Source organism: Melanostigma gelatinosum (assembly GCF_949748355.1).
Source record: "Melanostigma gelatinosum genome assembly, chromosome: 6".
Taxonomy (NCBI): Eukaryota; Metazoa; Chordata; class Actinopteri; order Perciformes; family Zoarcidae; genus Melanostigma; species Melanostigma gelatinosum.
Window position 1 is genome coordinate 4,067,580 of NC_136639.1, and position 63,529 is coordinate 4,131,108.

At 42.4% G+C, this 63,529-nt stretch overlaps 1 protein-coding gene across 3 annotated transcripts; it reads right to left on the minus strand.

Annotated features, from left to right (window-relative positions):
* Nucleotides 1–20,668: 20,668 nt before the first annotated feature.
* On the minus strand, nt 20,669–51,767 carry smarca2 (SWI/SNF related BAF chromatin remodeling complex subunit ATPase 2). Of its 3 annotated transcripts, none has more exons than XM_079270497.1 (34): nt 51,662–51,767; nt 49,171–49,428; nt 48,287–48,416; nt 47,477–47,836; nt 45,904–46,005; nt 44,052–44,304; nt 43,341–43,467; nt 42,722–42,895; nt 42,399–42,572; nt 41,657–41,830; nt 40,781–40,828; nt 39,718–39,848; nt 38,825–38,885; nt 38,525–38,622; nt 37,722–37,869; nt 34,824–34,987; nt 33,786–33,852; nt 33,571–33,681; nt 32,143–32,385; nt 31,189–31,302; nt 30,173–30,277; nt 29,753–29,839; nt 29,598–29,644; nt 28,731–28,897; nt 28,242–28,405; nt 27,889–28,116; nt 27,446–27,523; nt 27,038–27,256; nt 26,309–26,535; nt 25,218–25,323; nt 24,761–24,862; nt 24,059–24,185; nt 23,724–23,857; nt 20,669–22,391 (listed from the first exon to the last, which is right to left on the minus strand). In XM_079270497.1, the coding sequence occupies exons 2-34, from the start codon at nt 49,396–49,398 to the stop codon at nt 22,362–22,364; spliced, it is 4,728 nt and encodes a 1,575-aa protein (XP_079126623.1). In that variant the 5' UTR covers nt 49,399–49,428; nt 51,662–51,767; the 3' UTR covers nt 20,669–22,361. The 3 variants fall into 3 exon arrangements, with proteins under 3 accessions (XP_079126623.1, XP_079126622.1, XP_079126624.1); XM_079270496.1 differs by having other exon boundaries at nt 40,781–40,831; XM_079270498.1 differs by lacking the exon at nt 45,904–46,005 and having other exon boundaries at nt 40,781–40,831.
* Nucleotides 51,768–63,529: the final 11,762 nt, after the last annotated feature.

Here is a 63,529-nt window from a genome sequence, read left to right on the forward strand (position 1 = left end):
ATCAACATAGTCGATAATAGTAATTTAATAGTTGACAACTAATCGATTTCATCTTTGCAGCTCGATCCAAAACGGTCCAGAAGCACAAAGGCCTCTGCAATGAAAGGACTCGTGAAGAAATATGATAACGTTAAAACAAAGCTCGGATCAATATGGACGTCTATCAACTGAAACGTTTTTAACAGCTTCTGGGCAAGATTGAGACCAGACGTCTTGACAAGTGTTTTATTGACAAGCTCCGGATTCACCGCTTCACTGTGGACAAACCGAAAACAAGAAAAGCCAACAAATTCATCCCCCTCTCCGTGGTTCAGAGAGAGAGAGAGAGAGAGAGAGAGAGAGAGAGAGAGAGAGAGACAGAGAGACAGAGAGAGCGAGAGAGAGAGACAGAGACAGAGAGACAGAGAGAGAGGGAGACAGAGAGAGACAGAGAGACAGAGAGCGAGAGAGAGAGAGAGAGAGAGAGAGACAGAGAGAGAGACAGAGAGAGAGACAGAGAGAGAGAGACAGAGAGAGAGAGAGAGAGAGAGAGAGAGAGACAGAGAGACAGAGAGAGAGACAGAGAGAGAGAGACAGAGAGAGAAACAGAGAGAGAGAGAGAGAGAGACAGAGAGAGAGACAGAGAGAGAGACAGAGAGAGAGACAGAGACAGAGAGACAGAAGCGTCTGAATACTAATACATCAACGCTTCATGCACACACATTCTGAATCATAATGACTGAATTCATAAATATTGATGTCTTCACGTGAACATGTGCTGCAGTGAAACACCTCCAACCTGCAGAAGGTGTGGAGTGATACGGTTTGATATTTCCAGCAGCTGAGAGGAATACTCAGATCCTTCAAAGTAAAAGTACCAATACAGGACTCGTCTCTAACTTTTTAAAAGTGGTTGCAATTTTGATGTGCGAGTCGAACTTTCACTCCCACAGTGACAGAGAGAGAGAGAGAGAGAGAGAGGGAGACAGAGAGAGAGAGAGGGAGACAGACAGAGAGAGAGACAGAGAGAGACAGAGAGAGAGAGAGACAGAGAGACAGAGAGAGAATGGACTGTCAGACTGATGGAGTCCCGAGACGCCCTGTGAGTCTGCAGCATCACATATGGAAGACACATGATCATATATCACTGCTATTATTGGGCACAGCGAAAGGGCTGTTAGAGGGCTGTGTCAAGACATTCTGTTCATTTTCCCCTCTCCCTCCCTCCCTCTCTCTCTCATTCTCTCTCTCTCTCACTCTGCCATGACACGAAGCTGCCTCCTCATTCTGCTGCAGAATTCATTAAATGACCCGATCAGTCAGAGGGGAAGCATAACAAGCCTCGCTGCCGTCGTTGTTATGGTTTGTGATTGAGTCTGACTCGCGGCTCGGCCTGTAGGTGAGATGCCGGCAGATAAGGAAACCTAATTAACGAGCACATCTGCACGCCTCATGGCCCGGGCGCATGGGGAAGAGGAACCAGCAGGGAAAGGTGAGAGAAACTAGGTGATGGGGTGGGGGGTGGGGTGGGGGGGGGTAAACAAGGGTCCAAATGGTGTAGACTGAGTGTACGGTGATGAAGAACAGCGAAGAGAGCAGGGCAGCATGGGAGACGAGCGAGGCCGAGTCGAGCTTTGTTAGTGTGTCAACATCCTGTTCATCCGTGACCCGCCGCAGCGGACCCTCGGACTTCCTTCATCTGGCCTCTCAGAGTCCAACATCTGGTCTTGCTCGCAACCACAGATCCAGACAAATAAGTTGATGTTACAATGGGCAGCGAATCACAAGAGGCTAATTGAAAACAGGCCCGTGCGGCACAATTGGATTTATATGCAGATTGTGTGAAACAGGATTTTCTACAAGGAGGGATTTCTTTTTCATGTCCATTTTTTTGGGAGGGGGGGGGGGGAAAGAAAGTGAAGAGATTGCTGTCATTACATTTTATATGGACTCAAAACAACAGCAGGAGCCCCCCCCCCTACTTCCTGTTGTTCATGCTGTTCCCATAAAAGTCCCTTCCTACTCTCGTGAACTTCTTCTTTCACTTCTATTCCGTGACACAAAGTAAATTAGTACATCTACTCAATGAACTTAAGTACAATTTAAGTCTCTGCTACTCTCAAATACAACATTTATTTGACAGCTTCAGTCAGGAGGTGAGACCACGTCGTACTTTTACTTGTAATGGAGTACAGTGTACTGCTACTTAAAAGTAAAAGGGATCCGAGTACTTTATTCCACCATCGATTTCATCGTTAAATGATGCCACAAAAAGCATCATTAAGACAGGTTGCTGGATTGTATCTACCACATCTTCATCTTCATGTACAATTAGAATGACGTGAAACTGTCCCTCGCAAATATTACGTGTCCTCTTCACTCACGACACTTTCTAATCTGAAAGAAAATGCATCTGGACATCTGAAAATGTCTTCAAAGGCAAAGACTCTTTGTTGGTTTCTTGTGTTTCTCAGCAATGATTCAGCAACACAGAACATTTTTTTGCCAGATATTTACAAGGAGCAGACAAGAAAATCAAAAAAAGTAATCTGCGGCGAGAACCCATTGTTTCCAAAGTCTTTAATTGCAGCCCGTGCGTGCCTCGGGTTTAGGTAACTGGTACTCAGGCAAAGACAATGAATACAGAGCTGTAACTTGTAATTTGTATAATTCTACAGCGTGAGAGCAATGGCCATGAGAGGACAGAGCCGTCGCAGAGTCCAGACAGAGGGGAACGGCTAACCTAATTACAAGACGGAGGTATGTGCTTTGAAAGGTGGTTTCTCTAAAACGACAACTATCGGCGCGTTCGAACAATGCTGACCCCCACTTGCATTATAAAAGGGGGCAAGCTGGGCCATTTCGGAGAGAAGGCATCTGGATTGTTTTCTTTTCTCCCTTTCACGCTTTGTCCCGAGACACAAAAAAAACGCCCCGACACAATGACTCGTGACGTCCGACGGCGAAGTTATGCCGGAGTCACAATGTGCGTCTAGGTGGTGAGCCGAGCAGATGCCCCCACGGGGGTCAGCTCCGGGGGTTGTTTTTGTCCCCCAGTGTCACCGCAACAGAGGGAAGGTAGGGCAATAAAATTCCTGGGCGCTAGGAAGGAGACATTCCAGCTGAGGGAGGGCAGCGCTGGGATCTGACATAATTTATAACATGGTTGTCATATTCTGAAGGTTTGTGGTGCATGCGAGATGATCAAAAGCTCCAGTACGGCAACTCTCAAGGGACCTTGGACGGCAGTGAGACTGTTTTCTCGCTTGCTGTTTCCAAAGTTAAGAATCGAACCTCGACTTTAAAGCCAACGTCGGGTCCTTAAAGTGCTTAAAAAGAAAACTTGAAATTATCACACGCGATCTCATGACAACTCAAACTGCGAAAGAAGATCTTGAGATATAATCGAAAGGTCCGGAACAGCTGCTAAATGGACCCGTTTGTGGTAAGAATGTCAACTTTAACTTTATTGTCCCTAAAAGGGAAACAAACAGATGATATACAACATTTATACATATGCAAACCTACTACATTAGATAACATTATAGCAAACATCCTGAAAAGTGACTTACTGTAAATTCTGGGGTACGTCCAGCACAATCATCATCATCATCGATGCATCATGGGCATTTAGTTGCTCTACTATGAAGGAAGAATCAAAAAGACTCAAATATCATCAAAACAGTAAATGGAAAAAGAATTAAAGAAAAAGATTTGACTGTATGATCGACAGGCGAACTCTGGGAACACATAATGGGACAACTTTAATCTCCATCTCATGTTTTATTAAAATGTTGTTCCATTTCTCTTTTATTGTTTTTTTGGTGAGTAGCACATCTGGGCTTATAGAATGTATCACGTGTTACATCTATAATATTGCACGTTTCATGAACATCAACTTTCATTGGATTTCTGGAAATTTATGAATACAATTTAAATGTAATCATTTCACAGTTTTCTTTTTTAATTGTTCAATTTGTTCCTTTTGCTCTCATAACACCATATACCGGTGGTAGAATATGACGGAGTGCGTTTACTCAAATACTGGTCTGAAGTAACATTTTGAGGTACTTTGAGTGTTTTTCTACTTTATGGTACTTTGAACTGTAATACATTGAGATGGATTAAGTCTAGACCTTTACCAGCATATTAAAGTGATGAGCACATTAACGCATCACTTATTATAATCCAGTGATGTTATAAATATGGTTCTGAAATGGACCGTTCTGCATAATGAGATGGTACTTTCAGTATACTCTATTTTAAAGTAGGATTTTGAGCCCGTGGCTTTCACTTGTTTCACTATTTCTACTTCAGGTCAAGATGCGAGTACTTCTCCCACCACTGCCTCCTCCCGTTAATCGCCTCATTAAACTTGTTAAAAATAAATCTAAAAAATCAACTCAGTAGGTGACGTTTCTCGCCATTAATTAGCAGTTTCTCCCCATTAAACCGAGACATGACTGGATCTCCAAGCACTCGGGAATGCAACCGCTGGTGTCCCGTTGCATTCCTCGATTCCCACCATCCCTCTGCTGTCGCTACGGAAACAGAAGCAGCAGAGCCTCTGACAGCCTGTGAATTTCAACGAGCCTCAGAGGACGTCCGCGGAGGCAGAGGCAGCAGCCCCCACAAAGACCCGCTGACCAGCAACATCCTCCTGTGTGACTGCATTTAGATCAGAATTCAGGAACACCGCTGACACTGTTTCCCGCCCGTCTCCACTACACGGACATGTGCTCGTTGTCGGGGAGGGGATTCCTTTGAGGGCGCTTTTATATTTAGATTCATGGCCGAGTGACGTCAAAGTGCCTCCGACGAGAGACTGTGACTTGGTGTGAGGCCGGACGCTCAGCTACTGTTGCTACGCCTGTCAAGCTTTCCTTAACGTATGCAGTTTACTGTATGACAACCGTGGCAGAATGAACACATGGAAGCACATTTTAGAAACAATGAGTTCAGACAAAAGCAGAGCTTTCGTGTTTAGTCTGCAGCCTGCTGGAATTAAAGCTATTGCTGCATCTAGCTAGCTAATCAACGTTAACTCGGTATTGACCAGAACTGACCGGAATTGACCAGAAGTTTAAGAACTTATTTCAACGAGACATTAAACGTTACGTACTTCAGCTACGAAAACAAACACTCATTTTAAGTCAAACCGTGATCTTTTCCGAAACCTGAGCAGGTAGTTTTGTTGCGTTTCATTTCACAATGACAAGTAGGTGTTTAAAAGTGTGACCGATATCCAGGAGGACATGTGTTACTGCCCTTGAAACGCAATTTAGAACGAGTTGTTGTTTGGGAATGTAATTTTTAAGATTTACGGTTGAAGCCTGATGGTATTTTAAAGATCCGTTTGTCAAAGCTGCTGAATTAATCATAAAATGATGGAGCACAGTTCAGAACAAACGTTTGACACTGATTTCGTGCTTTACCAAATTGTCTTCTGATTACAAATTCATTTTTTGGATGAATTGATTTTATGTTTGATCTAAAAAGGGGTAAAAAAAAATAGTAAGAAATGACACGCAGTGTCTTTAAATTGCTTGTTCTCTGCAGAAAACTGTCAACAGAAATGCATTTGAGATGCTGAAACTTGCTCATTTTCGGTACTGAATGAATCCATCATTTGTATTTGGGTGTTATTTGGGGTGACAATCATATGTATTTGTGCAGCAAACTGAAAGGTTTCATGAATTCCAAACGGTAAGCTATTGGAGCTTAAGTATTACTGGGGTATGGGAAAATGTCACACATACATGTGTATATGACAAGATTTCTAAAACGCTATAATAAAAGAACCCCGTCTCTTCAAGAGAAGATATGGTGACATCGGGATACATACTGGGGGCTACAACTCAAAGACAGGAGAAAAAGAGGGGGGGGGGGGTAATGACATCACAGATATGTTGAAAACATCATGACTCACGGAGGTCAGATCTGCTTCCCAGTGTTTGATGTCTTTGTTCGTCGTCTCTGAGTCTGAATATAGTACGAGAGTGTCTCTGACTCTGGACGTCCTCCTGTGCTCATAACTTTTTTAATATTGGCAATTGTTTTGGGAAGATATGACTGATCGTGCAGAAAACTTTTCTTTTGTTCAGGGCTGGTGTCACATGAAGCCATTTCACATCACTGTGTGTGCAGTCAAAATGACTGAAATCACCTAAAAGACCATGAGCAAAGGTTTTCATGAATGTTTGGCTTGATAATATACACACAAGTTGACACGTGTTTTATGTGTTTTCTCTGATGAATGGTACACAGCTTACAGACTCTGCAGGGGATGTGAACATACAGCTGTGGATCCGTGGTCAGGGACACTTCGCATCCACATAACCTTTGAGAAAAAAACACCTGCAGCAGGACTGCCCACCTTCCAGTCCAAACTGCATATTATGTAGCAAAAGAAAGGAACATTTTTACATATAAGCAGCCCACGGCAGCGTGTTTAGACCAGTGTTTATACGAACATCAATAACGTCCAAAACAAAACTCTGACATTATTCATTCCTCGACTGGGAGACAAGTGCAAATGCAAAACAATGCTCCCGTCATGAAGGCTCAAGATCGAGGAAAGGCCATAAACATACGTAATCACACGCGCGGCAGGAAATGCAGACTACCGGAGTGAGGAAAAGGTTCTCATTGTCGCTCGCATCCCATTTTTAATAATTTAATGTCACATATCTTTCAGTTTCAGGCTGAAGTCAATTGGTTGAATTTATTTCACCTTTGGGTTCAGAAGTGCTTGGTAGAGGTTTATTTATGACTGCAATCGCAACAACAACCCTGCTTTCATGTAAAGTTTCTGCTCTTACGTGGCAGTTTTTGGTATTTTGGAAGTGGGTTGCAGCATGTTGCAGCATTGAAAAGTGACTGAGTGAATATGCTGGGATAGAGCAGTCAACACTGTATGAACTGTGCTTATAGGCTGATGCAGAATACACACGACGGGGCTCAGGGTGACGCGGGCAGCTCGGTCCGGCCTAAAAGCCACTTTAAAATGTATTATATTAACAGTACTACTTGTATGAAAGGGGGTCATCCGTTTGAGTAAAAACACATGTCCTAGACCTGCTCTTAAAATATGTTTTAATTCTTATTATTTTATTTTATTCTGTGTATGTTAATTTATTGACCCTAGGGTCACATTGTGGTTTTTTATGCGTATTGACGTATTGACAGCCAGGCGACTGTGAAACATGTCATTTCATTCTGAATATTCACTTGAAATGAGTTATTTGTTTGCATAAACGTACCGACACAGCGGACCACACTGCCGAACCTGAACTCCTGGAGAAAAATGACATTTTCAATGAAAACTCATGAGAAAACAAGCACACACGTCACACCCTCCAAGGTCTGATACACAATCATAAACAAGCACAAACAACAAAAAAAAGCAGCAAAGCAGATGCCCAGCGGTGTCATACATGAATTCATCCAGTTTCATTAAATCCAGTTACTGGTGTTCAACAGCTTGGACAGTCGGTAATTGGATTTACTTCGAATTCCAGACAAACAGACAGATGGGCGAACAGACTGAGGTTGAGCCACCGTTCCTCCTGATTCCACTGCAGAGGATGAAAGGAAGAACCCAATGCAGCTCCGCTTCATAGAAGTACAACTGTGGTAATAGATGAGTGAATCAATAGGGCACATTCTAACTTCTTCCAGCTTTTTAAATGTGTAGCATTTAGGGGGATCTATTAGCTAGAATATAATATTAATAACTATGTTTTCATTGGTGTATAATCCCCTGAATCTAAGAATTGTTGTGTTTTCGTTAGTTTACAATGAGCCCTTCATGTTGCACCAGCATGTTTCTACAGGAGCCACTACTGGTTTTTAGTACACTATCCTTTCATATTAGATTCAACGTTATAATTAGGCTACAATTATCAGAACAATATAAACATTCAGGCTCCCTCATGTGGTTTAAAAATGTACTGCACATATAAATAAAAGGCTATGGAAGAAATTCTGCACTTTTGTTGGTCGACCCAAATAAAATCTCCTACGACCAACCTGTTGGTCCCAACCCAGCATTTGGGAATGAAAAAAACATAGTTCTAGTATTGCACTATAGAGCTATTATAACATCTACAATACATAAAGTATGATCCGGAAAAAGTTAAAATCTGACAAGGCTTAATCAATGGAAAAAACTACATTTCCCTTGACTCCCTGTTTGGACCGTGACATCGAACACACAGCGGACCTGTTGGGGGCATCGACGAAGACCTTGGAGAAGCTCGTCTATGCAGCCAGACGGCGTTTTGTCAGCAGCAGAGACAAGTAGAGCAAAACCTGACCAAGTAAAAACATACTTGATAATATGAAACACCATATCCAGCAGGGGATACAACTGCAAAAAACAAACCTGTAATGCAAGCGCCGTCAGTGTAAATATCCTCCACAGTAAACACTCCTCTCCCACTTCACTGGAGCTGTGGTTCAAAAACCATCTGCTGTGACGAACATCAACACCTCTGGTGAAGAAGCTGTTCATTGCTGTAAGTGTGTAAATGTAAGCGATTAATGGCAACTGCATCAGCAAGTCTCCGGAGACACATTTTCTCTCAAGCTGTTTTCAGGGGGTTTGTGTTGGCAAGACGACGAGATGCATGCGAGTGAAGAGGATGAGGAAACAAATCCCACGTGGAGCCGTAATCGCGTACGTGGTGCCAAAAGACATCCTCTCGCTGACAATAATGACAGTAACTCCGACAGGGTATTGTGAGTTTGTGAGTTTCTGCCTTGATTGCATAAAGTAGAGCGATGACAGGAAATTGAGGGTGGGAGAGGGTGACATGTACACGTTATATCCATAAAGTGAGTGACTCTTCCACTGTCTGTTGTCCACTGCTGCTTTATACTGTGTGAAAAGCTTCTCCATCACTTCATGAAATCACAGCAGCCGTCTGACACACATGCTGTCAAAGCTGTCCCTTTGCACACGGCATTCCTCCCCGTTTACCTTCATTCAATCAAGAGCCAAACGGCACCAGACTGCTCCAAAACAGCCTCGACACATCGCTGGATGTCGGATTAAAAGGAGCCCATTAATCCCGTGCGTCACAGCTTCCTTCTCCAATTCAGCTGTTGGTGTTTTATTTTGGAAATGCAGGTCGAGGCAAACGCAGCTGTGTCACACATTGGATGTAACCGAACAGAATTATGACAAATAAGAGTTGGATCGGTGCGAAACCGCTGCAAACTATTTTCTATCATTTGCACAATATGACGGCATCATGGTTAGAAAAAGGTCCTTCTTATTTTGAGGACTTGTAGTGCAAACAGGTGCATAATGTTGATTTTTGGGGGAGAAAGTCGATACATGTTTGAGAGTAGAATGTGTCTAAATTCTAGTGCAGCAAGCTGACTTGCTGATTTCTGATTTCAAGATACAGCGTCTAGAAATGGTTGGTTGGTTGCTCTTGAAAATAGGCTGACATGTCTCCCTTTATTTATACTCATTTAAAGAAAATAGGAGATGGTAGAAAACAGTTAAGGTTCGCTGACTGGCCTTTAAAAAGGAATAGTTTGACATTTACATTCTCTGCCAGACCTCAGGCCTTTACAAACCGGGGGACAAATGAACCAGACCAAATTGTGAAATACTCGCCTGCAAAGATCGTATTTCTCAGGCTTTTATTGTGAAAGTTCGGAATCGAAGGAGTGGACCAGGTCTGCGCTGCTTTCATCGAGCTGTCGTGGTTCAGGGCCCCGGAGCCTCAGTGCCGTTTCATAGATGTTGAGCAACTCAAACCGTTGGTCGATGCGTTGATTCATCAATAAGTTGAGTTGCTTTCTCGCTGTATTAGCTTCGCCTTCTGTGTCTGCTCATGAAAACATATATTGACATGCGAATTAACCGCACAAAAGAACACACAACAACCACCTCTGGTGTGTAAAGGCCTTCAGAGGATTAATACCATTCTCAGCTTTAAGTATGGAGCCAGTACCGGGAGGGGAAATCCATCTCTATTGTCTCATCAGTAAATAAGTGTATTTCCCAACATGAATGTTGAACTACTCCTTTGGTTACAGTGGCATATGTCTCTGATGAAGAGCTTATTTGGAGGCATGTCATTGGTGGAGCTGAGGCTCAATCACCGGAGCTTAAGAGCAATTAAGAATCGGTCGAGGAATTGTCCGTGACCAAACAAAACGTCTTTTGATTTGCATGCTTTGATTGCTTCCTAACTTCCAGCTCAAGATCAAGAGGGTTTGTTTTTCTGTTACACAACAGCACATCTTGTCATAGCAGACTAATCCCTGCTCGGGGCTGCTCGCCACCGACAATCCATGTTGATCACGTAATGATCATCAGCGTGCTGAAGGGAGAAGACGCTCTCTGCTGCTGCCATGCTGCGGAGCATTTCATGTGCTTTATGTTTCCTGAGATCTGGGAACAGTACAAAGATTACCTCCTAACCACTTGTCCTCGACCCCTATGCACATCGTCATGGGGTCAAGGAAAGATGTGAAGGAGAGTTCACGAGGACTTAGGAAAAGACAACCGCGGTGTTTGGAGAATCCGACTACACTTTCACTGAGCCACGTGATTATGATGCTACAGCGGACGTCACTGGCATTATCTTCTTTCCTTTGGGAAGGTCCAGTGTGTCCTATGCTAAAGGAAAGGAAGCATTAAAGCATTTTGAGAATTCAAGCAGATCTCATCATGGCGGACGAAGCAAAATGGACTTTTTTGACCGCAGCCCGGCTCGGGTCAGCAGTTAACTCAAGCTACCACTTCTATCTTATCAACCAAATGAATGAAAACCTGAATGTCTCATCACTGTATGTGTGCTTTTATGCGTTTTCCTTTCTTGCAAAAGAGATCTCGATCAGAAAAAGGCCTCCTGGTAAAATATATCTATAAATGGATACACACACACATAATATATTCATATTTATGTGCAGAAAATTTCAGTTCCATCAGAAGCTCTACGCATGGCTGCAATCCGCCAGTAAACAGTAGATGTGAAGCGGAAACCCAAACGTGAATGGCAGCTAGCATTGGCCGTGTTTCATGCAGTCTGCACACCAACACAATATTAATGTTTATCCAGCAAAAACAGCTCATCATGGGAGTTAAATGTCAGATTCAATTTCCCATTCAGGGCGTCGACTCTTTTCCGACAAAGTAAGCAAGCAAGCAGAGCAAGCAGAAAAACTATTCCATCACATAAAGACATGTTCATGGAGCCGCAGTGTGGTTGTAACACGGTTGCCAGTTACACCTTTGCATCAACAAATAACTCATCAGGATGACGTGATTAATTATGTAAAGCATTTCTAGATTGAATATGTGATTTGGTATTTGGTCATTAGGCACTGACCACCGTTCTTTTCATAGTGGACTAGAACTATAGTCCTGTGGTAAAAATGGTAATAAATGGATGAATAAATGACCACCTTCTAAAAAACAACACACACTGTTGTGTTGTGCCCGGTTCAGACCATCAGACCATACCAGGCCCATAATAGCGCGACATGTCTCGCATGCCTCTCGGCCGACTCACGGCAGGAATTCTTGAATCTATATTATAATCTGACACAGTGACCATCACAACAGACAGAAACATGTCGCCTGAACCCGGCATTACCGCCACCTCTACATCGACACCGCACGTAACATAATTACCACATTCTGAGCTTTCCAGACAGCTGACATGAGCAACTACCGATATGCAAAGAGAAGCTGAAAAGCTACAGTATCCACCCTTTTGTTTGCTCCAGATTCCAGCTGCTACAAACATGGTTTTCCTGTCAGCCACAGCTGTGTGCAAAAGCGCTTTGGACATTTAGCTGAATGCATTTATTTATAGCCAGAATGCCTTCCAAAATAAACCCGTGCGATGGTTAGTTTTGCTTTCAGAAAGTCTCCTTTCACAGTGTGATCTCCGTGAAGCTGGTCTTTCTGCAGAGTGCAGACCCCAGAGCATTGCAGGAATGCAGATGGATGGTTTGCGTGCATGCCAGCTGAATATTTGGTGAGGAGGGTCTGTGTGGGACTTCTGTCTCCCACTCAGACGCTTCCAGAAAGTCCATCTAGCAGTTTCTCTGCATCACTGTGATAAAATAAGTGATTGAAATGAATTGGGGTCAAATATAAAGGCAGTTCATCTGGAACAACCCGTCCTTTTGAAGTTCACACATTCAACGTACTTCCATGTTTGAGGGCTCACTGCATATGTAGAGTCGACTTTTACAAAATGACAAATTGTGCCCGCGGCACGCATATTATTACCTCGTTCAGGTTTCACTCACATTTTGAAACGTTGAACTTTTTCGTGACACTTTGCTTTTACAAGAACTCCCTCAGCCTCAGTTTGAAGAGCACAGCATTGCCACTTATCGCCTGCGCGATTAGAATCTAAATTGATTTCGGCAGCTTCTTGATGACAGACGGCCTTTTGTTCAACCTTCCCCTCTAAAAACAGAGCGTACATAGCGAGTAGCATTTAGCTTTCTTCTGTATCCGTCTTGAGGACTGATGTATAAAGTGCATTGCTCTGCTCTGTGGACGGAGATTCTAAGTCTTGGGTGTAAACCTGAAGAATTAAAATCATGTGACTAATTATTTTGAATTTTGACTTTTTGTCATAATTGAAATAGCGCTGGAGTTATAATCATTAACGTGTCATAACAATGGTTCTGTTCCATTGAAGTGTCTCGGTAAGACGTAACAGGGTGACGGTGAGTCAGCGTGCACCACAACAGGACCTCGAAAATGAGGCAGCTAAATGGGATTCTTTTCTACTTTAACATCACAAAACGTCTTGAAAATGTTAATTTTCCTGCATACTTTCACCAAACAGGTCTAATCAACCAACAGGGCCTCTAACAAATCATGTGACAAAAACAACATCTGTTCATAATCTTGTATTCATTTCAAAAGAGAGCGTGGTGCAGGAATGAGTCCTCGATGAGTCAGCATTGTTCAAAGTCGATGTGTTTGTTGAATGTGTTTTTGTTTCAACCGTTTCGTGGTAAACACCAGCTTAAGAGATTCAAACTTTTTGTTCTACAATGTGAATGACGTCGGTTTATACGTCTCTGGTGAATTGGGTTTGATGGGACCCAACACCATTATTCATCCTTTGGTTTGTTTCCGTGTTCTCCACGCAGACAAAATGGGAATTACATCACACAAGAATGTGCATCTCTGAAGAAACCCAAAGCTGAAATAACCTTTTGCATCTCAACCCACGCGGAGAAAGAGTCAACGTTGGCCGATACCAAAACTCCACAGAGTCCGTGAAGCTTTACCGAGTCGAGCTACGCGACTCCCTGAGCTCTGAAGAGTGATGCATGTCCACTACAGGTCCGCCATCTGTTCCAAAACTGTGGATTAACACAACACATTGATGTTTTATTCATATTCTGCCAACTTCCTTTAACTCTAACTTCCTGTTTCAGTGAAATTCTGCTCCGGCAGCCCAGTGTGACGCTAATAAAGACCATTTGTCACGTTGCAGCTTCACTTAAAATGCAAACTTTCTTCTGATGTACTTGTTTGGAACTGCCTCCAATTTTCCTCTTCAAAAAAAAAAAACCCCCACAAAGGATGCACGTATGAATTCTTTAGCAAAGCAGCAAAGTTCCTTTTTGAAAAGTGAGAGCTATATTTATGGAGAATCAATGTGGATTTCAACAGAAACAATATACATCGTGTTTTGTCTTTGGCTTTATGGAACACACCAGGACAAAAGGACCGTGTAACTGTTTCCAGTGCATCGATTCTCTAATTTGTCATCACTCCATCGTTCTTTTTTGCGAATTGTTATTTTCTACTTCTGTCCATTAATGGACAATATGCACTCCTGTCTCCCGTCTCCTCTCCTTGCTGCTGTGCTTCAGGCGTTGCTGATGGAGGTCGATAAAAGTCCAAAACAGAGTGGTGCAGGAATGAGTCCTCAAACCTGGCGACGAGTCAGCATTTTTTTAACCTCCGGTTCCCTCGTCTCAGAGTCAACGGGTTTCTGGTTCAAATAAGCTCGTTTTAAACACAAACCTGAAGCAATTTGACCTCAAGAGGCCTCCTCAGAGACCTCAGACACCTCAGAGACCTCAGACACCTCCTCAGAGACCTCAGAGACCTCCTCAGAGACCTCCTCAGAGACCTCAGACAACTCAGAGACCTCAGAGACCTCAGAGACCTCGGACACCTCGGACACCTCAGAGACCTCAGACACCTCAGACACCTCAGAGACCTCAGAGACCTCAGAGACCTCAGAGACCTCAGAGACCTCAGAGACCTCAGACAACTCAGAGACCTCAGACAACTCAGAGACCTCAGACACCTCAGAGACCTCAGAGACCTCAGACACCTCGGAGACCTCAGAGACCTCAGAGACCTGAAATATGTTGATGAAAGCTGTGAGAGTGAATCCAAAACAGTAAAGTTGTGTTCTGGAAGAGCTGAAAGACACTTCCATCGCTTTGTTGAGCAGAAGAGAGATGCAGACTCGGCTGATAATTCCCTCATCAAATAAAAAAAAGGAATAAAAGCTGCACCAATCAATATTTTCTGTTCTGTTGTAAGGTCTTGTAAAAAGCCTCCAGTGGCTCCAGAGGGTCTGTTAAATTACCTCAAATGACACTTGAGTCGGCGTTAGTTGGTGCTGAAGACTTCAAATTTAAAAAATAAAACTGGGGGTGTGGAGTTGAAAAGAAGGTTACCAGACTTCTGTACCATATTCACTAGCTAGCTATTCACGCTAGCCAGTACTAGCATAACACACCTGGATCTCCAACCGAACTGTTGGCAGGCAGGTTGCATTGTGGGTAATGTAGGCGCCTAAATGCCTAAACCAGTGAGGTACTACTCAGTGCAACAGTGGTAAACAGTAATACTATTCAAAACTATTAGATTAGATTCCATCATAAGTACCACAGAAATAGCATGCAGTCACTTTATCTTAGTCCCTGTGGCGGACGCGTCTCACACTGACATCTAGAACCACAGTTTTGGTGGAGACCAAAATATTGATCTCTCATGATTTAGCCTCAGACTGGCCAACTTCCCTCTCGTTGGTGAATAAAGAAGATCTGCATTCAGTGTTCTACTTGCTGTTGGTGTTTAGTGGCGCCGACTTTTTTATAACCGGCGTGGGTCAAAATGCAGGAAGGACCAACAACAACCTGGAGAGCTTTGTCATATCTTTTGTTGTATCTTTGTCTTGCTTGGTTGGTGGCATTTGGCTTCCCTATAATCTAGCTGCTGTATAATTACCATTCTCTGAACTTTCAGGGGTTTCGTATGCTGCCTCTTGTAGCTAGTCCAGTAAACACTCACAGGGTGCACGTGATGACACACAAAGGCCTGCAGCACAATCTAAAAAGGTGGGTTTTAGTTTCCACAATGTTGATTTTTGCATTATCTGACAGCAGTATATCTTTCCAAAAATATATTTGCAGCCACAAGAAATGGACTGATTTCAGATTAAAATCATTCACACAATCCCCCTCCAGCCAGATGCAGGATGAACCCACACGATCGACCGAGAGGCAAATGACTGAGGCGGAGAAGCATCGCATCGCATCTTTGGTTTTAAAGACAGAATCACACAGCGCTGACAGCTGTACGCCAGCAGTATGCTGCTAATGGCCACTTACGGTGGTAGTTGCAGGCGTAATGATGGCACAAACAAAAACACAGCGTTTTATGGCGTTTTATGGCAGCCACAGTCATAGTCAGTCAATCACGGCGACAATTACTACATCTAGTCTTCAGCCAGGAGAGCGCAGCTCGATTCTCTTTCCTCCAGAGGGAAATATATCCAGAACATTACATGTTGGTTGGGCAGCCCAGAAATCGTTCCACACTCACACACCACAACACAGCCGGTTGCTCCTCGGCCAAATGGCAAACCCTTCAGGAATAATTGTTGGAATGCTTAACAGCATTCCAACAACCGACTTTCTGCTCCATAGAGACCAATGTTAAATTTAGCTTCAAAAACATCTTCCACAGAACACGGTACCCCATTTCTAGATCTTTCCCCCCCCCCCCCCACACACACACCATTCTGATTGTCGTCACATTCGACACCTCAGAGCATTTTCACACCTCGACTCTGAGGCAGTTTTCTGAGGTTTCAGTTCGGAGGATTTCTAGTGTGTGAAAACTAAAGATACAGCGTCTCAAACAACTGAGAAACAAAACAAAAAGTGGATACAGGCCCAAGTGTCACGGTCAAAGTAACCTCACTGGACTCATGGGGGAGACAGTGTTGCCCAAAATCCCCCAAATAAATTCCTGAGAACACACGGCAGCTCCTTCTCGTCCCCGTTTACACGGACCTGCTGCTATTTGCCGTCAGCGGAGGACCGATGGGATTCGTATGAGCGGTGTTCCTGGCTGAACATTTTATGGCTGGGAATGTGCTTAATTTTAAGAAGATTATTTGAGCTGAAAAGAAATCTCTTACCCTCCATTATTACCTTGTACAGTTTTGCCCCCTGGTGTATCGTGAGAAATACCGCTTTACAGAATAGCCAGCGGCTACAGAATATTTGTTTACGCTGGTTTCCCTCGACCTGAGGCGATCTGTAGTGTGTGCCCTACGGACGTTTTGTTGTTGTAGTTTGTTGACTGTACATCGTGCTGTACTCGGTCCTTCCGAACACAACCTGAAGGGAGAGGAGGCGGTAGAAAGAAGGAGGGATGCAAACAGAAATTGATTTCATCGGGGACTCTCCTCGCTGTTGCTCCGCTCGAGGTGACTGGACGCCAGAGTCGAGTGTGTGTGTGGGTGTTAAAGTGTGTGTGTGTGTGTTAAAATGTGTGTGTGTGTGTTAAAGTGTGTGTGTGTGGGTGTTAAAGTGTGTGTGTTAAAGTGTGTGTGTGGGTGTTAAAGTGTGTGTGCGTGTGTGTTAAAGTGTGTGTGTGTGTGTTAAAGTGTGTGTGTTAAAGTGTGTGTGTGGGTGTTAAAGTGTGTGTGTGTGTGTGTGTGTTAAAGTGTGTGTGTGTGTGTGTTAAAGTGTGTGTGTGGGTGTTAAAGTGTGTGTGTGTGTGTTAAAGTGTGGCCAACACTGTTGAGCATGGGGTCAACTTCTCCTCGTCTCGAACACATAATTCTGACGCCAAAAATACATTTAAAAAGTAAAATCCACAAATGTCCCCCGTGATGCACGAGGGTCGAGTGAACGAGTCAACGTGGTCTCGCGGTCGTACGGCGCAGCTGAGACTCTGGAGGACAGAAGACGAGGCCGTCCTACTGTACAGCTGGCCGGACCCTCGCACTCCGCAGCACGTCAAAACAGCTTTGCTTTTTTGTATTCCTGCCATTTTAAACAGAGCTTGACTAAGCCAGTTCCCCCTGAAGAATGACCATACCGCCGCCTCCCTCTCCTTTCATCTGCCCCCTTTGAAGTGCCGAGTTGTTGGGATAGACTTGAGCCCAGGAAGAGAGGGGCAAATTGGATGTTAATCCTTGTCCGAGTGCCAGAGATGTCAGCTGGAAAAAAAAGTCAGGTGCCGGTGCGATTTGTGCTATTCCTCTGGAGCTTTTGTCCTCCGCCATCACATTCTCCAAGCAGCAGATGCAGGTCCCTCCAATCGCAAACCGATTCAGGGAATTTTCCTTCCTAGTGGCTCATGAATGGGGATGTGAAAGGGCCAGGTGATCCCTATTATTTGTGGATCTGGTGTTGTAGCACGTCCACATTCAAGGCGGGAAACGGGTCCGATCGACGCTAACTCTTGCACAACTTAAAAGGAAGAGCGGGAAAAGGCTTTGTCTGCCTTCGGATTCCGGGGTTCACTATCAGTTTAACGCATGATCGAGGAAAAGCTCATCTTTCTTTGCTGTGCCGAGTCCGTTTAAGCTGAGAGCATGTGGTGGAATGCAATTAAGTAAATGTACTCAAGTACTGTATTTAAGTACACATTTGAGTATTTACTTTTCATGCTAAGTTATACTTCTACTCCCGTCTAATCCCCGAGCAGCCTTGAAAACAGAGATAAGTGGACTATTTTGGTTCTGCCCGACTGGTCTGGCTTACAACGGCACTGACTCACATTCTCATTGTGCCAACAGCAGATAAGCTGCTCGCTGCAGAGCTGAGTTAGTTCCCTATTATCACTAATTATTGTTAATGCAGTGATCTGCCATGTTGTCTGAAGTTGTGGACTTCAGTTGTTTCGTAATTAAACCAGCCAGTCAACCAGGCAGAGTGTATTTATATTGGACTTTTAGTTGATTAGTTTAATGATACCGAAGGACGTCCCATAAAGTCTCAGCTGGAGGTCATTCTGCACACAAACACATCTGGAGCAGCAGATGTGCTAAAGTGCCAAACTATCCATCCAGTCAAAAGTGCAGAAATACCCCAGTGGGCCTGGATTGATTGAGTTTTTAAGTGGTTTTCCCTCAATGTTATCTGTACTCATACAATAAGTAATTAAGTGCGTCTCCATCCAACAGTTTTTATGTGCAATATCAATTTTTAATCATGCTGTGTCAACGCACCCTTTTTTCTTTTGCAATGGCTCAATGCCTCTCAACATCTCTTCACCTGATGCAACACAGAAGTGGAAAGAAACTTGTCTTACGAACCGAACAATACGTTTGAATAACACTCGTGCATTTGGAAAATGCAGAAGCTTAAATTGTGGGAAATGTGTTTTCGGTGGACTGCGCTCACGTAACAGACAACGGGATGTGTGACCTTTTGAACCCGGAACAATAACAAAAAACAGCTGAGGCCCCGCGTGTGTTCAGGGAGGCTAAGCTAACTAGCTTAGCGGGGCTACAACAGCAGTTAGCTGTTCCCTACTGATTCAAACAGAGAAGCAAATGTATGAAATAAACCCGTGATGATGGGATGATTCGTCATTAACGCACAAGTCAGAATCAATGTAATTAACACAACGACAAGAACCAGTCACATAAAATGTCAAGCATGACAAATCAATCCAGCAACACTGCAGCGCGAGACATTCATATTATTCATAAAAACGAAACGATAGACAAATGAACAGTTACTGCAGATGTAAAAAAAACAAACGCAGTTTGTCACTTACCGAATGCTGTTCGCTTAAAGAGTTAGAGTTTAATCCCAGTACATCGTTTCCGTTCCAGTAAGAAGTCCTTTTACTGGCTGGCTAGTTAGCTAGCTAGCTTATAATTCAGGTTGGTTGCAGGAAATGAGCCGCACAAAGTTGTCACTCATCTGGCGATAGCGATGTGCTTTCCTACGCCGTGATGAGTGTGTGAATGAAACATTAAGTTGTTTTATTTTACTCATTTAGCGGCTGGTTAGTTAGCTAGATAGCTTGCTAGTTCCACTTTCATGCTACACTGGTAACAGAAGTTAACTCAAGCGCACATGGGAGAAGTTTGCCTCTGCCAGAACTCTTCTTAGATAAAGATCATGTTTTTGTTAAAATAACAAACACTTTGTGGCAGAAAGCCCTGAACGCAAACTTAACCAGAGAGCAAAATGCCAAACCTACTTAGATTTAAGACTTTTAAAGACACGTGTGATGCCCATTATCTGGGACAATAGCAAAAGGTTCATTGTATTTGTAGAATCCGTCAGGACATTCAGATATGTTTCAGTATTTGCAGACATCTTGTTTCTAAACTTCATTAAAAGGCAGCGGGAGTCTCACTGTTTTGTAACCAGCAAACCAGTCTTGTAACAAAATAATAAAATAAAATTTTATTTTATTTTACCTTTTATTTTAAAAGGTTTTGAGTGCTTTGCTGATAAGGTGATGTTTACAGTATATTCCATGTGCATTGCAAAAAACTGCTACACAATCACTGTGGATGGTAGAAAAGAAACGCTGAAACCTTTGTTTTGTGTGGAAAATCGGTGAGATTTTATTTGCCCTGGGCTATGAGATACAACCACAAAGACACTGTGCAAAGAAAGCAAAGATTAAGTCACACTTACGGAGAGTCGGCAAGCACATGTTACACCAACAAACTAAAAAGAAGATATATATCTGCATGTGCACAGTATATTGCCAAAAGAGTTCATGCTACAAATGAGATACAAACCAATAAAGTGAGGGCTCAAACTAAAACAGGAACACAAACACCTCAATCCAAATAAATCATAAATCAATACATTGTTTGAAATAAACCGGTGTACTCGAAATTTTTGAAATCCCACAACACTTTTCTTTGTAATATTTTCTGTTGTTGACCGTCTTTAACAGTCTGTAAAAAGACTTGTTCCTTTACAATCGGTTTGTTTCCGGACGCTTTAAACAGCTACGATAGATGTTGGTTTTATTCAACAACACAAGATGTTTCCCCAGTGACCAGTTTCTCATTTTAAAAAAACCCAAAGTATCGTTTCTGAGGGAGAAAATGATAACAACAAAGTCCAAAGCATCGGCTCTGATACACGACAACTTGAACACATTAGAGGAACGGATACATGAAACACATGGAGTCGGAGCTAAATGATGTGCCGCCTACATGAAGCAAGGTTACATTTCTCTTAATAAAAGCGGAATTTAAAAAAACAAAGCATCCAGCATTTATGGTCACCTCAAAGAATCATGTCATCGAGCAACAACTGTCATTTTGTTGTGCTGGCTGTAACATATATATAGTATATATATATATATATATATATATATATATATATATATATATATATATATATATATATATATATATATATATATATATATATATAGAGAGAGAGAGAGAGAGAGAGAGAGAGAGAGAGAGAGAGAGAGAGACTTAAGAAAACATTTACGCTCTAAAAGATCTCAGAATTTAATGTTCGCTAAGCCCCGCCCCTCGTAGTTACTTTTGCTACGCCTGTCAAGCTTCCTATTCTGGTAGTTTTTAATGAAAATGGTGGCAGGTTACTGTCCAAATTACATCATGGGTATTTTGTATGTCAGACTAAAGCAGGCTTCTCATCTCTAGCTTGCAAGCGTCAATTTAGCTGAAATCACTCCTGAAGCTGTAGCTGCAGCAGCTAGCTAATTGAGCTAACGTTAGCTTCATGAGGCGGCGGAAACATCCGTTTCCAGCCGACTCATTTTAAATCGAGAGCTTTAATGTTGACGTCGTCACCAGTGATGACGATCCATTTAGAAAACATGGAAATAATAGATTAATGACAGATATATGATGTTTAAATTACAATGAAAACGATTGAAACAGTTTATTCTGTTCTAATCTAACCCTGTTTGGCTGCTCAGTTTACAGACTAAACGATAAGTTTTCACATTCAACGTAACAAGAGAAAAGGTGTTGAGAATGAGGACCAATCAATGAGTTTGACAAATAACACAATATTCAGTATCTTGAGTTTGGCTGTTAGTCCCTTCTCTAAACCCAATAGAGCCGCTAACGTTGACCTGAACTCTGATATCATCAGAGCAGCTTCCACTGACTGGAGGGAACGTTTCAGTCCTGAACTGAGCTTTTTATTTATGTGTCCGATAATCCCCCCAAAAAATGATGTGACCCAGTGAGTTCAAGATGTGGTTTGGGGGTCAGGATTTACAGCAGTAAACTTGTCAGCCGGACGTGCTAATGACTGCAGCTTTAGCTTGATTACAGTAAGTAAGTGAAGCTCTTCTTGGCCTTGAAAGTAACTTTGATAAACTTCAGTATGTGTTGTTATTGATAACAATAATACAGTGTATTTGTGTGGGACTGTTTAAGCTGGACAAACAAACATTTGCTGTTAACATTAGAGCAGATAAACACGCTGTTCGCTTAATGTTTGCTCTTTTATTTTTGGTTTTGTAAAGACACCAAACTCTAGGCTACGATTGGACAATCGCTGGTTGGGGGGCGGGGTTTAGCAAACGATCAATTTCTCTAACATTTGGCACTGCAACAAAGTGAAACGGTGAATCCAAACATTTTAAACTTTATTGATTGCTTTTTATTCTTTTTGAGCACCAGTGGTTCTCCAAATTGTAGATATCAGTTTGTTTTTATTACACTTTTTTTCTTTAATTTTGATATTAATATTTCATGTTCTAAAAGTGCAAGCAAGTACAAATCAAGCAAAAGCGCGGATAACATGACCAAATAGTGATAACATGACCAAATAGTGATAACATGACCAAATCTTTTTTGCCTTCCATTACTTTTTTCATACACAATTTAAATCAGCTTTTAAAGCACAGAGTTAAAAAATATACTAAAAAAATTGTCTTAAAAACAGGAATATAAGCAGATTGGTATTGCTGTAGCTTACCGATTATTAGTAATACATTTCTAACCTGGGAGGAGATGGTGCGACAAAACACACTACAGATAAACGAAGAGGACAAATGAACAAAAATACGGAATATGGACCTGAACAAACGGTGATGGAAGATACTGTCCTTTCTGTTTATAAGTGCGATAAACGATGCCCTCTCGTCCTCAGTCATCGTCGCTCTTGTCAGACTGATCCTGCGGAAAGACAGAGATGAAAGGCATTAAGAGGTTCAACGGCCGACAAAGAGGAGACAGGAGGAAGCCGTGTGATTTAAGGTGTATTATCTGTCGAGAGGCGGCAGAATATCAAAATGTGTTTATCATGTTCTGTAACTGGAGTTATACTTCTGTGTGAGCGAGGATTCAGACTGAAAACAGCCCTGCATTAATCTGTCACCCGTCTACCACCGCATCATATTATATCCTACATTTTACAGCTTTTCTACTAATGTTTCTTAATGCAACACGTGGTAAGATAATTGTATCATAATGAGGACTACCGTAAGTGGTGGTAGCCATGGCTTCAATCATTACCGGTTTCATTGTGCTGGCAGCAAATTAGACGGATGTCGGTCGGTTTGAAGAGCAGAGTAATCACAAAGGAAGGTGCGTAGTACAGTTAAATAGAGTTATGACTGAGAGACGTCGTCACTGTAGAATATTTAATCACGTAGGACACAAAAGCTCTGTTCATTTCACTACATTGTAGATTCCCTGGATGGATTTTATTTCGTTCTGTGTTGCATGTCGTGCGTTCTTTTCCAATTCATGAAAAGGTGTTTTTGTAAAGATAAATGAATAGTGGGCAGAGGGGCCGAGAGACGAAACTACGCTCATCTGGTGCGATTATTATTATTATTCAATGACGTACATTCGTCCGAAAAACACGAAACTCTATCAAATGAAAAGAAGATTAGGACTATGATATAAAACAGCAGATGGAGCCGTTTTCCACCACGAAATACAGATTTATTTATAAATATGGTAAGAAATGTCAACATTAACATTATTGATGTGTTTAAAAAATGAGATGTGGACTGAAAGGAAGAAACATACGTGGATCTCAACTCGCATGCTTCAAACCTAAACTTCATCACTCACTGCTGTGGAACTGATGTTTGTTTCTCTCCACGAACTACCTGAATGATCAACATCTGCTCTTGTAAAGAGCGTCTTTGGTAGAAAGCCCAACTCCTGTGTTTCACAGCAGCTGTGTTTCTTTAAATTACTTTAACGTCAGATTTTTCTTCTGCAGCTCCCGGCGTCCCCGGTGTGAGACAGCAGCTGATTCGACAGCTTGAAGGAAATCAGCATGCTTTGGATGAAACATTGTTCAGCAGCCCTCAGCGTGCTGTTTCTATTCCTCATGTTTCTCAATCAGGGATTTCACAGCTGCGGTGGCCAAAATCATCAAACTTACTTGATGCTTGTAATCTTATTTGAATGTTTTTCTCTCATTTGCACATTCACAACGCTGCTGAGTAAAAGTTCCCCGAGGTGGTTGTTTGCTGTACTAAGACGACCTACGTTGTCGTCCAGGTCTTCGTCGCTGTCGTCGTCGCTGACCACCGGCTTGGCCTTCCCTCGGCTTTGCCTCTTCTTGCCTTTGTCGTGGCTGCGCGCCTCCTTACTCAGCTTGATCTTCACCCGCACGGCCTTGGCTGAATGAATGGAGCAGAAGAAGAAGAAGAAGGCAGCATTTAAAGTCTATATAAAGTGTATTTATATAGAACGGCGATATATATACGAAGGACATACGCACATACAGACAGACAAACAAAGACTCCGGGTTCATGGTGTTGAATTTAAATGAGTGCATGCGTGTGTATTCATATTCACTTCCTGGAAGCGGTGTGTCCTACCCTCAGCCTCCGATTCATCCTCGTCGTCCTCGTCCTCGTCGCTGTCGTCTTCGCTCTCTTCATCCTTGGCAATCTTCTGCCTGGCACTTTTGAACACGGACTGAAGGACGATGGAGTCCTCGTATATCTGTGGGGGAGAAAAAGAGAAAGAAATCAGAGACGGGAAAACAGAATCAGCTCCTCGAAACAGCGTGAACGATATGTTTTACTGGGAATATGGACAAAGACGGACGTGGACTGGTTTAATAAAAGAGACGAGATTACACATTAATGGATGTAGTCAACAACTGACGGTCAAAGGAAATAAAGAAAGTTCAACTGGATCTCAACAATATTTATTGTCAGATTTCAAATTGAACTGGATGAATTATAAATAATCGAATCTAATAAAGACACGGTTTTCTCTTGATTCAACTAAAGTGAGGCATGGATTTAAGAAGACATTACACGACTGAAAGACGGACAGCAGCCGACGGCCATCCGGGACTCATTGAACCGCAGCGCCACTTGAAAACCAGTCGGCTTCTGGTTCTCCGTTACACAGACACGCGGTGTAGCACGCGGTGTAGCAGGCGGCGTAGCAGGCGGCGTAGCAGGCGGCGTAGCAGGCGGCGTAGCACGCGGCGTAGCAGGCGGCGTAGCACGCGGCACAAAGAGAAAAATCAATCGGAGAAACTCCCATTCCAGCCGGGGGAAGCTGACCTGTGACCCCTCCAGGTTGAAGGTCTGAGCGTTGTGACAGAGCAGCATCACGTCCCTCTCCAGGTCTCCGACTCCTCTGTACTTATGGTTCCTCACGCGATCCTGATGACAAGAAGAAGAGGAAACACTCCGGCTTGATTCAAACTCGTCTCTCTCGGCTCTGTGAGCTCTCAACTGTTGTGACATTCTTACATTTAAAAGACTGTTCTGTATTTATGATGTGAATTGTCATGAAGTTAATTTGGGATGCAAATACTCACTATTACTTATCGGTTATTCATTTAAAATGTATATTTCTCAAAGTTGACATGAATATTTCTTGTTTGGTTACTAGTTCAAAAATAAAAAACGTTTGTCTCAGTTTCACGGAAAACAAAGAAGAGCAGCAGCGATGTTCAGCTGCTGCTCTTTGCCTCCACTGCTCATCGTATTAACAGCTGGGTGAAGGTGAACACACCTTGATCTTCTTGAAGTCCACAGGTTTTCTGATCAGCTCGTAATATTCTGGGAGCTCCTTCCTGGACGGCAACTGGACGAAGACCTCGCTTAGTTGTCTTGCTGACCTGAGAACACAAAAAATCATTTCACATCATTAATGAACCTCGTTCACAAGCAGATCTCGACCCAAGAAGTTTCCCTTTAACCCTCCAGAGAATTCTGTGTCCAGTTTACGTGAATATTAACAATTTACATATTCACATTGAAGGCTTATACACCGTCTCCTGCTGTCTGGACAGTCGACAGTCGCCCACTCGGGCAGATGAAGGTAGTCTGGAAATGTTGGAAGTTATTCTAGAAAAACACGTTTCTGGGATTGATCATAACTTTGTGAAGGAGTAACGTCGCACTGTGACGCGGTGCAGTCGACATGAAAGTGCTGCGCGGGTTAGCTGATGAAATCCAGCAGAAATGACTTGTTAGATTGTGATTTAAATTATGAAACTCGATTTGTTGCAACGTTATCTGAGGAAATCCATCATTTAATGGAGATTCATGGAAGTGTTTCAAAGGCTTTTGGCTTTTACTTTCATGTTTTTATTCCAAGTGTCTGACAACAGCACAACAAAGAGCCGTCTGTTAAAACTACACTTGAATTTTATAGTTTATTTTCTTTTTTTAACATTTACGGAATTTTACAGGTTGTCCTCATCAGATTTCTCAGCAAAAGTGCTTTAAAAAAAAGTATATTTCAGTGCTGTATGCAGGATTACGTGTGAGGTGCAACTAGGCTTCGTCTCCAAACACCTTCCTCCGGCCTGCAGCGGTTGTGCCTCCTCATCTTCACTGGCCATGTTAAAGCACAGCAGCACTATTTTCAGTCCTCCATCAGTGTCTACACAGGATGCGTGTTGAGCCACAGTACTGCGGCGCTCTCGCACACGCGTCGGACACCGTCGCAGCCTGATGCACAGTCAGCGTAATTAGTCAGCGAGGACGTCGATCTGACACCTAACAGGACGTGGAGGGTGCAGATATTTGTCTCAAGCATCAGATGTTTCCGCCGCTGGTTTAGACGGCCGGACTGATTGAGATATCGTAAGTGCCTACCCGTCTCTGTAGTTGATGACTGTATCGATGATGCTGTTCATTTGCTTGGTGAGTTTGGAGGGGTTGGGCGAGTGTTTCTCAGCCGGTGGACGGCCACGTTTCTTCTTGGCCTTGGAGGAGCTTCCGTCCTCTCTGCTGGAAGAGTCCTTGTCCTGGCGTCTCTTGCGTTTGCGCTTTTTCAGCCGGATCTCCTCCTCCATCTCTTCCAGGTTTCCATCCTCAACGGCCTGGAGACGACAAAGAGCGAAGACAGAGTTAATGCTGAGTCACTTCAAGCTTTTGTAGATGTGCTTCATAGCATTTTATTCATGCTCTTCTTTTAAAATAGAGCCTCTCTGAACTACAGCGAAAGCGTCTCAAAGTTGTTTGTTCTGAGCCACAGTCAATTAAATGGATCTGCCTGAGAAGTGTCTGTGGGGGAGAGCGTCACTGTGTATTTGGTGTGAGTGACTGTGAGCCGTTAGCTTCAGGCTAAACTCAACCTTTGCATTCAATCCAGTTACGGTTGAGGAAACGTCCCATTGTTAAAAACGACAGTGGTCAGCGGTTCACCGATTTATTGAACCTCTTAAAAGAAATGTAAAACTATGTATTTGTGACTTCTTTTTGTAAACATTCACCTCTTCTGTAGGAACAAATGGGATTCAGGCTGAGAGTCACAGACACGGTCGGTTGGATAAAAACATTAAATGTCACAGATCGAGATGACATAAGACGCTCAGTCTTTACCCGCAGCCACTGTTTTTCAGTCAGCGCGTCACTGTAGTCGACGTCTCGGCGACAGCGCGATCCTCGGCCGAACATCTTCTCCGACTCCTCTTCGTACGTGAGCCGCTCGATCTCGGCTTCGTCTCTGATGATCCAAGAAGGCAACTCGTCGTCCTCCATGAGACGAGGCTTACGCTTTGGGTTCCTGGCTTCCTCGCGGCGGCGGTCCATGTCCATGCGCTGCAGAAGAGGAAAGGACACATTCGGTCAAAACAGCAGATGGTGACACGAGTCATTTAAACTGACTAATGGTCTCGACGTGACTTATTTTGGGGGGGGTAGACGGAGGAGAACAAGCTTCTGCTCTGAATTACAAAGTTTCACTCTGCAATTTAAAATGTGGATGAGAAAAATATGTGCTTTTCTTACCATGAAGAGCTCAAATTCATCTTCATTGCGGGCTATCATCTGGTTGAGGGTTTCGTCGTCGGGTATCTCGTCTTCTTCCTGGAGTAACATTCGGAAAAACATCAAACAGCAGAGTTTTTAACAGTTTCAGCAAAACAGTTCAAAAGTAATGGCTCACGAACGGCTTACAGATTTCATCAAATACGAATTAAAAAGCTGAGATTGCATTACAAAAACATGCAATATTAAAAGTGAAGGTTGGCTGATCATATCTAAAGAGCTGTCTCTGCAATAACTCAATCAAAAGCTGCATGCATAATTTAACTCCAGGGAGAAAAATCCATTCAGGGCTTCATACATTTTTTATATGAACATATCTGATCAAGCACAAACAGCTCGTCTTCCTCCTAAAATTAACAATAGATCTTAATAAACTGAACACAAGCGACGGACTCGCACCGCACCTCATTCTGCTCCTCAGTCTCCAGAATGGCCTGCAGGAAGGCGTGGCGCTCGTGGCCCGAGGACTTCTGGTCGAACATGCCCGCCTGGATGACCTTCTGATCCACGTTGAGTTTGTATTTGGCGGCTGCCAAGATCTTCTCCTCCACGCTGTTGACGGTGCAGAGACGGAGCACACGCACCTCGTTCTGCTGACCGATGCGGTGAGCCCGGTCCTGAGCCTGCAGGTCCTGGAGTCAGCAAAAAGGAAACGAGAGAGATCATTTCAGTTGCCTTAAAGTAAAAGAGGAAACACAAAACAACAAGACTGACACACTTTGCAGGTTCTAATAATAAAATCTAGTGGTGGACGTACCTGGTGGGGGTTCCAGTCACTGTCAAAGATGACGACCGTGTCTGCAGCCTGCAGGTTGAGGCCGAGGCCGCCGGCTCTGGTGCTGAGCAGGAAGATGAAGTACTGCGATCCCTCCTCATTAAACTTCTTCAGCAGCATTGCTCGGTCGTCAGCCTTGGTGGATCCTGAAACACCAAAGTCACTTAAAACAGATTTTCTAAATGTTTCCTCGCCCGAATGTTATTGTTCACGTTGTTTTTCGGCCATTTTACATTTACTAATTTACTACTAGTAGGAGAAAAAAACTCTTAAACTAACGTTGGAGACAGGTGTGTCATTTGAATTGTGTGTTTCATACAAATAACCACGACAGATGACGACAACATTGAGAGTCGACACCGACTTCAGAGCGGCTGAAATGATTATTGTTTTCCCGCTTTATTAAGCTGTAACCACCTGTAGGTTTGATGAGGATAGAATTCTTCAACACAACAAGAGGTGCGAGCTTACCGTCGAGACGTAGGTATTGAAAGTTGCGGTAGCCGAAGTAGTCCTCCATGATTGTCATGAGAGTGGTCATCTGGCAGAACAGCAGGACTCTGTGGTTGGTGGCCTGCAGCTTCGGCAGGATGCGATCCAGGAGCTCAAACTTCCCCGAGGCTCGATACAGGTCCAGTCTGGGTGGAGGTAATGCAGCAAAAGATGTGACGTAGATCACCATTACCTCTATATTCATTATTAAACTCTGTGAGGCTTCACTGTGGCTCAGCATGCTAGCGAGTACTTTAAGTATATTTTGATGTTTGAGTAATACTTGAATGCGGGGCTTTTACTTGTAACAGAGTACTTCTACACCGTGGTATTTCTTCTTCTATTGAAGTAAAAGATGTGAGTAACTCCTCTGTGTGCTGCTGCCTGTAATTAAATCAAATAGTGATCCATATCTTACACTGCACTTTAGTGTTACTCCGGTCTTATCCTGTTTCAGGTTGTTCTCATTTGCTATTTGAACGTCAGCATATTTGAACGTCAGCAGATATTTATGTTGATTAATGCATTTATCCGCAACGAGATCCTGTGGGCACCTGTCAGTAAAGGCTGGTTACAAACACATTACATGCTAAAACATTGTAATCATATGAAATATTTCTTCATAAGGGAAGTAATTGTTGAAAATGACTGCACAATAATAAACACTTACAAATGTACTTTGCCAGTGTTTTATAAACAAATTCGTAGACGTGATACTAAATAGTATATATACACATAACAGTGCATAATACGTCTTCAAAGGCAGGATTCTGTCACCTCCAACGGGTGATAGAAACACACTAAAATGAGGTGTGTGATGGGGCTGTTTATCGTTGTCAGACTTACCCACTGATGACGCCGTTTGGAAAGCCCAAGTGCTCAGCAAAAGACTCCTACGACAGAAAACATTCACTGGTTCAACACAGACATGCACAAGAGGAGAGCAGCGGCATATTTTCCCGTGTTCAGTCTCCAGAAGCTTTTCATCAGCCGGCACTCACCTCAATGTGCTGGAACATGTACGGATGGTTGCAGATCTTCTTCAGCTGCATGATGGTGTTCATCAGGGTCTTTGATCCTCCTTTGCCCTGCAGACGTTGAATGGCAGATGAAAACAACGATACTTGTCTTTATGTGACACAAACGCCTCTTAAAAATGTTGGAAACATCACACACAGGTTATTGTGTTGTGTTACCGGGCGGTATTTCTTGGCCAGATTACAGCGAATGTGCGTCGGCACGTTGCGTTCACATAAAACGGTGGTTGTGTCGATATTTATTGAGCGTTAAAAACACAACTGAGGAAACTGTACATATCAGTTCTCTGTTATCTCTACAGCTCGGTGAGTCACATCACGCCACTCACTGATCACACAAAGCAGAGACGTACAGTGAAGCCACGAGGGTCTCGTTGCGTTTACCTTCTTGTCTTTCTCCGAGCCGTCGGTGAGGAGGATGCCTCTCTGCATGTGGCGGTACAAAACCTTCTGTATGGCAGACATGTCGCACTTTACCACATACTCCACCTGTGGGAACGACGACAAAGAAGACGCGTAAGTGAGAGAGCCTCTCCAGGGGCGAGCTGAAAACAGGCTGTGTGCATTTCTACACAAATTGAGGGTTTTGAGACTTTCACAGTATTTAAATTGCACCCAGACTCGCTTTACAATGAAAACAAGACGTGTACATCTCAATTTCCACAATGTGGGACCTATAAAACATGTCGTCTTTAGTTCCCGGAGCTTCTCAAGATGCTCTCAGCCTCCTACGAGAGGATGGGAGTCTCTCATTAATCTATCATCCTCTTCTGTTTACATGCTTTCGGGACACTCGATCATCTTATCCTTAAGATGCTTCTGGGAATCAGCGACGGCCACATTGTTCTCATCCACTCAGTTCAGATGATGATCGTCTCTGCATCACTGTGATGGGACGACCCACTTACCATAAATGCTTTTATTGCAGTTAATTCGCTGCTTCGTTAAATAAATGCACACCAGGGCCACAGAGAATATTGGATCCTTAAGAGGAAAGATGCACATTAGTTGTCAGGCTTCAAGTTGCTCGCTCCAGCAGTTACGAGGCTGCGGCCTCTAATAACTGATGGAAGTAGTAAATTACGGATCATTTCAAGGGTGTCTGTGCAACCAAGGTTTCATTTAAAAGTGTGAACAACCTCTAAATAAGAATGAAAAAGGTTGTACGTGACCATGAGATAAGAGCCCTGTTTCTATAAAAAACACACACTCTGCAGAAGTTATTAACTCCACCACAGGAATTATTTTTAACTTAAAGAAACGTGCTCTGTTTTAATAATATTTGCCAATATTTACTTGGAATATACTAATGTAATGAAAACAGACGAGTCAGACGCTGTAGTGTAGTGAGACGCAGAAAATATAACCGCGCGACATCAAAATCAAGGCAGACGTCTCACCTTCTCTGGCAGCTGAGACTCCACCTCCTTCTTCAGTCTGCGCAGCAGGAAGGGGCGGAGCACCTTATGCAAACGCCGGATAATCAGGATGGTCTCCTCCTCATTTAGGTCGACCTAAACAAGCCAGAGAGCATGTGTGAGACAACGCGTCGCTAAGTGTTGCGCTATGCATGCTGGTCAGCAGGATGAAGCACCGCAGCAGCTCACTCTGACCGGATGATGCGTCCTTAAAACTGCAGTGCAAGCTGATACAACAACACAGAGGGAATGTTTTTTCCCTGTATTTGCATTCAAGACTGCTGCACTAGTAACCATCCACTTCTACCAAAAAGTAGCCGACAAGTTGATTGATTGCAGGAGACATATCCTATTTTTTTCACCCAATAAAAATTATGAATTCTCGTCACAAAAGTCTCCCATCTCGGCTCTGCAGAAACTTTTATAACTTTAATAAAACCACGATTAGTCCACGACGCTGCCCAGTATCGGTGGTTTTACGAGTCATTTTTTAAAACTCACGCTCGCGTAAAACACGGACGGATCTGAGGTAAGCTTTTATCAGTTTTCATAAGATATACACGATAGTTTTAGTTTTAGTTTAGCATCTCAAAAACATTCACAAAGTTATATGTGGACTTTATGCTCTCTCTCTGGGAGGTTCTTGGGGGTCAGAAGACATTTTTTAACAACTGCAGGTTTCTTATGGGGTGAAAAATGTCGATTCTTTTTTTGATTTTCAACTGAGACACACACAACAGATTTGGTCTCCTCTGCTAATAAATCAAATTAAACAACCGTAGGAGATAAAGTCATTGGTTAAAGCCTCGGATGCTGTGATTCTGCTCCTGAAGGTAAACGGCACACATACAGAATAGAATGAAGAGCATTTGATCTCCTGTGTGTGTGTGTTTCAGCAAACTTAAAGGCAGACTTGAGAATCCTCCTGCTACGTACCCTCTCTCCCGTCATGGCGAACGGGGCGTTGAACCACTGCTCGAAGGTGTTGCAGCTCTTGAAGATGGTGGGCAGCAGGAAGTTGAGCAGCGCCCACAGCTCGGGCAGCTTGTTCTGCAGCGGCGTGCCGGTGAGGAGGAGGCGGCGCGGAGCCACGTAGTGGGTGTTCAACACCTGGGTCAGCTTACAGTGGTGGTTCTTCATGCGGTGGCCCTCGTCCACGATCATGTACTTCCAACGGATCTGTATGTGGAGGGAGACTTATTGGACCCGCCGCTTCCACACGAGCAACAACACGAACATGCCTTAATTTGCATTCAGAATATTTATGATCGCAAAGGAGCTGAAGAGCGACTGCAGAGAAGAAAAGTTTGACTTCCTACTCTGACTCCCACTCAGGGCAAACAACACTGCTGCATACAGATTCCCTCTCTCATTTCATACGCTCATACACGTAAACCTTCTTCTTAATTAATATCTTAATAAAAGAAAAAGCATTCTGCTCACTCAGAGACGTACTGTCGTGAAATCTGACACAAAACACTAGAGACCATCTAGCGATGGGATCACATCAACCGCGATGCCAAATCTTAAGGCACAAAAGGGGCTTAAAGTGTCGGTGGCGATGCTATTGTGGAGACAAAATCTGTCCATACAGACAGACAGAAATATAACATATAACGCCTCTGTGGTAGCTCCCGCTGCAGTAGGTGTCTCCAGGGCCACATTTAACAAGGTGCCATGTCTGGGAGAAGAAATATAGTTGTGTATAGGGCTACAAAACAAGTGCTGAAATGAAGGAATGAAAAGCTCCCACCGGTGGAGAGTCTGACAAACTGCTAAATGTCTAAGTGTGAGATGAAGCCAGCTCCTTGAAGTGTTTCCCATCTGAAGCAAAAATATATTTGAGTGATCTCTTTTCATGACACTTTCCAGCCAGCATCAGAATGAGTGTGCGTGTACCGGCACACAAACACACACTACACCGAGACCAAGATAAATGATTTCCCCGATCTGGTGCGGATGTTAAAAGTAGTCCGACTGTGTGTGTACAAATACACACTTTGTGCAGTCAGTAATAAAGCTTACATCCTTGAAACTATGACATATACACTGTTAATAAGTTCAATGTCTGTATTAGACATTAAACTGATAGTTGCATTGTAAGAGAGCACAGCAAACAGCAGACTTCTTTCTATTCTGAAAGATGCTCTGAAGCTGGTTGAGTTCCTTTATTACGAGCAGGATCGACTGCAGCGCACCGGGCTCAGGTCTCCTCCAAACGTCGATAAATCAAAGCAGAAATATATGGGACACTGTGTATATATGTGTGTGTGTGTGTGTGTATATGAAGTGTACAAAACGGCAGTTGAGTGCATGCCCGAGGAGTGGATTCTGCAAAGACGACAAAGCTTTGATCTCCCTCACCTTGGCCAGGATGTGCTTGTCCTTGATGATGTACTCGTAGGTGGTCAGCAAGACGTTGAACTTCCCGCTGCGGAGTTGAGGCACGAGCCCACGGCGCAGCACGGGGGTGCCCTTCCATCGGGGAGACACGAAGAAAAGAAGAAAACTTTCTGTCGTAAGTCGGTCAAAAGCAAACAGGGGAGTGACAGAAAAGATACATAAAACAAGATTCTTACTTTGTAAGAAATTTTGACCACAGAGGGCGACCACTTGTCAAGTTCATAGACCCAGTTAGACAAAGTCCTGGAAGAAAAAACACACATGTAAGAAAGCGGTCTCAATTTAGAACAATTCTAGACCAACTCCTCGCTTCTGAAAGACGTTGTATAAAGCCAGAAGTTGAACCTGAACCCCGCTTTGCTGTATTCTGCTGCATTTTACCGTCAATCTCGCTCTGGAGCTCAACAGACTCTGCCTCTCTGTGACTCATTAGCTTAAATTTCCCACAGAACTGTGCGTTTAAAGCTTTGCTCCACATGAGCTCACTCTGCATGTTCAAGAGAACATTTGACATTGAAAGTCGAGCCTCTGCTGTGCTCAGTTTGACTACAAAAGGAAGAACACACCCGTTGTTCACTCTAATCCTTTAACGCCCGCAGTGGTAAGCTACCGTGAAAAAAAAAATGAAATACTAATTCGGTAAAATGTGGAGAGGGTTGTGTTTGAAGAGTTTGAAGGGATTAATAGTCAGAAAACAGCGAGACATCTGATTTAATGTGGGCTTATTTGTTGCAATTTATTTCAGCTGGAAGGTTTTGCTCCTTCCACACTGGCCTGAATAGAAGATGAGATTTTAATAAAGTGGATTCGCAGCATCAGGTATTCTAGGAGTTCTAATGTAACAAAGTCTCCTACACAATGTTGCATTGTGGGTTGTTTGTAGCCCCAATGTTGCTCGGCTAGCACGTTGCTTCAGGTACATTTAATCCCGTGTCTTTTGGACTCAACCGGCACTAAAAGGGTGAAGGAAGCAACGTTCAATCTGCTGTTTGATAGAGAGAGAGTAACTCTGACTCATCACTCCCCGCAGGCAGACGAGTGTTGAGCAAACACTCCCGACTCCCCTCTTCTCCATTACAGCGCTATCCTGTGATTTAGATTGGTAGTGTCGGTGTATTTCAATCTCAAAGAGAACAATTTCTAAAACGGTGTATATATACATATATGTGTGTATTTCAGGGAGCCGCGATGGATGCAAGCTGAGGAGTACTGACGAGAGAGGGACAATGATGAGGAAGGGCCCGTTGATCCTCTTGTTCTCCATCAGGTAGGTGATGAGGGCGATGGTTTGGATGGTTTTGCCGAGGCCCATTTCATCAGCCAGGATGCCGTTCAGGTTGTTGTTGTACAAAGACACCATCCACTCCAGCCCCTGGACCTAAATAACACAAGAGAGACGAAGGCATGCCGAAAACATGTGTCACTTTGCTTCTCCTCCAGCACATAAGAGACAAGCACACGATAGAAATCAAAAACACGGAGCGCTTTGGGAAGCGTTTGAGGAAATGATCACGGGAAGTGACCGCATGTCTAATTGTCAAAGAGGCTAAATGCTGTGTAACAAATATATAGCTTGTTCAAAAGGGCAGGCATGACAATCTGAATCCTAAATGGGAACTAAGCTGAGTAACCAGAACATACATGTTGCATGTCACGTCCTGCTCTTTCTTTCTAAATGTCTTCTGACACTTTCAGCTGTGACTAAAGAGCAAAACTGCTGGAAAGTAGGGTCGCAACTGATGATTGTTTGTGTTATGGATTATGATTACTTTCCGGATTCGTCGTCAGAAAATAATGAAAAATGTTCGACTGCCATTTTCCAAAGCCAAAGGAGACGTTTTCAACCAGTCTGTTTATTTGATATTTAATCTACCGTCCAATCCCCACAGCTAAAGAAGCTAAACCCGGGGAGTATCTGGCCTCTCTCTTTGAAAAATCACATTATAAATGATCAAAATATGAAAAATTGCTCTCATAGAAAATTATCAGAAAGTGGATTTCTAAATGTTTTTCTTCCGCCCGTCTACATGCAATTGGAAAAACTGATGATCTGTCCTGAGTTACTTATTAGTTTAGGACTTTAAAATCCCCAAAACTACTCTGAGCTATCTCTCCAACCAAATCACACACATTTGGGCGAATCTTCTTTTGATAAATAATATAACATGTTTTCACTTCTACCCACTGAGGTTCCACCGTGTCTGTAGCTGCTCTCGTGTATCTAAAGGAGCTGATTTCATGCCCTTCATAGGAATGTGCTTTGATCTCATTGCAACTTTGCAGAAATAAGGCCGGTAGAGAGTATAATTGACAGGAAATAAGTGAAATTGTCCGACATAAATGTGAAGCTTCTGTAAATGAATGGAGGTTTGTTACAGAGTTCGCTGTTGGCAAAGCAAACAATTGATCCAATTATTGTACAGCTCCAGTTTCCCCCCCAAGGAGCTGCCACAACATCTCATTTACAGCCCAGCACACCATAAATCAGAGGAGTGCTCGGACTGCAACCTGACTGCGAGAAAAGAATGTTCGCAGCATCCAATTACCAGTTCCTGTATCTCCTGTAACACACCATCCTTCACTCCCCCTCGCTACAGTAGAGACGGGATTAAAGTAGGGAAACAAAATCTTCTCTCACCATCGGGTCATTTAAAATCTCCGAGATCTATCACGGCGGAGCATCCGATAAATGAACACTCTGTATGAAATAACCAGTCTGTGAGTGAAAGTACTGAGGATTCTCTCATTAGATTAAGAACTTTTGTGCAAAAAAGAATCTGATTTTCTGAGACGGTTCAGTTAGTGAGTGCTTGTTATTATCATTTAGGTGCATCGCGATGACTCACTGTATGGTTTCATCACGATTAATAATTCATCCTCTTGACAGACTCTGTGAAACAATGTGGTGGCGTTGTTACAACAGAAGCTCGTGTTTAAACGAGACGAAGGATCTGGAACTAGTTTGATGAGAACAATTCACCGCCTCAAGCTTCTAAAAGACTACAAGACATTTAAATGCGTCACCAGTGGCTCTGAAAGACAATCGAGAAAGATTAACATCTTAAATGTATCGTCTTAAAACAATAAAGACAGATTACACATGTCAAGAGTTAACCGGTCGCTGTAACTGTCCCTCCTGTCTGTGCTGAACGTGTTCAAATCCCGTTTTAATGTCGTTCCAATGTAACAGATGGTGGACAAAATCCACAGTCCTGGTTCAAAGTGAAAACTAATCAGAAAGCCTGCATTTAAAAATGCCAGACAGGAACTCATGAATAAAACTCACGTTTTCCGTCTGAACTCGTTTAAATAAACTTTAAAAACACAGAACTCAGATTTAGTCTCCCATCGTGTAAGTTTTGACTCTCTCAATGTATATCCTGACTTAGGGCTGAACGTTATGGCCTAAAATGTACATCACGGTATAATTTAAATAACGGCCGGTAACGCTGTATATCACGGTGTATTGATTCTTCCTAAAATGTGAATATAATGTTTCTGAGGGGGTAGAGCCACCCTGAAGTCAACGTAAACCCTCAAGAATTCTAACTACTATCTTTGTACTTTGTTATTGTCGTCTATTATAGTCAAAACAGGAAATACATGATTGTATTCATATTGAATTACTTGCTTTGGTTGAAAGAATATCTTAGTGGTTTTAGTAATGTATTATAGGTTGGTTGTAGCTAGTGTTACGAAGTTAAACAGGTCTTAACTGTTTCTCTAATGTCTGTTTTATATTACTGTAAAAACATCTCCGTCACACAACTGTGTGTATTAAAGTTTCTCACCCAAAAAAGTTCATTTATTTTACATTTACATTTGAATTCATCATGATAGTGTCATAATTGACCTTCGCCCATAGTCATTTTTACAGAGTAGAGCTTGAACGCACCATGAAATGCAACCTCCGATAACTTTGCCTGTTTTATTTTATATGTTTATATGTTCTTTGAGCGTGCAGCCTGAAGAGGTTCCAACTTACATTTCATTGTTCAAAACGACAAATAAAATCAACCTTGAAGATTTGAGACAACAAGGCTCCAACGTTGTTGTTTTTCATGTAGAGTGAAATAATAAGCTAAAATAAAAGTGTGTGTGTGTGTGTGTACCTGGTAATGTTTGAGAGAGCCATTGATCAGCAGAGACGACTGCTTCTCCACTCTCTCAATGACCGCGTGGGCCACGCCGTAGTACGACTGGATGCTGGTCTGTCCAGTGGGAACAATGTACTCGTCATCCACGTCCTGCTTGGTCGAACTGAATGTGTGTGAGACGTAAAAGAAGAAGAGACGTTTAAAAAAAAAACACTCTCACTCCGACTGAACTGTGCTCGTTAAGAGTTGATTGATCGCTTCGAGGCGTAGAACGGTCTGACGCCGGGGGCTCAGCTGGAGTTCAGCCACAGCTCAAAGCCGAACAGTGTTGTAAATTGTTTGAGTTGCATGTTTACTTTTATTGTGAAGAGGATGAAACAGGAAGTGCTTTTGCTGTGAAGAAGTAGCATGGTACGTGTGTTATTGATGCTCACAATGATGATGATATGAGTAGAAAAACCCGATATGTCGGGTGCAAGAGTGCGCTCCGTTTACTCTAACAGTTGTAATACTGCAGTTACAGAAGTAAACGTGTTCCGTTCAAACCAGACGTGTCTTGGTCGTCATTAGAAGCTCCACTTCACAACAAACAGAGCTTTATTTATTCATAATCTGTGTTGAGTGGGTCACTCGGATGAAAATCTGAAGGAAATTCTTTTATTTTGATTCAAGGTTAAAAAACATCTTTTTAACTTTGGATGTTTAATATATATTTTTAAACAATACCACAAAAACTAATCCAACAAAGAACACTAGACTTCCAGTAAGCTAAGAGTTGGACCTGAAACTAGCGGGAGAGTTGGAGGTAAATACATTACTCGATAATGTGCTTGGCAGCCGTCACGAACACTTCCACTCCGTTGGGATCGATTAGCTTCTCTTCCTCCGGTTCTGCCTTGGCCCCCTCCTCTTCCTCCTTCGAGGGCCACAGTTGATAAACACATGAATGAGATAAAAACAGCAGCACAGACAGACCAGAGAAGTGGCTCTGCATTACCAATGTGCATACAGCTACAGCCCCCTGCTGGAGTGTGTTTACTGTCTGTGTTCGGTCTTTAGTGCAGGCCGATCTAAACATCCTCCCTCAGAGGGAGTTCATGAAGGACAACGTCACTGACCTCCTCCTCCTCGAACTCGGAGCTGCTCTCCTCGCTGTCCGACCGCGGGGCGACTTCGTACCTGGTTTGTAAAGGAGGGAAACAGGAAGTACAGTTACTACAACTCTTCTCCGTCAGTCACACATACAAACAATGAACACCTTCAGCAGAATTAAAAAGCAGCGGCTCCCAAAATGACTTTATTTAGGATGCTGAATCCTCAATCCACCGTAAGAGGCTGGACCTCCTTTAAAAGCACAAAGCCTCGTGATTCTGACCTTTTTAAAGATCACAGTACGCCTGTCACTAACTGCACCTCTGTATAAATAGCATCCAATATCTGGAACACAACAACAAAAATACTTCAGAGAGAAGCGTGCACAAGGGTCTACAATATGTTTTTAAAAGGACACATCTAAGATGTCAAACTGGAAATCGAGACCGAAGACAATGAGATTAAGGAAACGCACACAAGTGCGAACGTTAGTTAATGTAACGAGTATCACAGTTACACAACGTTTAACCACGACGAGCTCCACATCCACTGAACCAGCTCGACAATGAGGAAAATCTAGAACGAATAGCTGTCGGACGCTGGTCGGAGCTGTTCCGATTGCTACGCTGTGATTGGCCAGTCTGTGTTCAAGGGGCGGGATTTAGCCACGGTTCAATTAGTTATTCAAAAAAAGTAAAATAGAAGTAAAATATAAATAAGCTTCTGGTCGCTGTTATGTGCGAACAGCGCAAGTGAAACAACAGTGAAAGAAAGTGCACCACCTGCAGAAACTCATGATATCAACTTATAAATACTTTCCAAACTACATAAACAAGACTTTGACTATGTTTGGATGTTCCTAAGCAGTAATGTGCCTCCCCCTCCTCCTCCTCCTCCTCCTCCTCCTCCTCCTCCTCACCCGGGGTTCATCTCCAGCCAGGCCTCCAGCTGGCTGGATTTGGGAGCGTCGGTCCCCTGCAAGACTTTCCCCGTCTCCGTCTGAATCACTTTGACGGGCAGCTCGCTCATTTGGCTGCTCTCATCAATGGGCTGCACGACAAACAAACAAAAAGGAGAAAACGTGTAGGTAGATCTATCTATTTATCTTGACATGAGAACAATGAGCGACAGTATCTGAATTCATTCTTACAGCCGCAGCTCCTCATGTTGCCGTTGTTAATGCTGTGTATAATAAAACGGCCTATCGACATTATTAGCGATCAGATCGGCCATCTATAACTGAGTAAACGTTTGCTGATTGTGGTTCTCCCTGACGATAATAAGAAACTGAACTGTTTTAGAAAGTGATCATCATCTTTTCTCAATCTGAGTCACTTGTAATATTGCCTGAACCTAGTAGATATAAAGCACACTTCACCTGACTATGGCATCAGTATGACAATAAAAGTAAACTATCTGGACAACTGTCTCTATTTCTGTCTGTGTTCCAATTCAGATCAACATGACTTGAAGTTCTGTTCTTGCTTCACTGATTCATTGCTTTAAATGGTACTCGGAGGGATATCAAACCCATCATCTTCATTCAAATCCAGCATTTGAGACTTCAACAGCCCCCTTCAGAGGTAAACAACTTTAATGGATGTCTCTTCCAAAATTGGCCATTAAGGGCTTAGCGTATCCATTTCTGAGGCAAAGGAGGACGAACACAATTAAGAGCTGAGCGAAGCTGCGAGCATTCACACATCAGAATTCAAATTCTCTGTTTGTTTCATTATCTAAGAGGTGCTGTGGTTGCAGTATCATCGAGGGTAGAATCTCATGAATATCATAACAAGATTTGAATGATAGTTAAATATCCTCAAATAAACAAAGGACAATATTAAAGCCTGAGATTCGATGTGTAAAACAGATAGGATCATGAAATACTACACATATAAAAGCCGTGAGAAAACAGTAATGTCTGGACAGCTAAACAATACAACAAAAAGGAATAAAAACCAACAGGAAGCTCTGAGACTCACCTCTCCATCGGGTCCAATGCCGCTGGTGCCTTCACCATCTCCATCCACCTTCTACACATCAAACACATGAACACATTCAGCTGACGTATCGTCACAAACGCTATTCTATAACAGCAGGGTGTGTTTAGAGTACAGGTAACAGCAGCATTACGTCATTCCTCAATGATGGCGGCTCTATCATGGGATAGTTTCCTCCACTGAAGAGCAAGGAGGAGCTCTCCATCAGGACTATCACGGGTCATGTGGGGTACTTTGTTGTGTTTTTAGGGGATCATCACCACACATACAGTCTATGGGTGTCACACAGGATGTGGCTAAACAAAGAGCCTCTTCAAACGGCTAACGTCAGTGTCAGGGATCTCAGAGCGGGCGTCGTGCACGTGTTCGTTCCAGTCAAAGACGACACCGGCGGAGTTCTCCGATTCGTTCCGCCTCTCCCACAGACGGCGTGAAATTACGTGCCGAGTAGCGCGTGCTCTCAGCCCGCCGTGTCTCCGAGCTCGAGACCATTTTCAATGCTTGAAAAAAACGCAGAGGAGGTAATGTGATTGTAAATTAAATAACGACCCATGAGATTAGGGGGATTACGGGTGATAATTCATCTCACAGTTAAATCGCGGGCGGTGCTCGGAGGGGGAAGATTGGATTTGCTTCATGTAACGACGAACACTCGGCAAAACTGAAAAAGAACAAGAGCAGCACCGAGCTGTTTTCACCCCAAAGACGTTTACTGCTAAATTGAAACTATTTTAAAAGTTTTACGTTGAGTGCCACACACAACGGTTTTGCTCCTTTCATGTTTTTTGACAGTAGATGGTAAAAACCTTGGAGCTACATCCTGTGAATAATCACCACCTGAACCACTTCTCATCCTACCTTCTTTTTCTTCTTCTTCTTCTTCTTCTTATCCTTGGCAGCCTGTGCAGCTTTGTGTTCGTACACCAGGGTGGTGAGGTTGGCCACGTATTCGTCCGTCTGCTGCAGCAAGTAGGCCAGACGCTTGTCTTTCTTCTGGTCGATGAGTTTTCGGTAGCCTTCCTCATCCTCTGCCTGAGAGAGGGGAAGATCGTGGTGAGATGGGAATCGATGGAGCCGTATTAAATGCATCAGTTATCAGCAAGACACTTGTTAACATGAAATACTGTTTCCGAGTCAGTGTCGTGAACGAACGGCCTCTACTTACTACCACGCTGGCAGCTGCCTCGGCTCATTAGCTCTGACTGTGAGTCCGGAACGCCGTCTATCACTCTCACTCGTTGTATTTATCAGGTCAAATTCATAGGAAAACGGGTGTAAAGCTGCAACAATTAAGCGATTTTTCGCCAACAATTTTGTCGATTTAAAAGTTTAAGTAAGAATAAAAATAAATCTCTGATTCTAGATTCTTAAATGTGAATATTTTCTGGTTTTCCATCTCTTTTGGAATGGATTGACAAAATAAGGAACAAGGACAGCTCATGTGGCTTATATGAGATGGACCAGTCCGTTTGTTGGGACTGATGAAGATGCTTTTGTACCGTACTGTGGATCTGGAATATATTCAGACAGTATTTATCAGGGTATGCTCTCTGTGTGTGTGAGATATTTACTCCTCAGAGGAGTGATGCACTTAGATTACCATGAGCCTCCTCATCCTCTCCTTCTCGATTCTCTCCGTCTCCTTCTTCTGTTCCCGCTCCGTGTTGGTGTGCCAGGTGGCGATGGCTCGGGTGAGCTTCAGCATTTTGCCGGACATCGAGCGGTGGTACTCTTTGAAGTCTTTAGCGTGCTGGAGGATGCTGTTGAGATATTCCTAAAAACAAAAACAAGTCACAGAAGTTGTTGAAGCCTAAATGTCTATTTTGACAACGTGGTAGAATTACCGCCTCGCTGTCTTGTTTTAATGTTTTCCTCTCTTCCTCATCTGGACTTTTTGCCGACCCAGCTCTTCTCTGAACTCACCTGGTGTTTCTGTCTGCGCTTCTTCTCCTGCTCCAGCTTCTGCTGCTTCTCCAGCTTCTCGGTCATGCGAGCCTCCCTCAGCGTCTGCCGCTTGCTGCGTCTGTACGCCTTCGAGTTGAGCGCCGTCTCCAGGGTGGTGTCTCGCCTCATGCACGCCACCACGTCCAGTCTCAGCTGCAGAAACGCACGGATTAGTTAAATCTGTACCGCCGAAAACCGTGCACGTTAAAAGGAAATTTAAATAATACATCAAACTGCCAAGAGGCAAAAACTAAATTTGATAAACCTGGAATTAAATTACTATTTTACATGATGTGCATTAAGTGATTTTGTAATATTACTTAGTTGTGTCTTTTTACTTCAAAATACACTAAAAAGCACATTTTTAAGAGTAATTTTAACTTCTAACCATTTCATTGCTTGTTAAATTGCTTAATTGTCTATTGTGATATATTTCATAAAGATTAAACTCCAGGTTAGTAGAACTAACGCCTGTGGTGTGGATTCAATGTCAGGGGTCAATGAGGAAACCAGCAGTGTTTCTAGCAGTGAGGTATTCTGGGTAAATCAACACTCTGTGCTGTAACACTGACGATGAAACGAAGCCCCCGCTGCGTACCTGCCGCTGGAAGTTGAGCAGACGCAGTGCCTTGAGCTCCACCGTGGCTTTACTCCTCAGGTCAGGGGGCAGCGAGCCCGGCAAACTCTCCAGCTCCTGGATTCGATGTGCAATCCGAGCCTGCAGCCTGAGGAGCATCAACGACGGCGGTAAATCAAACTGTAACAACCGCTCCGGTAGGGCCGAGCGATAAAAAGCTAACTTTTCGGACTGCGGCGTCTCAACCTCCGCTGGACGGACGGCAGACCTGCCTCATCGCTCCGAGACGCAGCAGGAAGGTTAACACACGTGTGCAAAGATGTCAAACACAACAGCCTTTAAAAGAGATTCATAAAAGTGTTCTGTACGGAGTTAAGTGAGCCGGACTTTGTGACTACAAAGCGGAGAGAGATTATCTCCTTCACTATCTCCCTACTGTCAGAGATAGAAAGCAATTAATATTACAGCGATATCAGTGAGTCGTGTTGTTTATGCAACGGACACGAGGGGCTCCAACACATTATTAAAGTTCACAGGTGACACAAGGTCAGACATGTTCGTCTCTCTGGATCTGACTGGATAGACGTAACATTTCAAGTCTGAATTAACACAATTTAAAGGACAGGATACAGAACTTAAATGGAACTTAAAGTAGCTGTTCATTGTACATGGACATGCAGTCCTGTGTGACGACAGCAGAGTTAAATGACAATGTGATGAATACATAAATACCTGTACTCTCTCTCCTGCAGGATCCCCACCGGGTCCAGGCCCTGGGGCTTCTGGATTGGCGTGACGCGGTTCTGTTTCTGCAGCTGGAGCATGGGGGACACCTGCTGCCCGGGAGGCTGGGGGGTCACCGGGCCGCCCGGCATGGGGGGCCCGGCCGGCAGAGCCGAGGCCTGAGGAGGAGCGGGGGAGGGGCGTCCGCTGGGTACCGGGGTGAGGTGCTTCTGAGCGATGGCTTGAGTTTCACCAACCGGACCTGGAGACCAAAGACTTAGTCCGTGAGCGGGTCACAGTCGGGCAGGTTCATACATCATGAAAATCACTAAATAATCACAAGTAGTTATTTTGACACCAATGTTTTATGCATTCATCGCCTGTTTTAGTGACGTTTTTCTTTAATAGTAACTACTTTAACCAGCCGGGTTCTCCTCAGTTCAGTGAAACAACAACGTTCCTCTTTCAGACACCTACATGTAACATTACTGACCTTTCCCCTCCCAGGCCCAGTCTCTCCTCTCTCTCTCTCTCTCTTTAATCTAGACGTAGATCTCTTTGTTTGGTTCCTCCCCTCACCTGGGACCAATTTGCCGTGAGAGTACCTTCTAGGAGCTGTTGCTCTTTGTAAAAACAGTATTTATTCAGATTTAAATTGGCCTCAGTGAGAGATGAGATTTTGTATTGCTTTGTTTTTGACTATTACTTCAGATTCTCTTCTGTTAAAAACAGAAAACAGATCTTCCTTAAACCACCAGACAGAGAATGCATTCACTGCGTGTATTGCGTGTATTATTGTTCCCATATTGTCCAACCCTAACTTCCACGTCTTAATCATTAAGACATGATCCGTTCGTTAAAGTTCCCATGAAACAGTGAGCCGTGTTCATTGATTTTGTCTATTTACGGGTTTCCTGTTGACACAGTTATCTAGAGAGAGAGACTTGTTCTGGATATGAATTGCTGTTAACAGAAGCCAAAGTTGCTGAAGATGCTTTTCATGACATGGAAAACTTTGAGCGCGTGTATGTGTATAGGTACCACTTGTGTGTGAGCTGCAGAGACCTGGAAAAGCCTGTTCTTCTGCCAGTGTGTGTGTGTGTGTGTGTGTGTGTGTGTGTGTGTGTGTGAGAACACTGTGGCGGTTTATTCAGAGAGCTACAGACAACTGGGACGGTTCTCAATGAATGCAATATTTAAGAGGTGGATTAATGCTTCAATTTGAATGACGGCTATGATCTTTCCACCTGAGAACCCTGGGCCTGAAGCCTAATGTTTAAAAGAAATATTTATAAAAAGAAAGAAAGAAAAACATACTTCAAAAGCTTGGAAGTCAAAGAAAACAAACTTTAGAAAGCTGCATCAATGACAAAGAACTGGAGAATGTTTTGACTTTTTATAATTCATTCTACTGGTGATAAACTTCACCACATCATTTAGTCATCCCAACATTTTGCCCAACTTTAAACAGAATTAACAGTATTATTTGCTCTCCAGAGCCCAGGTAGGCTTTGAGTCATGTTCATCAACAGCACCGCTGACTCTTTGCTGGCTTTGAGAGAAAACCAGAAATAAAGATATTCAAATTGTTTCCCTCTGTCACGCTGTACTTTCATTCAACCCCGGCTTGCCTCATCTCTCCACACACCATCCCCGACGGCTTCACAAGGATTCACGTTCACCTCCTTTCAAAGAGAATCTGATGTAAGACTACACATCAAACACAGCCTTGAACCTTTCACTCAGACATCGGATTGTAAATGTGTGGAGTGAAAAGCTGGATTATGAATCAAAAGGTAAAGCGGCTCGGCGTGGCTTCGGCCGACACACTTTACTCTTCACTAATTCAGGACGTACTTACCGTCAGACCAAGGCTTGGGTCCTGCGCTCTGATTGTGTCCTTGCATGGTTGGGGTGGGGCAGGGACTTGACTGGGGACCACCCAAAGGTGCCATTGGCATACCTTCCAACACAATAACAATTCATATTTTAAGAACTTCACACATAATGTGAGCCGGTGATGGGACGGTAGCTACAGTTTGACAAGAGTGATTTGGTTTTCTTGTTTGTTTCTTGGAGGAAATGCTTCACATTCACAGTTTCATGCTTCTCGTGTTGTTTTTCTCTGTTCAGGTTTTGGACTGTTGGCCGGACAAAAACCAGTAAACTTGGACTTTAAGAAATTATGATGGGCCTTTTATCAATTTTCTGACTATTTAAAGACTTCGCATTTATTCAATTAAGTGTTATAATAGCAGATTAATCTATGATGAAAATAGCTTATATGTGTTGCTGCTGCGAGCTCGTCTTACTGCATAGAGATGCCTTTCATAATGGTCAGAATGCTTCATTTCATTTCATCATAAATGTCATATATATATATATTTCTTTCAGATGGTAAAAGGTAAGGTGAGACATGGGTGCTCATTTGTACAAAAAACAATAGAAAAATCCACAATTAAAAGATGTTACTCTCTTCATTCATTATTTCAGAATAAAAGCCTTGTCTTGACAAATGAAGGTTCTTTGTCTAAAGAAAGACACTCGAGGGCGTTTATCTTTGAACAGTGACCGGATGTCTTTAGTTAATTATAGTTACACTATGTATGAACCACTTTGATATGTTCCACAGATAGACATTGAAACTGAAGTAATGTTGCTGGTACGATGTCAATAAACTTTGAAAAGATCACTTCCACTGTCTATCTTTTCAGTGAATCAGCGGAGCCGCGCTGCTCACTCAGGCCGTGTGTCCCGGCCGTAAATGGTCTTTAGTTGATGCTCCGTATACACAACAATCTGAATATCCAGTACCTTTGCATATGACCATTTTTAAGCCCCCTCCCCCCCCAAAAAAACCAAATATTTCGTGATTACCTGACTCTGACACCTTTAAGATCATTTCCCACAAAAAGCCTCCAAATTGATGGAGTTTTGATGCGTCAGACAACCACTGCATTAACAAGCACTTATGTAACGATAAATATGTAATCATACTATACGACCACATACTTTCCATCATACCAGTGGTTTACTGCACTTATTGGCTGATAAGGTTTCTTAATATTGCCGAGAACAAACAGACATTCATAGAAATGAGGTAGAAATCCCAACTATGTTGACACCAAAATTTGTGATTCTTTCCATGAAAAGCATCTCTGACACCAGAAAATCACTTGAATTTATCAACATCTCAGTGTGCGAGCTGACACACTGTTCATGCCGGGCAGCGTCAACTGCCGGCTTACATTGCACGTGTGGAAGCTCTCAGGTCAAACTCTCGGCCCCACTGAGATATGAACCATCCACGTTTTTGCCTCACATTTCATGGAGGACGCGCTGATCTTATATTAAAGTGTCGTGTGTGTTCAGATTTAGTTGCATTAGATCACAACGTCACGCAACAAAACCAGTTCGTATCGGTGTCTTCTTACCTGGAGGCCTGTTGTAAGGGCTACCACTAGGTGCCTGCTGCTGCTGCTGCTGTTGCATTGTGGGTAGACTCCTCTTGCCCTGAACAGCCAGCTGGAGGTTATCAGGCAGCGGTTGCCCACGGCCAAGGATCTTGTAGGCCAGGATCTGAGCTCTGAGCTGCTGCAGCTGGACCGGACTGAAGGCAGAAGGTCCCCGCCCCTGCTGGCTCATGTTGGGCCCGGCTGACTGGGGATCCATGGGCATCATGGGGCCCGACTGGGAGGGAGGCATGTGGGGCGGTGTGGGCACCCCACCTCCTGACATGGGACTAGAAGCATGCTCATGGACACCCATGGGGGATGGATGGGGGGATATGTATCCTACAGTGGAGGCGAGGAGAGATTTTTTCAAATGATTTTAACAGAACCAAAATTCACATTAGTGCCGTTAAAGCGGTAGTTCCCAACCCGGTAAATAAATCGACGGTGTTGACAGATTATTAACAAGACAGAAAAACAACAAATTCATTTTTCTCTGACACAAAATGAGTTGAGAAACGTTTTTTTCTTGTTAACGCCTTGGTTATTTTTACTCTTTGAACCTATTAAAAAATATTTAACAGTATGAGGAATAATCACAATTTGGTTGTTATAATCTGGAGATCTAGGATTGTTTAAGGTGGACACAGGTCAAAGAAGAACCACTGCCTTAAAGTACTGATCAAGTTGCTGATGCTCCTGAGAAAAAGAAAGCTGCCTCAATACAAACTTCAATTAATAAAACAATCATAATTGATTTTGCCTGCTCAGAATGCTTAAGTAATAGGGTACCTTGGCTGTGCTGGTCCATCGGACTCTGAGGAGGCCCCATACCACTATGCAGAGACCTCATCCCCACACCTTTCATGTGGCCAAAGTGCATCGCATCCGCCATGGTCTTCTCATTCATCCCCTCCATCGTCTGAAAGTAGAAGAAGATTAAGATTCAGTCATTGTATACGACGCATTTTCACCCCGGACTGTAATCTCTAAAGCAACCTTGAAATCAAAATTGAAGACTGATGATTATCATCAAACCACATATTAAATCGTATTGTTTCCATTTAAGCCAAACGATGCAGCGGTTCAAGGGCAGAGGATGTCGTTCAGATCGTAAAGCCCTCGAAGGCAAATGTGTGGGATGTGATAGAGCCATTCAAATACAATTGAAAAGAAAATTTAATTGAAATGACTCACACTACCGCTTGCAAAGAGCAAAACCACGTTTCTTTCTATTCATTATAGGTCACATCTTTGACAAAAGTCGATCAGAAAGCCAAAGAGGTTTATGAACAACTAAGCCAAGCCAAGTAGATATATTTCTAAAGTGCCACTTGTCAAGACACTCAAGAGAAGACGACAAAACACACTGACGCTTGTAGCGTTCCACTTTGGATTTTTCTGTTTTGATTGTCTTTCTTTTGTTTTGGTGACAATGACAAGTATAGTCCAACCAATCATTTTTGTCATATTTCTCATAAACAGTAAGAACTACGCCTGTTGAAGACGTTACAGAGTTATAAAATAACTATAACATTGTCCTTGAGCAAGCGCACGGTTGGAAATTAGCACCAGTCAAATGCTGTAAAATATGTAAGTGGCAGCTGGATTTGCATGTTGATTGTTCATTTTAAACAATGAGCAGACATCAAGAGACACTTAACAGCACACTGTACCTTGTGCATAGGATACATGCCATCCTGAGAGTATTCACTCTGTCCCTGCATGCCATGAGGTGCGTTGGGTGTTCCAGGTCCAGGACTGGGTCCCATCATACTGTGAACGGAGCCCGGTGAGGGGTCCGGTCCAGGGCTAGGGCCCAAGATGGGCCCTGGGGATAGACCTGCCCCCGGAGAAGGGCCAGGATGTGACATTCCGCCGGATGTGTCTGAAGGGGTGGACATCTACTGGACAGCTGGGCGCATACCAGACAGCTTCAGAGGGGGGGGAGGAGGGAGAAGATTTCAAAGCCATGAAAACAATAAAAGGTCAATTACCACCATTAAATTCTTATGTCTTAAACTGTTGTATGAACTGTTTGCTCTTTAACTTTTTGAGTTACATTTCGTGTATGAAATATATTAAATAAAGTTTATTCTTATTAAAAACAGGAACTCTGTATCACACAGCTGCGTCACTGGACAGGATCACACTGTATCGCTCCTATTTCTGTAGCATGTATACGTACACACATATTTGAAGCACTATCAGGGGCGTAGGCGAGTTAAGACGAACCTAGTGCACATGCGTTAATAGTTATGAAGCGCACACATATATATACATTTTACCAACAATGTGTTTAATATTACAGTCGATTGAGTTGCCTTTATGCTTTTAATGGTTTCATGTGAAGCACTTTGAATTACCTTGTTGTTGAAATGTGCTGCTTTTAATGGTTTTAAAAGGACTGCACAATATATCGCCATTTCCTCCGGGACCGAGTTCGTGCAAGGCGTACACTATAAAACGCAGATCGGCAGAGATCTTTTCCAGACGTGGTTTGTGTGCGAGTAATTGCAGAATTGCGGCAGTGTATGGTTGATTGCGTGCAGCGTAATGTCTCAGGGAGACATCGATTATTGTTTCAATGTATGTTTTAAATCTCCTTTACTTTTGCCTTTATGCTTTTAATGGTTTCATGTGAAGCACTTTGAATTACCTTGTTGTTGAAATGTGCTATACAAATAAACTTGCCTTGCCGCGGCTGTTATATTGGGAAAGATGAGAAGCTGCCGTATATTGTATTGTCTCATCACATGATCAAACAGAGACTATTTATAGCTTGTATAGTTCATGTAGAATAGACATTGTTTTGTTATACATTGCTACTGACTTAACAAATAAAAGAAAACCATGATGGAGATGAGTTTGCCTTTTCTAAAGAATATAAAGCAATTGGCACCTTTGATCGAAACAATAGAGTTCTGCTTTAAGCACAGGCATAAATCAGGATTAATAACAATAACCTGTTTACTCTGTTTTGTAATATGTATTGTTGGTCTACCTTGCAGAGACAGTCCCTTCATTATCTGAATTGATAAACAATCTATGATAAATAACAAATCAATGCATTTTTAATCATTCTTGCATTTCTCTCCCTTCTCCACTGCCAATTAAGGCCCAAATCTCCAAAGAATATGTAAATCATAGCCAATGCAATATTTCGGCAGTGTGACTTGACACGATTGCAAAACAAAAAACACTTCCGAGCCTCATTATCATACGGGTAGAGGCCCTGAGTAACAACAGCAGCACGAGCCATTCCATTAAACATACTGCGTGCATTGGAGACAAAGAGCCGCATTGAGTATGTGAACTGCAAGCCTGGTAATGTAAACAAACACCTGTCTCATTGCACATCTGTCCATCCACTGTCTCTTTGTCACACTACAACCTGTCTGTCTATGAATTCCTGCTGTCAGACCTCAGAGCCATCGCTACTGCAGAGACAATGTGATCACCTGCAGATTATATTTGTTTAATCATAAGCATAACACAATGACTTATGTGTGCTATCGTACAGTGAGGTAGTCGGTACCGTAATTACAAGTAACAAGCAATGCTTTCACTTCATTTTCCAGCAAAAACAGGCATTATTTACAGCGTTAAAACAGATAAACAGGTAAATAAATATGATCAGCATTAACGTTAACAGTAAAATACGAAATAAATATCAAGGTACAGGTGGTATAAATAGGTTGACGTTCATCGTTGCTTTCTGACAATTCCCGTACAGTTACAGTAACGTTAGCTTGGTGTATTTATATTAACTCTGATTGTATCATGGCTTCCTCAAAAAACACTGGTGGCCATCACGGATATATACAAGGCAAAAAAAATCATGTTTCGATGAAAGTCAAGCTCCTGACACGACCGTGGCGATATTTTTAAGAGACCAAAATCGACTTTAATATTACATTTAGAAGCACACGAGGACGCCTAAGGTCGTCTGCGTCAGGGAACGTAGCTAACTAACGTTAGCAGGCGTTAGCTAGCATAGCTAGCCATGCTAGCTAGCTAGCCATGCTAGCTAGCTAGCTAGCTTCGAGTACCGAATCTCCATCTAGCGAACTGTCCTCGTTTCACAAAGTTTGGACATTTAGCTGAATGCTACAGTAGCTACGTGTGAGTTATGTATCACAGATTAAGCGCCGTTGGTCACTTTACCTTTCGGCTGAACTGTAACTGCACACAATTAGATGAAAATATTGTTTTGTTTCCTTCAAAATATGACTGCTGTCCCAAAAAGTTCACTCCCCCCTCGGTGTTGTTTTGCTGACATGTCAAGTTTTTGCTTCCGTCGCCATTGCTGATTTGTCAATTTCACCGGAAGTTCCATTCTATAGTCCACAGTGATTGGCTGGATTTCACGTCAATCATCGGATTTGTGCTTCCTGGGCGTGTCTCTGCCCTATAACCATCACTGTAACTTTCTGGTTGAGTGGCCATGACTACAAACAAGGCGATGCACAGTTGACTACAAACTTGGAGATCTTGTCAAGCATGAAGCAAATAATATAGTAATGTAATACATTGTGTCTTATACTGTTATAAGCACCAGTGCAAATGGGAAAGGTTTTTTCATATGTTTCAAGTGTTTGGACTTTTCAAATTTAAAGGCTCCTTGGGGAACTATGTAAAGGCTAAATGTTCTAAAACGCTCCTCTGAACGGTCCTTAAAGGGACCACAAGATGGCAGCAGTGACCAACAGTTGCCTCAATAAACTGGCCTCAGTAGCTCTGCTGTAACATCTGGCAGGTAATGAATTCCCACAGACTTCAGAGCTCTAAACAAACATGCAAAGTCCAGAGTGATGGACTGCTGGCGCTCATTTCCGTACAATAACTTAGTAAGTCGGATGACAGCAAAGTGGAGTTTCAAAGGCAAGCCATGCAAATGACAAACAGGTTTTAGTCAAGCTCCATTTGCATCCTTCTGATATCAGAAACTTTGTTTTCATGATGAAAAAAATAACGCTGATTTTACCGGGCATTTGTTTGCTTAAGCTCGACTGAGCGATTCTTTTTTCTTTTTCATTGTACAGTTCATAATTTGTCTGAATTTACATCAAGTGTATCTTATCCAAATAGATTAGAATAAATATAACTAGAACCTTCTTAAAATCACACATCGAAATAAATATATAACAATGATAACATTTATTTTTATAGCACATTTCATGCAGACTATGTAAAACATGCTAAACATTTCAAATGAAATAGAAATAGACAATCTTCCTTTTACAGAAAGCTTAAACAGATTAATAAATACTGGAGAACAAAAACAAAAACAATGCATGGACATAAAAATACAATTTGAAAGACATATGTGGGACTCTGTGCGCATAAAGTACTGTTTGAAAATAAAGACTTGGTAAAATACACATGTTTTTAAATGCTTGAAAATGTCAACAGAGGCGGCCTCTCTCATGTTTTTGGGAAGGTTGTTCCACAGTTTGGGAGCATAAGTGAAAAGAGCTGCATCTCCAATTAGATGTCTTGATTTTTGTCTCTATCGTCACCAAACTGCATGCTGTGTGGAACAAGTACTGGCTTCAGCTTCAGTGAAGAGAAAATATATGTATGTTCTCGAAGAAATAATGTCCGTGCCGTCATAGAAAAGAATGAGGCGTCTATCTGCAGGCGATGACACTTGGATGAACTTGTAATACATTCAAAGCACTGCGGCCTGACAGCCCATCATTTGAATACCTTACATATAAATAAACAAAGCCTCACATTTAAACTTTGATCTTGACTTCCCCTCCTCAACAATTCTGCCCTTTCTTATACGTCTATATAAAGGATGTGCACAGGGTTCCTGAATGTAAATTTTACCCAAATAACCTATACCTAATTAACTTTGCGGTTAAAGCCACCGTCCCCTTCAAATTCACCGAGCCAGGAAAGATCTCAGCCGCAGTCATTTGGCAGTGAAAGGACTAGTGGTTGTGGCTTCCATTCACCTTGAAACCATCCGTAAAAGGCTCAGGTGAACCACCGGCGTGACATTTTATTCAAAGCCTACATGCTTTTCAATGGCTGGGCGGAACAATGGATCACTCATTTACAGGTGCAAAGATGGCTCCTTAAATTCACTCTTCTTCATCCTAAATTGCCTTTCCAGAGACGAATGAAGAGGGGGCTCTTCATTCGTCTCTGGAAAGGCAAAATGAAATAATAATAATAAATCTGTCCAAATGTAATGTACCAAGAAATAAAAATAAAAAATACCCATCTTTCTTTGTTGTTATTTTACTTTTTAAATAACTCTTGTAGAGAAACAATAATTAGTCACAATATTCATTATTTTAGCAATAGAATGTAATCTGATGGCTTTAAAGGTTACACATACCAACTTTGACCTCTTCTTTTTATCTTGCATGTTATTTATTCTCAGGTCACTCTTGCAGAGGAGAGCTTCATTTCAATATCTATTGTTTATTTATTTAATCTAAAAGTACAGCTAAAAGCATACATGTCACCATTTCATGCACCACCAGCTTTCAGCTCATTTGTATTTGTAATTGAATTCAACTTTACTGACTTTCTAACCACTTTATTGGCATTTAGACAGTAATAAACAGGTTGTTTTGTTCATTCACAGCACAATCATTTTGATTATTACTATTGGAAATAAATTGCTTTCCAACATTATAAAATGCATATTTTATTTTTGGGGAAGGCAGCATTAAATGTGCAATTTACAATATTTTTGACACTTTATAGACAGAATAATTGCAGGCTTGCTTTTTTAATATGTGATATAAATAGTGCTGAAAATGAGAACACTTGAGCGTAAAAGTCAAATTTTTAATCTCTGGTCCTTAATACACTAAAACGATGTTCTTATGTGTTCTTATTCTTATCCCCGTATATGAGTAAAGTACCACTAAAGTAAATTTGTTATTTATTATTTCTCTAAGATAAAGACAATCCTACACAAGTTCTAGCATCATTTATTTAACAGCGAGGTAGTATTCCAAAGAGTCTTTCAGCTATGACATATTGGAACAAAACTGTATTATTAATCATCATAATATTTGTATTGAATGTTGCAAAGATGACCGTCTGTTTTTTGTTTAAGTTTTACTGTCAAGCATCTGACATATAGACAACAGTCAGACTACACACATACACACACACACACACACACACACACACACACATTGAAACACACACAATTGCGATCCACAGGTGTGTGCAAACAAAAGGAGTGTTATAATTAGTTTTACATGAGCCACATTTGGCAGCGAGCTGTTTGCTTTCTGCCTGTGTCATCTGAGAGTCCCATTTGAATAACCAATGCTTACATTGTGGTGCACTTATTTTTATTTCTCAGTCAGGTGATGGAGTGAATGTTTAAACAGGGAAGACAGCCTGCATCGAAATAATAAAGAGGCCATATTTATTATGGTAGTGGCGTATGCGCTTATGTTTAACCCTTTTAACCCTAGCGTTTAGCACATTAGATCTGTCGCTACTTGTGTAGGAATTTTATTGTCCCAGTAAGCATTGCATACAAAATAGTATTAATATTAGCAGCTGAAAGAACACGTTCCTCTTCATCCTGTTTCTCTTTTCTGCCTTCTGCACTTTTTTGTTCTTTCTCTTTGTCCTCTCCATTTTCGTAGTTCAACTTCTACATATTACTTTCTTTTTTTCTGCAAATTCTTCTTCAGCTACTTGCTCTCACTCTCTTACTTAGATATCTAGTCATATCAGAGAGTGGCACAGCATAATTAAATCACTCATTTTCACGAAATATGTGTCTGGCCAGCCAGTAAGCTAACTGCTAGCACCCTAGCAAGCCCGGCTCGCTCTAGCCAGTTACAAAAGCTCTCCGAGCTTCTTTTTATTTTGTCTTTGTCTTTGCATTTACTTCCCCCGGCATTTTGTTCACATCCTTCTTCATCATTTAATTCAATAAAGAGATACCAAAGAACAAAAAAAAAGTTCTCATAACTGGCTAACTGATTGTTAGCAACTGACAAGTTACTAAATCTACAGTCAGTTGTTAACGCTCAGTTAGCAAGCTAGTTAGCTTCATCACAAACAGGACAATCATCGCCTCATAACTGTCTGCTGGCGATTTCCCTTTTGTGGAGCAGCTGTTGAATAAAAGGTGATGGTGCAACACAGCTAATAAGCTAGCTTCCTCCATGATGGACTCTCCATCCGTTCCCTCCAAGGACACGACTGTTAAGACGGCTTGCTGTAGGCCTTTTTCGCTGCATTTGGGTTTGTCATATTAGGGAAAGCACAGGTGTTGTAAATAGTTAGAAAACAAATACAATTCAGTGATCAATAATATTATTATTTAGCCTACACATCTTCGTTTCCTGCTGTGACATGTCAAAATGTCTTCTGTAAAAAGGTCAATTGTCAATGGAGCAACATCTGGTGTGCCCATAACAGTATTGCTTTTTCATCACTAAAGGAGTAGTGATACTAACAGTAGCTTATTTTAAGTAGCTTATAAGATCATATTTCTTTCCATTGTTCCTTGACATTCTCATGTTATTGATCTGTTGCTCATCCTCAAAAGTTATTGGGTAACATGACCGGAGCAATCCACATTCAGACAGAATGTTAAGAAACAGAACAGACGTTTAGCGTCTGCATGGTTGACTTTTGGATCCCAGAGGTGTCCAGTTTGGCCCCGGCTGTTGTGTCGTCTCAGTAAAGGATTTCCGAAACATTGTTCTCACTCTCCTGCCTGCTTTATGCCCTGGCCCTCTGACCGGTATTTGTTATTTCTCTCTTCAAGTGCTTCTCGTGAAAGGAAAACTTCTGCAAGATTTACGAGCAGGTGCGCCGTGCCCCCCCCCATCCTCCATCACTCCACCCTCAATTTCTGCCTGCCGGTGTTCAATTTGTGAGAGCTGCTTTTGAGCTCTCTCTCGGGGGACGTTGGTCTGGTCCAGAGCAACGATCGCTGAGATCTTTTTCCAAGATGGTGCCGGGGTCATGCAGGAGGCTGAGAGGAGAGGAAATGCTGTCAGAGGAAGTCTCTTTGTAGTTGCTTTTGTTGCAGGTGTTCTGCCATTCATTGTTAAAGCACGCTGTTTAATATTACAACCTGCCCGACATCTGGTGGCCCAGCGCCGGACCGAAGCAGCAGGCTCGTGATGATCAGGGATAACCCTGCCTGATAATATCTTCTGACAGATTACACATAAGCACAGATGTTGATCATCAGCAGATGATATGTAAGCACTCTGCACATATAGCCTACTGTTCAGTATTCTGACAGAAAATCTGAAACAGTTTTGATTCAACTTTGCTTTGTGCTATCATCCAAATTAAACAAAGAAAATGAGTTGTTGTGTGTTGTGTTCTTATTTGCTGTGGCTCAGTTTTGGTTTAGGTCAGGCTGGTCTCATACAGCGTTCGTAGCTATAGCAACGAAAAAAGTATGCGTTGTAATTCGTAGATATACCACGGAATCGGTTCGTCTCCCGCGTGAAACGAGAAGTCAACGTTATTTGTCACATAACTTGCGTATTTCAGTAATGGCACTTACGTAGTTATTTTAACACAAGCCACGATCTTTTTCCTGAACCTAACTCAGTTGTTTTGTTGCCTAAACGTAACTAAGTTGTTCTCTGTGAAGAAGGAAGATTATTTTGAAAAGAATGTATGACATTGACACGTGTTGCTGGACTTTGTAGGAAAACACACGAAAAATCACGAGTAACGTTTTTTGTAAGATAACATATTAATCACGGTATGAGGATATGTTGGTTCATTAGGTTTCTGGGTGAAAATAAGGCAGAAACATTTTTGTCATTTCATTTTTAAAATATATAACATGACAATGTAAATGTGCAAATATGCAGTTTTCTTCAGTATGAACACAAACTACATGAACTGAATGCTATTTTGTTTTAACATCACGTCATTTTTTTTGTTCTCGAGTAATTAGTGATTTAATGATCACTTATTGATAACAGACATTCTTGAATCCACACAACATGTTGCAAAAATAAAGTATCATTGTTAAAATCGTAACTTTTCATAAGATGTACCGTTGTACGAGGATACGTTGGTTAGGGCCAAAAATGACAATGAATGGTTGAGTTGAAAGACAGGTTACTTTGTTATGGTTAGGGGACCTGTGTCGTCATGGTTAAAGTAATATTTGGTTGTTTAGTTAGGGAACAATCATGGACATGGTTTCTAAAGGAACCTGACTGGCCGTAGGAAACAGGAAGCAAACCTCCTCCCTCCAAGGCTCTATAACAACATCACACTACTTCCTAATTTGCTCCCAGTGGACAAGAGTCGTAGACTCGAGCACTCTGTCACTTTAACGTTTGTCGAACATTTGCTTATAAGACTTGGGAGCTCTCCACAGAGACAGCAAATCATTCTGCATTAGCTGTTGGAGGTGTATTTGACGGCAGCAACAGTGGTGTGTTTGAAATGTTTTTGCACAGTTTCCATCAGCAGCCTCGTTGGCTGAACCGTGAATGTATTAAAAGCGATAGATCCGGCGTCACAATACAGTCTTGTTGCCAGTTTGTCCCCCTGTGGCCCAGAAATACTGTTTTCCCCAGACCAGCTTTATGAAACTGTTGACAGGACCTGGGACTGCAGACAAGGTCAATTGTTACTCTTTATGTTGTGAATGTTTCATCCGCGACGGCTATATATTTGTAAAACCTTCCCCGAGTCTGAAGAACAGCACTGAAGTCACGTTTGTATCAGCTTTAATACATTAAGATTTACTTAAGAACAATTACAGTTTTGAGGTATGTGTACTTTACTTGAGTATTTTCAATTCATGCTACTTTATACTTTTACTCCACCAAAGGCAAATATTCTACTTTTTACTCCACTACATTTATTTAATAATGCAGATTCAGTCTGATCATACAACAAATAAACAAATTCGCAATGATGTATTATTAGAGGTTAAGATAAATTTGCAGGCTATCACACTATTTATTATTATATTAAGGAATTGAGATTTTCTCCACATTTAACAGCTGCAACATTAAAGTGATGCACGCATTAACCCATCAATAAATACAACCCAGTAACAGATTTGAAGTCGTCAATGCAGCATAATGTTCATTTAGTAAACTATGGTCCGCAGTGAGATTAAAATCGACGATATAGGCTAACTTGTGATTGACAGGTCACGACCGGGTTGTCCGGAGTGGAAGTTGTCCGTGTTTTTAGTACATGAAAACAAATTGTAACATTTTGGTCGCCTAAAAATGTGTCATTCAGCGTTCGGTTGTACATAGCTCCACCCTCTCATGTCCCCTCTCATGTCCCCTCTGAAAAACCAAGATGGCGACGACCAAAATGCCGAACTCAAGGCTTCAAAACGACACAAACCAGTGGCTGACGTCACGGTGACTACGTCCACTTCTTATATACAGTCTATGTACACGATATATTAAAGGAGGGATTCGTTTGTCGTGGCTGCTCTGATTTTTTGAGGCTTCAATCACAAAGACATGAGTCAACTCCGCCAACATTTGTTCTTAATGGTCAATGCCACAGACCCAAACACCTCATCAACAAAGACATGACAGTTCCGTCCAAAACCTGTTTGATCGACGAACTTTTGAAGAATACGTTGAACTGCAACAAAGTAACTGCTTTTGAAACACCTCTATCGCCTCGTCTTTCACCGCCCGTTGGAATCGGATGAAACAGACGAAACAGGGCCGAATGGTTAGTTTGGCTCTTCTTTCACCCCAAATGTGTTTCCAGCCCTTTCTACTTGTAGCTGAAAGTGCAACGCCAGCATGTGTTTTGAACTTGTCACAGTGAATCGCTGCAGCTCAGAGGGCGAGGTGGTGGTGGTGGGGGGGGGGGGGGGGGGGGTGGAGTCAACCCACGAATACCTGCCCACCGTCAGCGCAGGGCGAGCATCTGTGAGCTGTTAAGACCACTTCATCTTCAACCCTTCCACAGGAGTGGGGTTAGTGGTGTTAAGATGTGAAGACGGGTGCAATGTGTCTGTCTGTGTTTGTAAAAGAAATGTGAGCATCCAGCGTTAAAGGAGAAAATGTATAAATGTGTGCTTTGACTGAACATACAAGAAGCTTTAGGGGTGATTTGTTACAGTCTGTGTGGCATGCTGGCACTAGGCAAGGCAAGGCAAGTTTATTTGTACAGCACATTTCAACAACAAGGTAATTCAAAGTGCTTCACATAAAAGCATTAAAAGCATCAAAACATAAGGCAAAAGAAAAGGAGATTTAAAAACAATTAAAGAAACAGTGTAAGAAATAAAATTCAGTAGTAAAATGCAGAAATGCAGGAAATTGATGAATATATTAATTGAATGTGGTTCAATTAAAGGCAGCAGCAAACAGAAAGGTCTTCAATCTTGATTTAAGCACTAATTGCTTGTTTCCACTCACAGAATTTAGTGTTTAATGATTTAACGATTGGACACATTTAGTCATATTCGATCCCTGAATCAACAAAGAAAATGTCATTATAGAAGGAATTCATGCTGGAAATGTCGTCACGGTTCTTCTACAATTCAAAGAAGCATCTGCTTCTGTTTGGTCAGAAGCGGTTTGGATGTGAGGTGTCAAAAGCCAAAGATCAACAAGTCTAAAGGATCTCCGAGGAAAATAAATGCTTTTCTGTCTTTAGACTCGTCTTCATCACTGGTTCTTCTGCCTCCCATAAAATGTCTACATTATTGAAACAGATCAGCCTAATATTAAATGGATTTGTTCTGAAGTCCTGCAGACAGATCTACATCTCGGTTTGTCATCAGACTCCTAAATTGGACTTGTTCTGCTTGGAGACATCTCAAGCCGCGTTTCAATGCAAATTGAATGCAAGTTTTAACTGAACTTCCAGAAAATCAGGAACGGTAATTCATAAAGGTAATGCTTTATTATGATTTATTATATTACTGATTAATAAATGTTTGCTAATTTGAAAATGAGCATAAAAACAAGTGGATGCAAATGCATAACATATGAATCAGTGATCTTTAGGGTGGCTGGAGGGGGGGTTTGTTATCTTTGAACAGAACCAGGCTCGCCACCTGTTTAACCGCTGATTCCGGTCTTTGTGCTAAGCTAAGCTAAGCTAAGCTAATCGGCTGCTAGCTCCAGCTAATTCATTCACCGCACTATTGTGAGAGTGACATCGATCTTCTCATCTGACTCTTGGCAAGAATTTAATTTTAAGAATTTTAAGTGTGTATTTTTCAGTCACCATGTAAAAATATATATATATATTTCATAAACTACCTCCTGAAATATATATAATGGCATTTCTTGGCCTGAGCTTGTTTCATAAAGCAAACTTAAATGATTTTCCAAAAGCTACACCAAGAGAGTGGAAAGTGTTTGAAAGTGAACAAGCAGCAGACAGAAAGTACATCAGCCTGGACATTTCAGTGAAGAGCTGTCGTCTTCTGTTTGACCGTCTTCACAGAGACGATCATGGTTTTATTCTCACATGGATCGTGACCTTTATGTAAACTCTGCTCCCTTTGTCTGTCTGTGTACTGAACATGTGTCTGTTGTCTGTCTGTCCACCTTCAGGTTTGTTTGTCTCTTTCTCTAGTGTTTTTTTATCATTTCTTTATTTGTCCTTATTTAGCTTTTTCCTAATTTCCACATTTGATGGATTATTTTTTCTGCATTTATTGGAGATATTCAACATTTATATGATTTCTGATTGCATCACCTTTTTATTTGTATCAGTGCTTTCTCTGTGGTGTTCATTTTCCACCTAGATAAAAAAAGTGAACAGAAAAGAACAAAACCACTCACACTGCCTTGTGTATTAGCATTAGGTATTCATACAGGTTATCACTTGCTGTAATGCACACCATTCTTATCGCAGTTAACAGTGTGTAAGAAGATGATGTATGTTTTGTCAACCCTGCGCTATTTGACAGGTTCCGAGGCTTAAGCCATTACCGAGGTATCGACAGACGAACGGGATCAGGTACATCAGCCTTCATCTTTTCTCTCCGGACTCAGCACTCACTTTCCGAGAACAACACCGGAGATAAGTATTTAGTTGTTGAATCCAAGCCTGTGGTATTTCACCTGGCACTGCAAACTCAAAGCCCATTGACAGTGAAGGCAGCCGCCCTGCACTGCAATTAATATGTGATTCCTCTGCTCACAAAGGAGCTTGTCAAAGTGCCCCACCTCTCTCCTCTCGGGCCTTTCACAATACAAATCCCCCTCCGCCATTCTCCTGGCTAGAGAGTTTCAAAAGGCATTTTCCCCTCCTCTCTCTCTCCCTCTCTCTCTCTCTCTCTCTCTCGCCCTCTCTCTCTCTCTCTCTCTCTCGCTCTCTCTCGCCCTCTCTCTCTCTCTCTCTCTCTCTCTCTCTCTCTCTCTCTCGGCAGATGTGTGTGTGTAACTTTTTCACCCTGGACAGGAATCTTGTGATGACTTGTTGTCGCTCACAAACAGATTGAGCTGTCATATTTGTCAGACTGGGGTTTTGTTATGGCATTAAGGAGAGAGAACATTTCACAGGAGTCAGTGATTGGTTCACGTCCAGAGTTCTTCTTCTTCTTCTCTGTAAGCTGTCCAAGTGTGAGCTGATACATTTAGCTTCGACTGTCTCTGTTAGTATCTGTGTTACTGTTGACGCCCTTTTTATTTTCATCTAAGGCAGCAATACTACACTGTCAAATACTACAAACAAAAGTCTTGCATTCTTGTGTAAAAGTGCAAAAGTATCAAAAGTAAAATACTAATCATGCAGAACGTCCCTACAATATAATTTTAATAGTATGGTGTTTATGATTTATTTCGACACTGTAACACTTTGATCTAAATTTACAGTGAAATGCAACCTTCTGAATTATGCTTATACTGCATATTGCTGTGAAAGCAATGCATTCTGGGAGTCATGACGCTAGCGCCTGTGATCCCAACAGTCAAGTGCTTCTTTTCACCAGGAATTTACCACTTAACCACGGACAAATGTAACATTTTGATTACAGTAAGTTACCGTATTTCTCAGATACAGAGTAGAGATACTTAGCTGGTGAAACTGCTGCCAGTAAAATAACGTAACTTTTTTAAATGATTACAGTCGCTGTGTTTTATAGAGAAACCTGCAGATTGTACACAAGCTTAATGATGAAATGTCTGCCAGTAATTTACTGTAATTATACAGTAAAACATTTTGCATCCTGTAATGCCATCAGACATGCTGGTTTTTTTTGGACCGCTTTATAACTATATATTCAGAGAGCCTCGACATCAACCTCTCAGAAAACCTTCAAAAGCAGCGCCGTCTGTTCCGTCTCATGGAAAAGTTATTTATGACGGTGTCATTTGTAATACATTCAAAGCCTGTATTACGCTGCTATTCAGTCCCCTGACAGGTTTTCCGCTGAACTCAGCGTTACCTGTCTGCAGAGAAACAGCTCACGCTCACACGAGCTGAATGCCATCTCCGAGAGGTGTGCTGACATAAGTCGGTTGGCGTCTATTTTTTATTCTGACTCAAATAACACAAGTTACAGGAAGGCACATCTCTGAAAATCCATTTGAAAAGCCAAACATGCCTCAAATTGTCACAGTGATGCGTTTTCCAGAGGTTTTTTCGCCGCACAGCTGGGATAAGTTTGTTCAGGCAAATTGCTGTGCGAGTCCATCAGTGAAATGTAGACAGGGCTGGCCGGGAGCCAGAGCATAGCAGGCCCACTGCAGTCATCAAGAGGACTTCACTTCTACAGGCAGAGCGGCGAGGAGGGAATAATTATGTGACCAGTAGAAACCTGTCGGTGAAAAGAGAGGGGGGGGGGGTGTGTGAACACTGGGAGCAAAACACAGAGTGACGGAATAACACTTTGAATTCAGTTTTATTCATTCGTGTCAAAACAAGGTGTCACCTCAACTCTTTCTTTTCCCGTCTCATTTGTCTTTATCCTCGAGGTGCTGTCGCGTCAGGCAGAAGTGTTCAGACGTGAAACTCTCACATCGCATGTTTCATGCTCAATTATTCTCATGAGGCAAATATTGAAATAAAACAACAGCTTGTATTCTTTGGCATTCTTCCTTTTTT

What these genes read in the sequence shown, in the direction of transcription:
- smarca2 (XM_079270496.1), bottom strand. Translation starts at nt 49,398, where the DNA reads ATGTCCACCCCTTCAGACACATCCGGCGGAATGTCACATCCTGGCCCT. An exon ending in ACAAGCACATCCTGGCCAAG is followed by an intron (nt 32,386 to 33,570) that starts GTGAGGGAGATC and finishes CTCCACATACAG; the next exon opens with ATCCGTTGGAAGTACATGAT. An exon ending in TCAATACCTACGTCTCGACG is followed by an intron (nt 28,406 to 28,730) that starts GTAAGCTCGCAC and finishes TTGGTGTTTCAG; the next exon opens with GATCCACCAAGGCTGACGAC.